Consider the following 70585-nt stretch of genomic DNA (forward strand, 5'->3'; position numbering starts at 1 on the left):
GCAACCTGAAACTTCCTTCTTCAAGAGATTTTTTTCTTCTAACCAATTAGCCTGCAGAAGCCCCAGCATGGATGTGGAAACAGCCCCAGAGAGGGCAAGGAGCCTGCTCAGGTCACGTAGCAAGGGGAGCTGGTTTGTGGGGCTCAGTTTTGATCTGGGGACCCCAGGAAAGCCTGGGTGAGAGACAGACCCAGTTCCCTATTTGTGGAATACGGAGCTGGAAGAAAGTGGGTGAGGGTCACCCTGCCTGCTCTCTCCCCAGTCCTCCTTCCCCACCCCAGAGTGCAGCTAGAGCAGGTCGGTGGGTAGTACTGGGTATAGGGGACTGCTCTGGGCTGTCTTTGTGCCTCAGTTCCCCTTGTGTACCGTGGGGACTGCAGGGCTCAGGCAGGGACTGGGCAACCTGAGTGGAGGTTCCCTGATTTTGGGAGGGTCAGTCTGACCCCTGGCTGGTCATGACTTGGTCCTTCTAGCCAGGACAGAGTGACCAGTGGGGACCACAGTTCCCAACCCAAAGTCAGGGCTCCCAGTCCCCCCAACCCCCCATCTGCTGCTTCCCTAGCTTCTTCCAGAGGGTCTGAGAAGGCTCCCCTGGGCCATCGGGACACATTCAGAACCCATAATCTTTCTGTGACCTTTCCAAGCCTCCATCTGCACATCTGTCACAGGCAGGCTGCAGTGAGAACCCCAGGAGGGCTACAAGGGGACTGGGGCGCCCCTGGGTTCAGAGAGGGTCTGTCCTGCCTGCGTCTCCCAGTGGCCCGGTCCTGTTTGATTTCTGACCTCTAGGCGCCCCCTTGTGGTGATGACTGTCAGAACCGGTGGGCGTGTCCGCAGATCCCTGTCCCAGCCCAGGACTGCTGGGTGCAGCCTGGGGATACTGCCATGGCAAACCAGACAGGGGACCCTGGCTTTGGGTGCCTTCTAAGGCAGATGGGGAGCACAGAAGAATGTGGAACAAAGGACAATTGCCAGTAGGGACAAGCTCGAGTGGCAGGGGGAAAGTGCCATTTGAGTTGACCTGTCGCTGTCAAGAAGGCAGCCAAGAGGGCGCCTGGGTGGCTCAGTGGGTTAAAGCCTCTGCCTTCGGCTCAGGTCATGATCCCGGGGTCCTGGGATCGAGCCCCACATCGGGTTCTCTGCTCGGCAGATAGCCTGTTTCCCTCTCTCTCTCTGCCTGCCTCTCTGCCTACTTGTGATCTCTGTCTGTCAAATAAATAAATAAAATCTTTAAAAAAAAAAAAAAAAAGAAGGCAGCCAAGAGAAGGCAGCACTGGGAGGGGACCTGTGTACAAAGGGTGCAGGGGAGATGAGCTGGGGGCAAAGAGGCAGGGGTGGCAGGAGCAGAGGGAAGGGGAGTGTGCATTGAAGCCAGAGCCGGGACTGGGCTGGACCTGTAGGAGGAGGGATTTTATTCTTGAGGGCACTGGGGAGCCATGGTAGGATTTTGAGCAGGGGAGAAACATGATCTGAATTGCGACCTTTATTAAGAGCCGTCTTAGGCCATCACAAAAACACGGGTGCTAATTTAACAAATATTTGTTTGTGCACCACTGACCAGAAGGAATGAACTTGACAGATGGAGTGGAGGCATGCGGTCTCCAGCTGTCTCTCTCCCGCCCCAGAGCAGACGGCTGTCTAGAACTGGGAGTCAGTCCTTCCTTCATGGGCTTTACACTTTGTTATGTACTATGTTGGCCAAAGGCAACAGGATTTATGTGATTTTAGGCTTTATGTAAATAACAGGACAACATCCTCCTGTAATTGGTTGATTTCATTAAGATCATTCATATTTTTAACTATTGGTATTTTTATTTTTTAAGCTTTGAAGAACTGAGGTGTGACACACAACACACAAGTGAAATGTCTAAAGTGCACGAGTGCTAGATGTCCATCTCGGTGTGTGTTACCTACGTGCACACGAGTGGGAGCGGCCCCCAGGTCAAAATGTAGGACCTTCCCATCTTTCCAGAAGGTTCCATCCAGTCTGCTGCTCCCAGGAGTAGATGTTTCTGTGCTTGCCCATGCTCTGTTCTGCGGAGGCAGGGGATGGACCTCTGTGGCTTTTCATCGCTGTGTCCTCTGGGGTTGAGTGGGGCTCCCACCATTTGTGTTTCCAGTGTGGGGCTCCCGTGAGTCAGGCTGCCATGAGCATTCGTGTCCATGTGTTTTCGGGGACTCACGTGCTCACTTCTCTTGGGTAGATGCCCAGGGGTGGAACTGCGGGGTCACAGGCTGCGTGAAAGTTCAGCTTAGGTGGGAACCACAGAGCGAAGCTGCGGCTGTGGCCGTGTCAGCACACCCAGCCCTGGCCAGTTACTGAGTGAGCAGAATATTCGCCTGGATGGACACACAGCTGCTCCGCCCTCCTTCTCTTGGCTGTGCTTGGGCCGTGCCCCACTGTCCTTTCTTACAGGGCTGCGGGGAGTCTTCTGGAACGTTTGTGCCTGTGCGAGGCGAGGTGCAGGGGCGTGATGGAACTTGGACCAGGGCAGCAGGACAGCGATGACAGTGTTGCTTTCACTAACCCCTAAGTGAGATTCAGCATCTCCCAGGGGCACTTGTCACATCACGGGGGCTTTGGGGTAGGTCCCGGCCCCTCCCGCCCACTGTGCACGTTGCTAGAGAAAGCCACCAACCAAACCCTCCTCCCCTGCTTGTCTGCTACTAGAGGGCACTTTCTGATGCTTGGTGGGAGATGGGATCGTTTGTAGTAGGGAAGCTGCTCCCTCCTGTTGCTGCGTGTGTTTCCATTAGGGATGTCTGTTGTGGCAACGCTTCTTTCTCAAACTTACGGACATGGTTTGGTTTGGTGGTGGGATGAGTTACAGGGATTGGGTGGCTTCTGAGGAACCCATTCATGCTCCTGGAATCAACCCTGCTTAGTCACAGCATGTGGTACCATTTACCCGCTGCTCCATCCCGGTTGCTAATATTTTGTCTAGGAGTTTTGTTTTGTTATTCTTAAGTAAGTTTCACCCACGGTTTCTTTTTTTAAAAATTAACATATAATGTATTATTTGTTTCAGGGGTACAGGTCTGTGATTCATCAGTCTTACACAACTCACGGTGCTCATCATAGCACATATCCTCCCTGATGGCCATCACCCAGCCATCCCATCTCTCCCCCCCACCCTCCAGCAACCCTCAGTTTGTTTCGTGAGATTAAGAGTCTCTTATGGTTTGTCTCCTTCTCTGGTTTTGTCTCATTTCATTTTGCCCTCCCTTCCCCTATGATCCTCTGTCTTGTTTCTCAAATTCCTCGTATCAGTGAGATCATATGATAATTGTCTTTCTCTGATTGACTTATTTCACTTAGCATAATACCCTCTAGTTTCATCCACATCATTGCAAATGGCAAGATTTCATATTTTTTGATGGCTGCATAATATTCATGCACACACACACACACATCACATCACATCACATCTTTATCCATTCATCGGTTGATAGACATCTAGGTTCTTTCCATAGTTTGGCTATTGTGGACATTGCTGCTATAAACATTCGGGTACATGTGCCCCTTCGGATCACTACATTTGTATCTTTAGGGCAAATACCCAGTAGTACAATTGCTGGGTCGTAGGGTAGTTCTATTTTCAACTTTTTGAGGAACCTCCATGCTGTTTTCCAGAGTGGCTGCACAAGCTTGCATTCCCGCCAACAGTGTAGGAGGGTTCCCCTTTCTCCACATCCTCGCCAACATCTGTCTTTTCCTGACTTGTTAATTTTCGCCATTCTGACTGGTGTGAGGTGGTATCTCATTGAGGTTTTGATTTGTATTTCCCGGATGCCGAGTGATGTGGAGCACTTTTTCATGTGTCTGTTGGCCATCTGGATGTCTTCTTTGCAGAAATGTCTGTTCATGTCTTCTGCCCATTTCTTGACTGGGTTATTTGTTCTTTGGGTATTGAGTTTGGTTAAGTTCTTTATAGATTTTGGATACTAGTCTTTTATCCGTTATGTCGTTTGCAAATATCTTCTCCCATTCTGTCAGTTGTCTTTTGGTTTTGTTAACTGTTTCCTTTGCTGTGCAAAAGCTTTTGATCTTGATGAAGTCCCAATAGTTCATTTTTGCCCTTGCTTCCCTTGTCTTTGGCAATGTTTCTAGGAAGAAGTTGCTGTGGCTGAGGTCAAAGAGTTCACTGCCTGTGTTCTTCTCAAGGATTTTGATGGATTCCTTTCTCACACTGAGGTCTTCCATCCATCTTGAGTCTATTTTCGTGTGTGGTGTAAGGAAATGGTCTAGCTTCATTTTTCTGCATGTGACTGTCCAATTTTCCCAACACCATTTGTTGAAGAGGCTGTCTTTTTTCCATTGGACATTCTTTCCTGTTTTGTCGAAGATTAGTTGACCATAGAGTTGAGGGTCCATTTCTGGGCTCTCTATTCAGTTTCATTGATCTATGTGTCTGTGCTTGGCCAGTACCATACTGTCTTGATGATGACAGCTTTGTAATAGAGCTTGAAATCTGGAATTGTGATGCCGCCAGCTTTGGTTTTCTTTTTCAACATTCCTCTGGCTTTTCAGGGTCTTTTCTGGTTCTATAAAAATTTTTAGGATTATTTGTTCCATTTCTTTGAAAAAAGTTGATGGTATTTTGATAGGGATTGCATTAAATGTATAGATTGCTCTAGGTAGTATAGACATTTTCACAATAGTTTTTCTTCCAATCCATGAGCATGGAACGTTTTTCCATTTGTGTCTTCCTCAATTTCTTTCATGAGTATTCTATAGTTTTCTGAGCACAGATCTTTTGCCTCTTTGGTTAGATTTATTCCTAGGTATCTTATGGTTTCGGGGACAATTGTAAATGGGATTGACTCCTTAATTTCTCTTTCTTCTGTCTTGTTGTTGGTGTACAGAAATGCAACTGATTTCTGTGCATTGATTTTATATCCTGACACTTTACTGAATTCCTGTATGAGTTCTAGCAGTTTTGGGGGGAGTCTTTTTGGTTATCCACATATAGTATCATATCATATGCAAAGAGTGACAGTTTGACTTTTTTGCCAATTTGGATACATCTTATTTCTTTTTGTTTTCTGATTGCTGAGGCTAGGGTTTCTAGTACTATGTTGAATAGCAGTGGTGATAGTGGACATCCCTGCCATGTTCCTGACCCTAGGGGAAAAGCTCTCAGTTTTTCTCCATTGAGAATGATATTTGCTGTGGGTTTTTCATAGATGGCTTTTATGATATTGAGGTATGTGCCCTCTATTCCCACACTGTGAAGAGTTTTGATCAGGAAAGGATGCTGCACTTTGTCAAATGCTTTTTCTGCATCTTTTGAGAGTATCATATGGTTCTTGTTCTTCTTTTATTCATGTAGTGTATCACGCTGATTGATTTGTGGATGTTGAACAAAACTTGCAGCCCAGGAATAAATCCCACTTGGACACAGTGAATAATCTTTTTAATGTACTGTTGGATCCTATTGCCTAGTATATTGGTGAGAATTTCTGCATCCATGTTCATCAGAGATAGTGGTCTGTAATTCTCTTTTTTTATGGAATCTGTGTCTGGTTTTGGAATCAAGGTAATGCTGGCCTCATAAAATGAGTTTGGAAGTTCTCCTTTCATGTCTATTTTTTGGAACAGTTTCAGGAGAATAGGTATTAATTCTTTTTTAAATGTCTGGTTGCGGGGGAGGAGTCAAGATGGTGGAGAAGTAGCAGGCTGAGATGACATCAGGTAGCAGGAGATCAGCTAGATAGCTTATCAAACCATTCTGAACACCTACAAATCCAATAGGAGGTTGAAGAGAAGAAGAGCAACAATTCTAGAAACAGAAAATCGACCACATTCTGAAAGGTAGGACCGGCGGAGAAGTGAATCCAAAGCGACGGGAGAATAGCCTGCAGGGGGAGGGGCCGGCTCCCAGCAAGTGGTGGAGCAATGGAGCACAAAATCAGAACTTTTAAAAGTCTGCTCCACGGAGGGACATCGCTCCAGACGCTAAGCCGGGGTGAAGCCCATGCGGGGACAGTGTGGCCTCAGGTCCCGTGGGGTCACAGAAGGGTTGGGGCTGTCTGAGTGTCACAGAGCTCACAGGTATTAGAGCAGGGAAGCCGGCTACAGAGACAGAGCAGAGGAGTGAGCTCTCAACTCGGGGTCACCTTAAATCGTGATCCGTGGCAGAGGTCACTTCTCTGTTAGTAGGGACCCCACAAGATCCAGGGAGACTCCTCTGGAAGAGCTCAGGGATCTGTGGGGTTCAGGGACTCCAGGCAGGGCTATGTGCCAGAGACAGAGACACTTGGTCACAGGCTGGGTGAGCTGGGAGCGCGGCCAGAGGCCAGGGAGATGGGAGTGATTGAGCGCTTTTCTCCAAGGACGCACTGAGGAGTGAGGCCCTGAGCTCTCCGGGCCGGAGATTGGGAGGCCACCATTTTCATTCCTGTCCTCCAGAGATCTACAGAAAGCGTTCAGGGAACAAAAGCTCCCCAAATTGGACCCGAGCAAATTACTTAGCCTGGCCCCTGGCAAGGGCGGTCCAATTCCACCTCCAGCAAAGACACCCGAGAATCACTACAACAGGCCCCTCCCCCAGAAGATCAACAAGAAATCCAGCCAAGACCAAGTTCACTTACCAGGGAGAACAGCGGAATTCCAGAGGAGGAGAAAGCAAAGCATGGAATACATGGCTTTCTCCCCATGATTCTTTAGTCTTGCAAAGTTAATTAAATTTTTTTAATTTTAATTTTTCTTCTGCTAATTTTTTAAAATTTTTACCCTTTCCTCTTTTAACATTTTTAACTAGTTTATCTTAACATATCTTTCATTAAAAAAAACTTTTTTGAACCTTCCTTATTATAGTCATATTTTATCCTTCATTGTATCTAACTTTATTTTTTGTATACACATAGGGTTTTTTCTTCTAAAAAAAATTGGGGTACAACTTCTTCTAATAGATCTAAATACACTCTAAATCTAGCACAGGGCTTTGTTCTAGCCTCCAGCCTGAGCAAATTCTCTCCACTTTCTTTTTCTTTATTCTCCCAACCAACTTATCTCATCAACTCCTTTTTAAGAAATTTTTTTTTAAATTTTCATCTTTATAGTCATATTCCATCCCTTCATTATGTTTACCCTTATATATGTTTTTCATTCTTTAAGGTTTTGGGAGATAGTTTCTTCTAAGAGACCAAAATACTCCCAAAATTAAGTGGGTGTCCCTGTTCGATTCACTAGTCTAATATATATATTTTTTCTTTTTTATATTTTTTCTTTATTTGTTTTCTTTTAAAAATTTTTTTTTCTGAACTTCTTTTTACCCCCTTACTCCCCCAACAATTTGGGGCCTCTTTTGATTTGGATAAAGCACATTTTCCTGGGATCTTTTCCATCCTTTTAGTATTTTATTTGTTCCTTCATATATTCTTACCTGGATAAAATGACAAGGTGGAAAAATTCACCACAAAAAAACAGAACACGAAGCAGTACCGAAGGCTAGGGACCTAATCAATATGGACATTGGTAATATGTCAGATCTAGAGTTCAGAATGACGATTCTCAAGGTGCTAGCTGGGCTCAAAAAAGGCATGGAAGATATTAGAGAAACCTGTCTGGAGAAATAAAAGAACTAAAATCTAACCAAGTTGAAATCAAAAAAGCTATTAATGAGGTGAAATAAAAAATGGAGGCTCTAACTGCTAGGATAAATGAGGCAGAAGAGAGAATTAGTGATATAGAAGACCAAGTGACAGAGAATAAAGAAGCTGAGCAAAAGAGGGACAAACAGCTACTGGACCACAAGGGGAGAATTCGAGAGATAAGTGATACCATAAGATGAAACAACATTAGAAGAATTGGGATTCCAGAAGAAGAAGAAAGAGAGATGGGAGCAGAAGGTATATTGGAGAGAATTATTGTATAGAATTTCCCTAATATGGCAAAGGGAACAAGCATAAAATTCCAGGAGGTGCAGAGAACCCCCCTCAAAATCAATAAGAATAGGTCCACACCCCGTCATCTAATAATAAAATTTACAAGTCTTAGTGACAAAGAGAAAATCCTGAAAGCAGCCCGGGACAAGAAGTCTGTAACATACAATGGTAAAAATATTAGATTGGCAGCAGACTTATCCACAGAGACCTGTCAGGCCAGAAAGAACTGGCATGACATATTCAGAGCACTAAATGAGAAAAACATGCAGCCAAGAATACTATATCCAGCTAGGCTATCATTGAAAATAGAAGGAGAGATAAAAAGCTTCCAGGAAAAACAAAAACTGAAAGAATTTGCAAACACCAAACCAGCCCTACAAGGAATATTGAAAGGGGTCCTCTAAGCAAAGTGAGAGCCTAAAAGTAACACAGACCAGAAAGGAACAGAGACAATATACAATAATAGTCACCTTACAGGCAATACATTGGCACTAAATTCATATCTCTCCATAGCTACCCTGAATGTAAATGGGCTAAATGCCCCAATCAAAAGACACAGGGTATCAGAATGGATTTAAAAAAAAACAAAACCCATCAAAATGCTGTCTACAAGAAACTCCTTTTAGACCCAAAGACACCTCCAGATTTAAAGTGAGGGGGTGGAAAACAATTTTCATGCTAATGGATATCAAAAGAAAGCTGGGGTGGCAATCCTTATATCAGATCAATTAGATTTTAAGCCAAAGACTATAATAAAAGATGAGGAAGGACACTATATCATACTCAAAGGGTCTGTCCAACAAGAAGATCTAACAATTTTAAATATCTATGCCCCTAACGTGGGAGCAGCCAACTATATAAACCAACTAATAACAAAATCAAAGAAACACATAGACAATAATACAACAATAGTAGGGGACTTTAACACTCCCCACATGGAAATGGACAGATCATCCAAGCAAAAGATCAACAAGGAAATAAAGGCCTTAAATGACACACTGGACCAGATGGACATCACAGATATATTCAGAACATTTCATCCCAAAGCAACAGAATACACATTCTTCTCTAGTGCACATGGAACATTCTCCAGAATAGATCACATCCTGGGTCATAAATCAGGTCTCAACCAGTATCAAAAGATTGGGATCATTCCCTGCATATTTTCAGACCACAATGCTCTGAAGCTAGAACTCAGTCGCAAGAGGAAATTTGGAAAGAACGCAAATACATGGAGACTAAACAGCATCCTTCTAAAGAATGAATGGGTCAACCAGGAAATTAAAGAAGAATTGAAAAAATTCATGGAAACAAATGACAATGAAAACACAACAGTTCAAAATCCGTGGGACACAGCAAAGGCTGTGTCCTGAGAGGAAAATGTATAGTGATACAAGCCTTTCTCAAGAAACAAGAAAGGTCTCAAATACACAACCTAACTCTACACCTAAAGGAGCTGGAGAAAGAATAACAAAGAAAGCCTAAACCCAGCAGGAGAAGAGAAATCATAAAGATCAGAGCAGAAATCAATGAAATAGAAACCAAAAAAACAAAACAAAAAACAACAGAACAAATCAACAAAACTAGGAGCTGGTTCTTTGAAAGAATTAATAAGATTGATAAACTCCTGGCCAGACTTATCAAAAAGAAAAGAGAAAGGACCCAAATAAATAAAATCATGAATGAAAGAGGAGAGATCACAACTAACACCAAAGAAATACAAACAATTATAAGAACATATTATGAGCAACTCTACGCCAACAAATTTGACAATCTGGAAGAAATGGATATATTCGTAGAGATAGAAAACCTGAACAGACCCATAACCAGTAAGGAGATTGAAACAGTCATCAAAAATCTCCAAACAAACAATAGCCCAGGGCCAGACGGCTTCCCAGGAGAATTCTACCAAACATTTAAAGAAGAACTAATTCCTATTCTCCTGAAACTGTTCCAAAAAATAGACATGGAAGGAAAACTTCCAAACTTATTTTATGAGGCCAGCATCACCTTGATCCCAAAACCAGACAAGGATCCCATCAAAAAAGAGAATTACAAACCAATATCCTTGAGGAACACAGATGCGAAAATTCTAACCAAAATACTAGCCAATAATAATACTTTTAATAGTACTTTAATACTATTAGTACTTTAATAGTACATTAAAAGGATTATTCACCACGAACAAGTGGGATTTATTCCAGGGCTGCAAGGTTGGTTCAACATCCGCAAATCAATCAGTGTGATACAACACATTAATAAAAGAAAGAACAAGAACCATATGATACTCTCAATAGATGCTGAAAAAGCATTTGACAAAGTACAGCATCCTTTCCTGATCAAAACTCTTGAAAGTGTAGGGATAGAGGACACATACCTCAATATTATCAAAGCCATCTATGAAAAACCCACCACAAATATCATGCTCAATGGAGAAAAACTGAAAGCTTTTCTGCTAAGGTCAGGAACATGGTAGGGATGTCCATTATCACCACTGCTATTCGACATAGTACTAAAGTCCTAGCCTCAGCAATCAGACAACAAAAAAGAATGAAAGCCATCCATATCAGCAAAGAAGAAGTCAAACTATCACTCTTTGCAGATGATATGATACTATGTGTGGAAAACCCAAAAGACTCCACTCCAAATCTGCTAGAACTTGTATAGGAATTCAATAAAGTGTCAGGATATAAAATCAATGCACAGAAATCAGTTACATTTCTTTACACCAAGAGCAAGAGAGAAGAAAGAGAAATTAAGGAGTCAATCCCACTTACAATTGCACCCAAAACCTTAAGATACCTGCAAATAAACCTAACCAAAGAGGCAAAGAATCTATACTCAGAAAACTATAAAGTACTCATGAAAGAAATTGAGGAAGACACAAAGAAATGGAAAAATATTCCATGCTCATGGATTGGAAGAACAACTATTGTGAAAATGTCTATGCTACCTAAAGCAATCTACACATTTAATGTAATCCCTATCAAAATCCCATCCATTTTTTTCAAAGAAATGGAACAAATAATCCTAAAATTTATATGGAACCAGAAAGACCTCGAATAGCCAGAGGAATGTTGAAAAAGAAAGCCAAAGTTGGTGGCATCACAATTCTAGACTTCAAGCTCTATTACAAAGCTGTCATCATCAAGACAGTATGGTACTGGCACAATAATGGACACATAGATCAATAGAACAGAATAGAGAACCCAGAAATAGACCCTCAACTCTATGGTCAACTAATCTTCGACAAAACAGGAAAGAATGTCCAATGGAAAAAAGACAGCCTCTTCAACAAATGGTGTTGGGAAAATTGGACAGTCACATGCAGAAAAATTAACTGGACCATTTCCTTACACCACACACGAAAATAGACTCAAGATGGATGGAAGACCTCAGTGTGAGAAAGGAATCCATCAAAATCCTTGAGGAGAACACAGGCAGCGAACTCTTTGACCTCAGCCTCAGCAACGTCTTCCTAGGAACATTGCCAAAGACAAGGGAAGCAAGGGCAAAAATGAACTATTGGGACTTCATCAAGATCAAAAGCTTTTGCACAGCAAAGGAAACAGTTAACAAAACCAAAAGACAACTGACAGAATGGGAGAAGATATTTGCAAACGACATAACGGATAAAAGACTAGTATCCAAAATCTATAAAGAACTTAACCAAACTCAATACCCAAAGAACAAATAACCCAGTCAAGAAATGGGCAGAAGACATGAACAGACATTTCTGCAAAGAAGACATCCAGATGGCCAACAGACACATGAAAAAGTGCTCCACATCACTCGGCATCCGGGAAATACAAATCAAAACCTCAATGAGATACCACCTCACACCAGTCAGAATGGCGAAAATTAACAAGTCAGGAAAAGACAGATGTTGGCGAGGATGTGGAGAAAGGGGAACCCTCCTACACTGTTGGCGGGAATGCAAGCTTGTGCAGCCACTCTGGAAAACAGCATGGAGGTTCCTCAAAAAGTTGAAAATAGAACTACCCTACGACCCAGCAATTGCACTATTGGGTATTTACCCTAAAGATATAAATGTATCTGATCTGAAGGGGCACGTGCACCTGAATGTTTATAGCAGCAATGTCCACAATAGCCAAACTGTGGAAAGAACCTAGATGTCCATCAACAGATGAATGAATAAAGAAGATGTGATACACACACACACACACACACACACACACACACACACACACACACACAATGGAATACTATGAAGCCATCAAAAGAAATGAAATCTTGCCATTTATGACAATGTGGATGGAACTAGAGGGTATTATGCTTAGCGAAATAAGTCAATTGGAGAAAGACAATTATCATATGATCTCCCTGATATGAGGAAGTGGAGATGCAACATAGGGGGTTTGGGGGTAGGAAAAGAATAAATGAAACAGGATGGGATTGGGAGGGAGAGAAACCATGAAAGGCTCAATCTCACAAAACAAACTGAGGGTTGCCAGGAGGAGGGGTTTAGGGAGAGGGTGGTGGGGTTATGGACATTGGGGAGGGTATGTGCTATGGTGAGTGCTGTGAAGTGTGTAAACCTGGCGATTCACAGACCTGTACCCCTGGGGATAATAATACATTATGTGTTTATAAAAAAATTCAAAAAATTATTAAAAATTAAAAAAAAAGTCTGTTTGAAGTCCCCTGGGAAGTCATTTGGCCCTGTGTTCTTGTTCTTTGGGAGATTTTTAATTACTGCTTCAATTTCCTTACTGGTTATGGGTCTGTTCAGGTTTTCTATTTCTTCCTGGCTCAGTTTTGGTCATTTATATGTCTTTAGGAATGCATCCATTTCTTCCAGATTATCTAATTTGCTGGCATATAGTTGCTCATAATATGTTCTTATAATTGTATTTGGTGTTGGTTGTGATTGCTCCTTTTTCATTCATGATTTTTTAAAAATTTGGGTCCTTTCTCTTTTCTTTTTGATAAGTCTGGCCAGGGGTTTATCAATCTTATTCTTTCAAAGAACCAGTTCTTAGTTCTGTTCTTAGATCTGTTCTACTGTTCTTTTGGTTTCTGTTCCATTGTTTTCTGCTCTGATCTTTATTATTTCTCTTCTCCTGCTGAGTTTAGGCTTTATTTGCTGTTGTTTCTCCAGCTCCTTTAGGGGTAGGGTTAGGTTGTGTATTTAAGACCTTTCTTGTTTCTTGAAAATCATTGTATTGATACATACTTCCCTCTTAGGACCATCCTTGCTGCATTCCAAAGATTTTGAACAGTTGTGTTTTCATTTTCATTTGTTTCCATCAATTTTAAAAAAATTCTCCTTTGATTTCCTGGTTGGCCCAATTCATTCTTTAGAAGGATGCCCTTCAGCCTCCATGTATTTGAGTTCTTTCCAAATTTCCTCTTGTGATTGAGTTCTAGTTTCAAAACACTGTGGTCCAAAAATATGCAGGGAATGATTCCAATCTTTTGGTACTATTTGAGGCCTGATTTGTGACCTGGGATGTGATCTATCCAGGAGAATGTTCCATGTGTACTAGAGAAGAATGTGTATTCTGTTGCATTGGGATGAAATGTTCTGAATATATCTGTGATGTCCATCTAGTCCAGTGTGTCATTTAAAGCCTTTATTACCTTGTTGATCTTTTGTTTAGATGATCTGTCCATTCAGTGAGGGGATGGGGTTAAAGTCCCCTACTATTATTGTATTATTGTCTATGTGTTTCTTTGATTTTGTTATTAATTGGCTTGTATAATTGGCTGCTCCTATGTTAGGGACATAGATATTTAAAACTGTTAGATCTTCTTGTTGGATAGACCCCTTGAGTATGATATAGTGTCCTTCCTCATCTCTTATTATAGTCTTTGGTTTACAATCTAATTTGTCTGATATAAGAATTGCCACCCCAGCTTTCTTTTGATATCCATTAGCATGAAAATTGTTTTCCACCCCCTCACTTTAAATCTGGAGGTGTCTTTGGGTCTAAAAGGAGTTTCTTGTAGACAGCATTTTGATGGGTTTTGTTTTTTCATCCATTCTGATACCCTGTGTCTTTTGATTGGGGCATTTAGCCCATTAACATTCAGGGTAACTATTGAGAGATATGAATTTAGTGCCAATGTATTGCCTGTAAGGTGACTATTATTGTATATTGTCTCTGTTCCATTCTGGTCTATGTTACTTTTAGGCTCTCTCTTTGCTTAGAGGACGCCTTTCAATATTCCCTGTAGGGCTGGTTTGGTGTTTGCAAATTCTTTTAGCTTTTGTTTTTCCTGGAAGCTTTTTATCTCTCCTTCTATTTTCAATGATAGCCTAGCTGGATATAGTATTCTTGGCTGGATATTTTTCTCATTTACTGCTCTGAATATATCATGCCAGTCCTTTCTGCCCTGCCATGTCTCTGTGGATAGGACTGCTGCCAATCTAGTATTTCTACCATTGTAGGTTACAGACCTCTTGTCCTGAACTGCTTTCAGGATTTTTTCTTTATCTCTGAGACTTTTAAGTTTTACTATTAGATGATGGGGTGTGGACCTATTTTTATTGATATTGAGGGGGGGGTTCTCTGTGTCTCCTGGAATTTGATGCCTCCTTCCTTCTCCAAATTACGGAAGTTCTCTGCTAAAATCTGCTCCAACATACCTTCTACCCTCTCTCTTTATTCTTCTTCTGGGATCCCAATTATTCTAATATTGTTTCATCTTAGGGTATCAGTTATCTCTCAAATTCTCCCCCTTGAGATCCAGTAATTGTTTATCCCTCCTTATCTCGGTTTCTTTATTCTCTGTCACTTGGTCTTCTATATCACTAATTCTCTCTTCTGCCTAATTTATCCTAGCAGTTAGAGCCTTCATTTTTTATTGTACCTCAATAATAACTGTTATTTTGAGTTGATTAGATTTTAGTTCTTTTATCTCTCCAGAAAGAGATTCTCTAGTATCTTCTATGCTTTTTTCGAGACCAGCTAGTATCTTTATAATCATCATTCTGAACTCTAGTTCCGACATTTTACTAATGTCCATATTGATTAGGTCCCTGCCAGTCAGTACTGCCTCTTCCTCTTTTTTTTTTTTTTTTTGAGGGTAGTTTTTCCGTTTTGTCATTTTGTCCAGAGAAGAATAGATGAATGGGAGAACAAAATGCAAACAGGGGAACAACAAACCCAGAAAAATATACACTAAACAAATCAGAAGAGACCCCAAACTGGGGGCGGGGGTGAGGAAAAAAAAGAATATGATCAGACTGGTGAATAGAACAGAGCTACACACTAGATTTTGGGTGTCTTTTGGTCTGTTAGAAGAAACTAACTCCCAAAATTTTAAAGAAAGACTTATATATATACAAAAAATAAGGGTAAATATGATGAAGGATGGAATATGGCTATAAAAATGAAAATTAAAAAAGATTTTTAAAAAGGTATTGATAAGATGTTGGTTAAAATAGGAAAGAGGAAAAATTTTTAAAAAATAGAAAAAAATAAAGAAAATTTTAAAATTTTGAAAAACTAAAGAATCATGGGGAAAAAGCCAATAATTCTTGTAGTGTATTCCCCTAACTCTGGAATTCAGCAGCTCTCATTGATTGGTGAACTTGGTTTTGGCTGGATGTTCTTGCTGATCTCCTGGGGGAGTGGCCTATTGCAGTGAATCTCAAATGTCTTGCCTGAGGCAGAATTGTACCGCCCTTGCCAGGGCCGGCTAAGTAATGTACTAGGGTTCGCTCTCAGAGCTTTTGTTCCCTGAAGGCTTTACATACAGCTTTGGAAGACAGGAATGAAGCTGGAGGCCTTCTAGTCTCCGGCCCTGGAGAAGCCAAGAGCTTGGACCCCCACTCCTCAGTATGCCCTCAGAGAAAAGCAGTCAGTCCCTCCTGTTTCCCTGGTCTCCAGCCGCTGTCCATGCTCACCTGTCCATGCTCACCTATGACCGAGCATTTCTATCTCTGGTGCATGGCTCCGTTTGGAGTCTCCAAACCCAGCAGATTCCTGCCACGTGCTCCAGCGCCACTCCTCCCAGGGGGAGAAAGATGAGTCTCCCTGAATCAGCTGCTTGTGGGGTCCCTTCTCAAAGGGTAGTGACCTGACTGTGCCAGGTATCACGGTTTAAGGTAACCCCGAGCTGAGAGCTCACTCCTCAGCTCCATCTCTGTAGCCAGCTTCCCCGCTCTGATACCTGCCACACTCAGGCACCCCCGGTCTTTCTGTGACCCCACAGGTCCTGATACCACACTGTCCCCATGAGGGCTCCACCCCCACTTAGCCACTGGAGCCATGTCCCTCCATGGAGCAGACTTCTAAAAGTTCCAGTTTCATGCTCCACTGCTCTGTCACTTGCTGGTAGCCGGCTGGCAGAGGCTCCCTCCCCAGGTGGTCTATCTTCCCAAATATTGCCTTGGATTCACTTCTCCAGACTTCCTACCTTCCAGTAAGTGGTCGTTTTCTATCCATAGAATTGCTGCTATTCTTTTCTTCAATCTCCTGTGGAGTTTGTAGGTGTTCAGAATGGCTTGATAACTCTCTAGCTGAATTCCTGGGGCCAGATGAAGTTCAGGTCTCCGACTCCTCCGCCATCTTGCCCCCCCCCCCCCCAGGGTTTCTTTTCTACCTCCTTAACTGGTTTTGTTATTCTAGTCCTGGCTGCTTAAAAGAATGAATTGGGGCTCTCCATCTTTTTGATTTACATAACAATAACAGAAAGTGTTAAATGAAATTAAATTCATCTGATTTTGATGCATTAAACATCATTATAACATCATACCGTAAAACGCATAAAACATAAACATACCGTTCAACAAAATTATGAGGCAAACACCCATATCACCACCACCCACTCAATAAAGAGAGAGCGGCCAGCACCCGGGAGCCCCCTGTGCTGTCCCCTCTTTCTCCCCAGGTAGATCCATTCTGACTTCCTCTTCTTTAGATTTGCCCCTCAAAATGGAAGCATCCCCAAAGAAGAGTTTCACTGAAGCCTGGTTTTGAATTTCCTTCTGAAGCAATCACACTGTGTTATTTTGTGTCTTAATTACTATTGATGAAATAGACCTTGCTGCCCAGATAGGTCATCCTCCCCCCACTTTTCTTTTTGAGAGAGAGTGCAATTAGGGTGAAGGGCAGAGGGGGGAGAGAGAGAATCTTGAGCAGACTCCCAGATGAATGCAGAGCCTGACACAGGGCTCAATTTCACGACACTGAGATCATGACCTGAGCCAAAATCGAGTCTAATGTTTAACTGACTGAGCTACCCAGGTGCCCCATTTTATTCTTCAAGATTCTTCATGATTCTTGGCTCTGACCTTCCATGTGAATTTTAGAATTTGCTTGTCTAGTTCCACAAAAACCTGATTGGGATTTTAAATGGGAATGCCTTCAACTTATAAATAGTTTTGAAGTCTACTCATATCTTATTGCTGCTGTAACAAATTATCACAAACATAAAACAACACAGATTTATTAACTTAAATTCTGGAGGTCAGAGGTCTGAAAGTGTCTCATGGGGCTAAAGCCAGAGGGTGTCAGTGGGGCTGTGTTCCTGCTGGGGGCTCTGGTGAGAATTTGTCTCTCCTTTTCCAGCTTCTGGAGGCAGCCTGCATCCTTGGCCCATGGCCCCTTTCTCCACCTTCACAGCCAGCAACCACAGACCGGGTCCCTCCCACACTACTGCTTTCTGCTTCTCCCTCCTCTGTCCCCTTCTTCTACTGTTAAGGACCATAGTGATTACATTGGACCCACCAGATGGCTCAGGGTAACCTCCCCATTGTGGTCAGTGGATTAGCAACCTTAATTCCATCTGCAAACTTAATCCCCTTTGCCATGCAGTTTAACACAGTCACAGGTTCTGGGGACCACGGACATCTTTGTGGGGAGCTATTACTCTGCCAACCACAGGGATTATTATCATCTTGACATAGACATCCATTCTATGACAAGGACATACCCCCCTGCTTTATGTCTTCCCTGAACATCCTCCATAATGTTGCCCATGAGGCCTTGTGTATTTTTTAATCCCAGGTACTTCATTTTTGGGCGGGGGGTGGGGTACTGTTGTCAATAGTTTGTAGTTGGCTTAAGGGTTATTCTTTTTTTATCACAAATGAATGTTTAATTTTATCAAACACTTTACCTGCACCTATTGAACTGATGATCAGAAACGTTTTCCTTCCTTACTCTTTTTAAGGCAGTGGATTAGATTAACCCATTTTCCAGCATTAAACTGATTTTGTCTAAGATTTAACCTTAGACCCAAGGTTATGTCCTTTGTATACATCGCCACTTTCCCTCCTATTTTCATTTAGGATCTTCACATCTATGGCCATCAGTGAGATTGGCCTATAATTTTCCCGTTTCATATTGTTTTGTGGAAATGCTGGTCTCACAGATGAGTCAGGAAATGTTTCCTATTTTTCTATTCCCCGGGAGAGTTTGTTCAATTCTCTTTTCTCCCAGTGAGTGTTGGGTAGAGCTCTGCTAATAAGGCCATCTGGGCCCGGAGCTCTGACCGGCTCTGGCTCTTTAGTAGCCATAGGACTGCTCAGATTTTTTTTCTTTTTGGGTCAGCTTTTGTCCTCTAGGAACTTACTCATGTTAGTTAACACTTTCAAGTGCGCTGGCACAAAGTCACTCCCAGCATCCCTCACCCCCTTTGGGGTTTTCGGGTAGCTTGGACAAGGACAGCCCCTCCTGGGTGGCTGGAGCTCTGGGGGCACAGGGGGCCTGAATGCCCCGTGAGGTGGCAGCTGTCCTGCTCTAGCCTCTTTCATGTTTGAGAAGCTGCAGTAATGTCTTTCGTTGCCAGTGAGAGTAACTTGTGCCTCCTTTTTATCTTGATCCAACTTCTTTGCAGCTTTATTCATTTTTTAAAAGAACAAACTTGTAGTTCTGCTTTTATTGAATGTTTTCTATTTCCTTCCTGTCTGCTATTATTTCCTGCTATGCTCTTAGGCTTCTCTTGTTTTTTTCTGATTTCTTGAGATGGATGATTAACCCACCATTCTGTCTTTGTCTTATATATACTATACTAAACATCACATACATACAAGCTAATAGCGGGAGGGCTTGCAGACAACCTTGTCCCAAGCATTGCTGGGAATAGATGCCCCCCTCTACACTGCAGATGACCGTTCTCTCTGTCCCACAGGGGCTCTGGAGGCTGCAGCTGGGCCTCTGGCGATGGCAGTGAGGATGGGAAAAGCTGTTGGACCCGAGGTCTTCTGGAGTGAGGCCAGGCTGTGGATGTTGGCAGTGAGGGACAGGGCATCAAGGGTGCCTCCAACAGCCCTGGCCCAAGCCCTAGGCCATGGCAGTGTTCTTTATTGAACACAGGTGAGAGGCCAAGCTCCTACTTGGGCTGATGCCCACCAGTCCTCCAAGGGGGAGCTGGGTGATACGGGAGAGGGACAGGGGAGAACAGCCCTTGAAGGCAAGAGGGGGTGATCCAGGCAGGGCCAGCGGCACAGATGGAAGGGGCAGGTGTGAGGCAGGTGCCCACTGTGGGAAGACAGGGTGCTTCCTGCCCAGGCGCCCCCTGCCATAATCCCCTCTGCGGACCAGGTAGCGGTTCTCAAATTCCAGCACACACGTGAGTCATGTGGAACCTATGAACTCTCCTTGGCAAGTCAGGGTAGATCTATGAATGTGCACTTTTGGCGAGTTCAGAGGGGACACCGACGCTGCTGCTCCGAGGACCGCACTCTGAGGGAGACCATCGGGCCAGCGTGGGGGTTGATGGGAGCCCCGCACCTGCCCCTGCTCACCCAGGAGGAGTCGGCCACATGCTGCACCAGAGGGAAAGCAGGCGGCACATTTAAGTAATGGAATTTAATGTAATTGTGACACGAACATAGGGTAGTGGTGGGGTGACCCAGCACAGATGGGGGTGACCTGTGCCCCCAGCCCTCTGAGGCCACCACCTCCTTGGTGGGACAAACACTGATGTGGCTGAGTGACAGCATCGCACGGTGCGACGGACTCTGGAAGCACATCTCTGCGAGGCCTCAGTGGGGGTGGGGGTAAGCCGGGAGCCCCTGAGCCCCCGAGGAGGAGCCTCTGCTGCAGAGGCGTGGGCCAGGTTCAGGCCAGGCATGGGAGGGAACCCAATTACACGTGGGCCTTGCTGCGGAGGAGGGCACTGTGCCCTCACTAAGTGCTGCCCGAGAGCTTCAGGACAAAGGGTGGGAGGCATGGACAGTGGGGTGCACGTAAACAACAACGAACAGATGGGACAGAAACTAGGAACACTCATGAACCTGTAACATTCAACAGAACAGCAACCGAACAGTGGCCCAGCTGGCCTGGCCAGAGGCCGCGTTGCAGCCAGTGGCTGGGTGAGCATCTCCCCATCTTTTTGGTGCCTGGGGGCTCAACAGCACAAAAGGCTGTATTTGATCTCTAGAGGGAAAGATTTCATTTCCTTCCCCTCAAACTGACTCAGGGGGCAGAGAGACAAGACTTCTCGAAGATGAGCCTCTTCCGGGAGAAGGGACCCAGAGACAAGAGTGGCAACGGCAGAGCAGGTGTGCCTGGAAGAGGAGGGGTCCCCGGGAGGAGCCAGGAGGGTGGCCGGTGGCCAGGGGTGCTCCCCTCCATCCAGCAGGCTTGGCAGGTGCTTCCTCCTGGTGCTTCCTCCAGGAGCCCCAGCGCCGGGGCCGGGGGCGCTGGCTGCAGGGCCCCTCACTGGGTCCGAAGCTGGTAATCTACAATCAGGGAGGGAGGCGTTGGTTTTCTGTTCTGTACCTGGGTGGGGGGGGGAGTCCCCACCCCCAGACCCAGGGGCTGCTGCACGCCCACCGCCCTCTCAGCCATACGCACCTCCGTTCTGAGTGATGTAGCGGACCCACGGCAGGGCCTGGTAGCCGCTCTTCTCGATGATCTTCAGGTAGCGCACCTAGGGCACAGGCAGCAAGGCGTATATGCGCTGTCCCCTCTTTGTTCCCACTCCCCCCACACCTGCCCCCAAGGCCAGGGAGGGGAGGCTGTGACAAGGACCAGGCCTGCACAGGCAGAGGAGGAAATGGGTGGGGCAGGGCCTGGCTGTCACTTGCTGATGCCAAGGGAGCGGGGAGTCACTATGGAAGGGGTGGGAGAGAGCCGGAGGTGCACCCTCAGGCCCAGCGCTCCAGCAGACTCCTGGGGAGGGGGGCCCACAGTTCCCTGCCCCTCACAGACTTGCCATGGAGGTGCCTAGGGAAACAGGCCCCGTGGTGTCAAGTGTGTGGCGACTAGAGGCTTGGACTCGAGTTCTGGGGGTCAAACAAATCTCTGAGCTTGGGGCTGAAGCGCGGGGTCAGGTCCGAGTAGACAGGTGTGGAGAGAGGCAGAAGCAGGGCAGCACCGCGGCGCCCTGGGACAGGCTGTCCGGCACCCTCACTGAAGTGCTCATTTGCAGCTCTCTGAGCGGGGACAGACAGCCGGGCCTGGCCACATCTGCTCCAGGGCCCTGGCGACCCCGGCCGTACGCACCTGGATGCCAGAGGTAGTGAAGTAGGGGATCTCAAACTTGACGCTGATCGGGGGCTTGCCCTCCTTGTCCTCCGCCTCCACGCTGGGCAGGCCGAAGTGGGCCCGCATCAGGTACTCCTTGCCTCCCTGGAGGAGCAGATGAGCAGAGATGGTCAGGCGGACAGCTGTCCCCAGAGAGTTCCAGGTTGCTGGCCTGGCCAGTGAGCCCCTTCCTGCGTGGCCGTGGTCACCCAGAGTCTCGGCTCCTCCAGCGCACTTACACTCACCCAGGCCTCACGGACTGTCCGGCCAGCCGTGCCAGGGGAAATCGGTGAATTCCAAGCATGGAGAGAGTTTCAGAAACTCTCAGGAAGGGCAGACTAGTCGCTGCAAGGAAGCCTAGCCCGACAGGCCTCGGGAAGGAAGAGGGGGCACAGAGCACTAAGACAGACAGTGCAGGTGCCTCTGTGGGACATGGGCCCCCTGGCCCAGGCCAGAGTACAAGTGAACACCCCTACATGTCCAACGTCCAGGCAGCATGTGTAAGCAAGAGGGGAAAGGTCCAAGTGAGGGAAGGTGAACAGAGAGAAGTGACAAAAGAGACCAGGGTCGGGAGCTGACCATGAGTTGGACTGGAGTCCTGTTCCCAAAGGGCTAGGACGGGGGCAGTTCTGGCCCCCGAGGCTGAGCAGTGGCTCTGGAGATGGGGCCTGAGGCAGAGTCAGGAAGAACCAGAAGCCCAGTCCTGCATAGGAGGAAGGCATCGTGCTCTGGTTGTCCAGGGGCCCGGTGTGTCTTGCCTACAGCAGTGGGGAGCAAAGAGAGCCCAGCTCTGGCCACACCAAGAACCGTGTAGGCCTCGATCCCCAGGCTCCTGGAAGGAGTGGCTGCCGACCAGCTGCCTCCACCCCGAGCCGGGGGCTGTCCTCGCACTTCTCGGGTAGAGCAGAGCTGCGCCCCGGTTCCCCAGGGCGGCACTCAGGCTCCTTGCCCTGGGACGGTGCCAGTCTCTACTCACCACCCCCGGGGCCGGCGCAAGAGCGGGGACTCTGCCCGAGTCAGGCACATGTGCTGAGTAAAGACTCTGGGACAATGAGGGAAGAATAATGGGGTCCTAACAGCAGACAAAGCAGGTGGCAAAGGAATAAAATCAGCTCCACCAGCCTGTGTATGAGACAATAACCAGACCCCAAATCTGGGCCTTACAAAGACAAAAGGGAAAATGAAAGCAAAAGCACCTGCAGGGGGCAGGCCCTCCCGGCGGGGCGGTGGAAGTGGGCTCCCCTACCCTGGGTCCGTCATGTCGATGTCCGTGGGTCTGATTCTCCCACGAACAAGGCAGGCCTCCAGGCTGGCTCACAGCCCAAAACACAGCTCTGTGCTGGAACAGCAGACAAAAGATACCCCAGCAGGAGGACCAGGTGAAACAGAGCGGGGGCTGCTGTCACCGGGGAGAATTCAGGGCAAGAAGGGAGGCCAGGCCATGGTCCTGGAGGCTGCAGACCTGTGTCCACAGGGAAGGGATCATAGTCCCGAGTATCCACGGGCACGAGCTAACCCGGACGCAACCTCTGTTAAGCAGATGCTAGACGACGGGCAGAGGGCACCAGAGGAAGGCAGCGCTAAATAGGCAGACCTCAAGGGCTCCCTACCCTGATAACAGAAGCCTCGTCCTCCTCTCAAGTGCACCTGCGGCATTTACAAACTCGGACCTTCTGTTAGCACATGACAAACACGCCAAGAAATCCCAGAAGTAGAAACAGTCCAAACAACGCTCTCTGGCTCTAGCGCTCTGCAGTGAGGACAGATGAAAGTCAGAAGGCCTGCCCCCTAGGGACTTAGGAAAGAACCATGGGGCGCTTGGGTGGCTCAGGTGGTTGAGCGTCTGACTCGTGATTTTAGCTCAGATCATGATCTTGGGGTCCCGCACTGGGCTCCGCACCCAGCAGTCTGCTTGAGATTCTCTCGCCCTCTGCCCCTCCCCCCATGTTCATGCATGCTCTAAAATTAATAAATACATCTTTAAAAACGACAACTATAATCAACTCTATCCAGTTACAGAATTTCTAGATGAGCAAGTCAAATATTACGTGTCAGAAACTATGGGTTACACAGCTAAGGCAGGGCTCAGAGGAACATCTATGGCTTAAATACTTGTATTAATATAAATTTTAAAACAAAATCATCAAATGAAAATATCTAACTTGAAAAATTAGAACAAAAAAAGGATGATGAAATTCAAATCAAAGACTTGTAAAAGACAGAAAAATATTACAACAAAATTAAAAAGCAAACCCGGAAAATAAAAACAAAAAGGTAAGCTGCTAGGCAGCCTTATCCAGGGAACCAGAAGGCCCAAAGACACACAAGAAGAAAGAATAAGGAAGAAGTAACTGTTACAGGTGAATGCGAGGGAAAAAAGACCACTTTCTTCAACTTTGCAGACAACGGCGAAAGTCTGCTTAGGATAGATCATTTTGAAGGGAAATATAATTTACCCAGTCTCCGACAGAAATGGAAACTCTGAATGACCCGATTTCTACAGAAGAGATGAAGAAAGTAGTCGAGATCTGGAAGGTCGCATGGCCAAATTCTATCAACCTTCTCAAGACCAGACGATGTCCTGGGCACTTAACTGTTCTGCAGCACGGAGATGGGACACAGAGCACTTACAAAGCAGGCATAACACAAACACCTGGCAGACAGTACACCAAAAAAACAGCCTCATCAAAGTGAAACAGGTCATCAAAGTGAAAATGTCACACACAATGTTACTGATAGAATCCGATGGTGCACGGAAAAGGAAAGATCAGGTGGAGTTTGCCAGAACGCAGGGACGGTCCAGCTCCACCCACTGACAAGATCCGAACTGAGAGACACTGAAGGGGCACTTGGATAAATCTGTCACCCATTTGTGTCAAAACCGCAGTAAAGTGGGGCTGGATCGAATCCACAGCCCAGTGCAGCATCGGACTTGGAAGGGACACCTGACTGGCATCTCCGGGTTGGGGCAAGACCAGGCGGCCACTGTCTGCCACAAATTACAGGTCCCAGAGACAGCAGCCAAAGCAAGGAGGCGCCAGAGCCATCAAATGCCCGAGAAGAGCAGAGGAGAAGGAAAAACTGTATTTGGCTGAAATGATGTGGGAGGATATCTGAAAACCCACAGGACCTGAAAGAAAAACTACCCCAAAGCAGACGCCCGGTAAGGAACCAGGGCAGAAATTACCATGCAAATAGCGGCTACCCACTGGAGGGCACAGCGGAAGACCAGACCCCACTCACCAGGACGCTGACTTAAAGCTCATCTTAATGAGAAATGTGCAAACTGGCAGGAGCCTTGGGGGCTTCTGACAGTTGGGGGGCATTCTGCAGCTTTCATCTGGTTCTGGACACACGGATGTGTCCCCGCTGAGGAAATTCATTGAGCTGTCCACATTTCATCTGTCTACTTTTCTGCATGTTGTACTTCGATGAAAGTACTTCTTAAAACAAGAGAGAAGCTATGTGAGGTACATAAGGTAAACGTGAAGACAGTCCCAAAGCACTGAGGTGACAATGGCACAAAGCCTCATAAAGGTGTTCGCACTTCCGACTTGACTTATAAATTTAGTGCCAACAAACTGATTCTAAGACTTATAAGGAACACCGAACAAGTAAGCAAGCAAGAATCACCAGGAAACAAACAAGCGATGTGTGTATGGGGGGGATGGTAATAAGTTCGGGCGGGGTGGGCCTGGCCTTATCAGATGTTAAAACAGAGAATAAAGCCCTGAGTTAAAATATGGCCTTGCTGCATGGACAGAGAGACAATAGGACATTCAGAAAGATATCTTTCGTGGTGTGAAAATCTGATATTTAATAAACATGGCATTTCAAACCACTGGGGAGAAGATGGACCTTTTAGTAAACGATATTCAAAAACTGGATAGCTATTTGGAAAAAGACAAAACAGGACCTGCACCTCCCTCCATTTACCAGACCCAGCTCCGAAAGCACCTCAAATCTAAGGTGAAAAATGCCACCATACAGGTTCTAGAAGTAAATATGGGTGAATTCCTTTACATCTGGGAATAGTAAAGCTTTTCAAAGCATGACTTATAATTCAGATGTTATAAAAGGAAAAGATCAAGAAATCTGACATTAAATAATAATGAAACAAAGAATTAATTGAATCAAAAAAGGTCACGCAGCAAAAACTACCAGAAACAAAGCCAAGAGAAACATTAAACTGGGGAAAACCATTTGCAACTTACATCAAAGAAAAAGTGCTCATTTTGCTTATACAGAAAGAGCTCTCGGAAACGAAGGAAATGACCAAACCTGACAGAAAAATGAGCGAGAGGTGGCTGCTACAGTTTCCAGAGAAAGAAATGCAAATGGCCCTCAGACATAAGAAAAGGCACTCCATCTTGTTTATAAGAAAATGGCGGCGGGCCATAACCGGCATGGGAGGACACATCCACCTTCCAGGCCCTCTGGGCACCACTGGCTGCACACCCGGACTCCAGTGCTGAAAATCCTGAACACAAGCCAGGCAGCTGGGCCAGCCTGAAGTGTTCTACATTCCTGAAGCTGGTGCTGGATTCCCGAAACCCACACTGCTCAGGCCGCAAGGCAGTCTGGTCCCATCGAGGGAAGTTGAGTTCTGAACCAGTGTCAGAGAGAGGGCAAGGGGGGTGGGGGTGCTGCCCCGATGAGGAAGACAGGCCGTTCACACACAAGCTGCCTCTCCCAGCTCCAGCTTCCTCTTCCTCTCTTTGCTCAGCCAGCCCCTCAGCTCTCTGTCCACTGGCCTCCCAGAATCCCCAGGTGGGGATCACAGCCCCGTGCCCCGTTTTGAGGCTGCCGCACTGTGGTGGGGACAGGGAGCAGGTGTGGTGTGCCTGGAAGTCAAGGGGCATCCCACTGAAAAGGGCACTCACCGGGAAGGACTTGATGGACCACACGATCTCGCTGTTCTCGGGGACCCACTTGACACTCCCCACTGTCGTCTTGAACTTGGGGGAGTCGGCATCATTGGGCACGGGGATGTGGATCTCCACGTTGTTGGCTGTCGACCGCCGCTTGAACTGGCTCTTGGCCTGGAGATGAGGCCGGTGTGGCCAAGGTTGTGGAAGGCACAGGTGAGAGCCCAGCCCCCACCCAGCCTGCTCCCACCAGGGCCCTACACCCCTTGGCCTGGCTTGTGGGCCCCAAGCCGACCCCCAGTCCTCTAGGCACAGCTCACACCCTCTCAACCACCTGAGATTCTCCCTATGCCCTCAGTCCCTTTGACCTTCAGGGCTCCCCGTCCTTCCCTCTGGCTCACAATGAGGTAGCACAAGCGTTAGCCGCAGGCCTTATCTCCCAGGATAGGGAGCACAGAGCCCCGGGGCCCCTGCCCTGCTTAGGACCCTGTGCCAAAGGCTCTGAACAGGCGGGGTCATCCACCAGCCCCCTCTCTTCCTGCCCATGTCCCCAGGTTAACGCTGTGTGCGGGCTGCACGCGCACCTTGATCATGTATTCGATGCGGCTGTGGGAATGCTTCTCAATCACGGACTCGATCCATATCAAGGGCTTGACCTGTTGAGGAGAGTGAAGGTGGCACTCACACATGGTCATTTTACACAGGGCCCATCTCACAGAGGGGAAACTGAGGCCCAGGACAAGGGACCATCTGCCCGGTGTGAGCCCAACATGCCAACACCCAGGGCTATCAAAGGAGTCCACAGCCAGACTGTGATGGATATAGAGACCAAGGAGTCTCTGTGAAAATGCAGAACACATCACTGGGGCTGCTTAGAATGGGGTCTGGCCCCTCAGAAAGTGCAGCGCCCCAGGCTGTGGAACATGGGCTCCCTGGAATCTGGGCAGCCTATGGGAGCTGCCACCAGTCCGGGGGTGTCACCTTGTGGCTGTTGAGACTCACCCTGGACAGCGAATGTTCCCACCCACCAGGGAGGAGGTGGGAGCCCGTCTGGGGCCTTGGTGCATGGCGTACTGCCATCCGGGTGAAAGCCTGCCCCGGGAGGCGGGGACCTGTGGGCACACTCACGTGCGTGTTGAGGCGGTAGGACATGAGCTCAAACTCGCCATCTGGAGGGATGAAGGAGATGGTGCGGTCGTTCTCGAAGCGTGAGAGTCGCACACACTGGTGGAATTTCACGTCCTCCAGCTCCACGGACTTGCTTTTGCCACCTGAGGGGGAGCAAGGGTGAGGGCGGAACAGATCCTAGGCCCTCTGGGTCTCTCTGCCAGCAACACTCCCATTGCTTGGGGCTTCCCCTGGCACAGCAGAGCTGCCTCTCAAATCTGTGGGTCATGATGGCCAAGGGGCCTTGGTTCCCAGACAACCTCCCCTGCCCCTCCTCAGCCCCTTGGAAGCCTCGTCGCATCCCGACACCGGGCACATGCTGAGGGCAGGGCTGGGTGGCCTGGTTTAGTCTGAGTCCGCAGCAGCTAGCCCAGGGCCTAGCCAGGGCTGCCGCTCAGGAACATTTGCTGAACGACTAGTAGACCAGGCTGGCGATGCACAACAACGGCTCAGGGCTCCCAAGGTGGCCTGAACCCATCATCATCCCTTGAGTTCTGGGTTCCTGTCTTGGTTTTCTACCTCTCCACCCCCCAGAGGAGCTGTGCAGGCCGGGCCCAGCCAGAGACAGGAGCCGCCCTGATGGCCCAACACCGGAGAGGCCCTTAGTCCTGCTGCCGTGGAGGTAAGTCTGATGGCGCGGCCTCTGCTCCCGTGGCTGGTGGTCCAGCCTCAGGAAGACAGGCCCCTGGGGTCTCCCACCACATCCAGGCCAGCTGGGAGAGCTGGAGCCATGTGTGCAGCTCCAGCAGCTCAGACCCCGTGCCCCACAGAGGGGCAGGAGCTCCGCAGGGAAAGGAGAGAATAAGGCCTAATCTTGAGCCCGTTGCTCCCACCAAAATGGTATAGGGCGGGGTCGCGGACCTGCTGCGTGACCCTCCCGGAACTTAACATCTAAGGCACTCGCCCAGGTCCTCTGGCCCATGGGGCGGTGAAGGGACTTGACTTTGGGATCTTCACTCTTCCGTACTTTCTATGTCCCGGTATTGGTTTGTTAGTTTTCACAGCTGTCTCATACACAACGTGAAAATGTGTCTGAAGCAAGTGAGTGAGATCCGTGTGTTCCCTCACGCAGCTGACTAGCCCCTCGGCTCTGCTCTGAGCTCAGCAGGAGGCCCACTCCAGCCACAGGGACACAGTGGGGTTGGCGGGGTACTCACGGCCCGTGTTGTCGAAGAGGACCTTGTCGTTGAGGCCCAGGCGCAGCTCGGGCATCCCGGACAGGAAGACCCGCATCTTGATGGAGCCAACGATCTCGCTGCGCAGCACGTTGCCGTTGGCACTGACCTGGGGGGTGGCGAGGTGGGTGTGACGGGACATCCCCACTCACCAGCTACCCCTTCTCGATGCTCCTTCTCACCATCCCCTGGGCGAGCCTCATCTGCCTCTCATCCAGCCTCTGTGCCAGGGCCTCAGGCCACGCAGGCAGGCCTCTTTCGGAGCAGGCCATACTTGCTTTTCTTGAAATCTGTTTCTCCACGTGAGGCCTGAGGCCACCTACATCCTAAAGATGGGGTTTCCAGGACCCTGACCCCTCCCGGAAGTCTGGTACCACCGATCCAAAGTAACAGTGCATTTACATAGGTACGGTAACTGAGCCCTTCCTCTGTTCTGGGTGGGGCTCTGCATGCCTCAACAGCCTGCTGGCCAGGGCTCTGACTCGGGCGACCCTCTACCTCACGTGCAGACCAGGAAGCAACTGACCGCAATGAGACAGTCACAGCGGGCCAACAAGCAAGCCCTGAGACTGTCCTGAGAGAGCCAGGCTGCTGCAACACCTCTTCACACACAAGAACACTGAGGCACAGAGCAGAGGCCACATGGTGGCTGGCAGAGGTGCTGCGGCCACAGCTGGGACTGCCACCCCATATCAGCACGTCCACATGCCCAGGTGAGAGCCAGGGCTGTGAACGCAGGGGCCCAGAGCGGCCAGCCACACTCCCGTGTGGGCTGCCTCTCTTGGCAGAGGAGGAGGAGAACCCGTCCAGCCTTTAACTGGAGTGTCTGGAGAGCCCCACATGCACACAGGTGAGCCCTCTACCTCTGAGGGAGGCACAAACCTGAGGCACCAAGTAGAGGACAACCCCAGAAAAGGCACACAACAGGCCAGGAGGCCCTGCACGGTCGGGTTCCATCACCCCCACGCCCACAGCTCACTCCACTCTGCCACACTGTCCCCCACTGACCCCAGTGGGCAGGTATCTCCCTGTCCCCACAGCACACAGCAGCCACCTCTTCCTCCCCTGCCTCTCGCCAGCTCTATCTGCCTGCCCATCTCTGCCCCTCCTCAGGTGACGGGCTGTGTCGGGCTGCTCACCACTGGGCCAGCATGAGGACAGCGCCTGGGGGCAGAAGGTCCTCAGAAAGCACGTGCTAATGGGGGTCCTCGCTGGCTGGCCAGGCTCTGGCACTGACTGGCCTTACTCAGGAGGCCCTCCAGGCTCCCAGAGGTGACTGTCCCTAGATTGGGAGGGCTGTCTTCCCCTTGGGGAGTAGGGACTCCTCAGCCCCCTGTAACTGAGCACGTGAGCCAGGAAGGCAGGCTTAGGAAGGGTGCAGCCCACGAGGCTAATTTCAGCTCTGTGGGCAGCAGCCAGGCAGGGTGGGCACAGCTGAGCTGCTGAAGGACCCCACTGCGTCCAGATCACCAGAATCTGGAGGCCCGTGTTGACTTGGCTGCTGGCTCTGCAATCAGACCCTGGAGTCTGGTGCTCTGACACATCGGGGTATCCATACCTACCTCGTGCTGCCATGTGTATGGAAGAACAGGGCTCCTTCGGGCACAGACACAGGCTGGGGTGCACTGTGCTGGACACCCCGTAAACTCCTAGTGCATTCACATAGAGCTATTTAGAAGCTGCTCCTTGGGATTTGCTCTTCTAGCCCAGGACACTCTAGAGCCAGAGAGATCATGTTCTGGGCTCAATAAACAATTCAGACAAAGGTCCCAAGACAGGAGAGGCCTGTGGTTACCGGGGCCACTGTCTTGCTCCACGACTTTAACAGTAAGAAGGCAAATATGTTTACATTAAGTCCACTGGGAGAATCTGTTGGGGAAGCACTCTCGACAATTCCACAACGGGGAGCTCACCCTTCCAGGAACCCCACCCAGGGATGGGAGATGCCCCAAACACATGTCTGGGGATGAATAAGTTTGCCTATTTCTGCACTGTCTGCAGCACCTGGAAATGGGCACAACCAAGTGAGCCACGCGATGGGATTGGCCCAGTCATGGTAATCTCTGAAGGGAAGACGGAGCAGGCTGAAGGTGACATGGGTTCTGCTCTCAACCCCCCTTCCCTGCCACTGACTACAACAACAAGCCTAGGCAGGGTGCATGGGTAACCACGGAAGACTGGAAGGTGCAGCAGGTGGATCCAGGAAGAACCAGTGTAGGAGAGTGCCCTCCCAACCTCCCCTTCGTGCGGAAGTGCAGAGGAAACCTGGAAGTGGAAGTGAGCACTGGGGTGCAGACAGAACTTGCAGAATCCTCTAGCTCTGGCTTTAGGGCCAGAAGAGGAACTCCTGCCTCTTAGAGCAAGTACAGAAATCCCCTAGTTCCCCCCTTTTGTCTGATCTGTCACACCCAGGCCCCAGGCCACATAGCTGCTGTTCCCAGAGGGTGGGGCAAACCCAGGATGGGAGCCCACTGCAGACAAGCATGACAGAATGGGGATCAAGAGTCCCCAGTTGGTCACAGAACCAAAAAGGGATGCCCAAGGCAACTGGAAAGTACCAGAAAGATAGCCGAGAATGAGGAGTCCAGGAAAACAAACCCATGCAACTTGTTTATGTCTCCACGGAGCTCTCTAGAACTAGGCATGGGTGGCGAAGATGCTCATTAGTATGCCAAAGACTTTGAGATACAAATTGCACAGTCCCAGACTGACCACCGGATGGTGCATACTCTGGATAAGCTCAAAGAGCAAACGGCAAGAAGGCTTTGAAAACTGAACTGATACTCATCGCCTACTGACTGGGGGTTGCAACTTGTGGCCTGAACCTAACCAGGTCAACTGTCAGTTGAAACACAAATAATGAAGCTTCTGGTATAATCTAAACAATACCTAGAATCTTAGAATATTCAAAAAGTCCAGGATCAAATCTAAAAATACTTGGCGTACAAAGAACCATGAAAACTTTAGCTCAGATGGAAAAATACAGTCAGCAGGTCCCAACGCTGATGGAAATGCTAGAATTATCTGACAAAGACTTTAAACAGCTAGGTAAAAATCACAAACACCCTGGTAACAAATGTTAAAATAGAAAGTCTCAGCAGAGAAACAGACTACAGGAAGAAGGATCAAATGGAATTTTTGGAGCTAATAAATACAATGATTGAAATGCAAAACTTGTTGGATGGGCTCAATAGCAGAATGGGGACAAAACAGGAAAGGGTCAGTGAATTTGAAGACAGATCCAAAGGAATCATCCAATCTAAACAACCGAAATAAAAAAAAAAGTTGGGATAAAATGAACAGAGCCTCAGAACCCTTGGGTCACTGACAAAAGGTCTAACATTCATGTCCCTGGAGTTCGAACGGAAGGAGAAAGAATGAAGTGATGCGAACCTATTTGAGGAAACACTGGCTGAAAACATCCCAATTTCTGTAGAAGATGTAAGCCTACAGATTTGAGAAGCCAAACAAATCCCAAACAATAGAACCCAAAGATACCCATACCCAGACACATCATGAGCTATCTGCTAAAAATGAAAGACAAACACAAAATTTGGAAGGTATCCTAAGAAATGCAATGCCCTACAGGGGATAAGGATTTGAGTGACTGTGGATTTCTCACCAGGAAGCATGTAGCCCCGAGGGATGGCAGGACATTTTCAAGGAACCAAAGGAGAACTGTCAACCCAGAATTTGATATCCAGTCAAAATATCCTCCAGAATGAAGGTGAAAGGAAGACATTCTCAGATGAGGGAAAACCAAGTGGACCTGTTCTGAAGGAATTGCTAAAAGCAGGTCTACCACTTAGGTGGAAGGGACAAGATCCCAGAAGGAAACCTGGAAAGTCAGGAAATGAAGGGAAAGCAACAGAAGTGGCAAATGTCTGGGTTATGTGGAAGACTGTTATTCTTCCACTCTTGATTGCTGTCAGTGCTTGAGAATTGAAAGCAAAAATCTTAACACTGTCTGGGACGCCTGGGTGGCTCAGTCGGTTAAGCATCTGCCTTTGGCTCAAGTCAGGATTCAAGGCTCCCTACTCAGTAGGGAGTCTGCCTGTCCCTCTCCCTCTGCCCCTCCCCACTTCTCATGCTCTCCCTCACTTTCTCACTCACATTCTCATGTCCTCTCAAAAAAATAAATAAAATCATTAAAAAAAAAATCTTAACACTGTCTGATGTAGTTTCCAATGTATCTAGATGGATATATGGAACAACTCTAGCATCAAGGGGTAGGAAAGTTTCTGGATTCCAACTGAAATGATAAAATATTGATTCTAAGTAGATGACGAAAAGATAAGTATGCATTTTATAGCAACAACATTTTATAGGAAAAAAACTATACAGAAATATAGTAATGACCACAATGAAGAAATGAAATGGAAAACTAAAAATATCCAGACCACAGAAAGATAGAGGGGAAAAAAAACCCCAAAGGAATAAAAAACAGAGGGAACAAAAAGAAAACAAGTAATACAATGGTAGATTTTAATCTAACAAATTAATAATTACTCTAAGTATAAATGTTCTAAACATATCAATTAAAAGACAAACTCCTAGAATAAATTTTAAAAAATGACCCAGTTTGAGCACTGGATAATACATGGAAGTGTTAAATCACTATATTGTATACCTGAAACTAATATTATACTGTATGTTACCTTACTGGAATTTACATAAAAACCTTTTAAAAATGACCCAGTTATATGCTGTCTACAAGATATATGATACATGTAAGTTAAAAATAAAAGGACAGGGTACCTGCCTGGCTTAGTCAGTAGAGTGTGTGACTCTTGATCTCAGGGTTGTGAGTTTGAGCCCCAAACTAGGGGTAGAGATTACTAAAAAATAAGATCTTTAAAAATAAAATAAAAGGATTAGAAAAAGAAGTAAAAGGATAGAAAGACACATAATGTGTAAACACTGATTGAGAGAATTCTGGAATAACAATATTGATAGCAAAACAGACTTCAGAGCAAAAAAAATTACCAGGGATAAAGAGGGACATTATATAATGATAAAAGAAAGGGTTGGTTCACCAAGGAAACATAAGAATCCTAAATGTGCTTGTGCTTATCGGCACAGTGTCAAAATCTGCTAAGCAAAGGCATTAATTTACCATTAACAGCTGGAGCTTTTAACACTGTCAATAATAGTTAGAACTAGTAGACAGAAAATTAGCAAAATAAGCTAGAAGAATTGAACAACATCACCAACCAAGAGGGTTTAACTGGCATTGACAGAACACTCCACCCAAGAAAAGCAAAATATACATTTTTTTCAAGTTCATAGGAACATTCACCAAGATAAGATTATATTCTGGGTCATTAAAATAAACTTTAACAAAATTTAAAGAACCAACATTATTAAAAGTATATTCTTAGATGATAATGCAATTAAGTTAAAAATCAGTGACACAGAAAAATTTGTGAACACTTAAAAATTAAACAAAACACTTTTGTTAAATAATCTATGGGTCAAAAAGGAAGTCTCAAGGGAAATTTGAACATATCCTGAACAAAAATGAAAATCCAACAAACCAGTTATGGGTTGCAGCTAACACAGTACTTATACATTAATAGCATTAAATATTTATATTAGAAAAGAGGAAAGGTTTCAAATCAGTATCTTCAGTTTCCACTTAAAGAAACTAGAAAAAGAAGAGCAAAATAAACTCAAATCACAGAGAAGAAAATACTGGTGCTAATAGCAGAAATCAATGAAATTGAAAACAGGAAAACAACAGAGAAAATCAATGAAACCAAAGCCACTTCTTGGTAAAGATCGATAAAATAGATGAAACTCTCACAAAACTGACAAAGAAAAAAAAATGACATAAACGGCCAATATCTGGAATGAAAGAGGGGACAACAGCATAGACCCTGCAGACATTAAAAAGACAATAAGGGAATACCGTAAACAACACTATGCATATAAACTCAATGACTTCGAGGAAATGGAACAGCTTCTTAAAAACAACACACTACCAAAACTCACCCAAGATGAAAGAGAAAATCTGAATAATTCTATAACCATTACAGGATTGAAATCTGTAGCTAAAATCATCCTGAAAAAGGGGTACTTGGGTGGCTCAGTTGGTTAAGTGTTCAATTCTTGATTTTGGCCTAGGTCATGATCTCAGGGTGGTGAGATCGAGCCCCATATCAGGCTCCGCACTGGGCGTGGAGCCTGCTTAAGATTCTCTCTCTCCTTCTGCCCATCCTCTCTTAAAACAAAAACTCTGAAAAAGATATCTCTAGGCTCAGAGAGTTTCATAGGTGAATTCCACTAAATAAAATAAAAGATACACAATTTAATGATACCTTCAAAAAATGAAATAGTTAGGTATAACTCTAACAAAACATGCACATGGTAAAAAACTACCAAACATTGATGAAAGAAATCAAAGATGACCTAACCAGAGAAAGAGATATATAGCATTTGTGGCTTTTGAGACTTAATATACTAACGATATCAATTTTCTCCCACACTGATTAATAGAGTTATTTAATAAAATACCAATCAAAATCCCAGCAGGGGGGGTATAGCTCAGTGGTAGAGCATTTGACTGCAAAATCCCAGCAGGATCTTTTTGTAGATAAGACAAGCCAATTCTAAAATTTTATACAAAGGAATTAAATACCTAAAACAATTCTGAAAAAGAAGAATGTTGGCAGGACCACACAGTCTGATTTTCAGACTTAATAAAGTTACAGTTATCAAGACAGTGAGGTATGGGCGAATGAACAGATATACAGATCAATGGAACAGTATAGAGTCCAGAAATAGACTCACATGAATATAGCCAATTGCTTTCTGACAAAAATATAAAAGCAATTCAGTGGAGAAAGGGATAGTTTGAAAAAAAAAATGATACTGGAACAACTGCAAAACACTGTTCCAGATACAAAAAAAATGCATATAAACCTCCTACCTTATATAAAACTTAACTCAAAACTGATCATAAACGTAAAACTATAAAACTTTCTGAAGAAATTTAAGAAGAAACCTATATGACCTTGGGTTTGGCAATGAGTTCTCAGACATGGCACCAAAAGCACACAGACTAAAAAATCAGTAATTGGACTTTGTCAAAATTAAAAACTTTTGTCCTGTGAAAGACACTGCACCAGAAGCATGAAAAGACAAGTGACAGACCAGGAAAAAACATCTGCAAATCACATCTGATGAAATACAAGAATACACGAAGAACTTTCAAAATCCAACAATCAGGAAAAAAAAACCCAGTTTAAAAATACTCAAAAGACATGAAAAGACACTTCTCCAAAGATGATATATGGATGACAAAGAAGCACACGAAGAAATGGTTATAGTTAGCCATCAGGGAAATTAAAAATTACAAATTAAAGCCATGATGAGCTAACACGACACACCGATGAGGATGGCGAAAATCGAAACTCCGATCGAGGGTGTGGGACAGCCAGAACTCCCCTCTACTGCTGGTAGAAAGGTGAAGATGCTGCAGCCACTTTGGAAGACGGTTTGGCATTTTCTTACAAAGTTAACACACACTTACCATATGACCCAGCAATCTCACTCCTGGGAATTTGCCCTAGAGAAATGAAAACTTCTGTCCACATGCAAACCTGTATGTGAAACATTTACAGCATCTCTATTCACAACTCCCCAACATTGGGAACAACCCAACAGCCCTTCAATCGGTGAATGGACCCACAAGGTGTGGTTCAGGATATAAAATAAATGTAAGTAAATATAAGAAGAAACAAACTTTTGATAAACACGGTAACTCGGATGAATCTCAAAGGCATTATGCTAAGTGGAAGCCAGACTCAAAAGGTCACATACTGTATGATTCCGTTCATAGGATAATCCCAAAACAACACTAGAGTAGTCCCCCCTTTATCTGCAGGAGATACGTTCCAACACCCCATGGATGCCTGAAGCCGCAGACAATAACGAAACTTCTATGTACTATGCTTTTTTCCTATACATATATTTCTCTAATAAAGTTTAATTTATCAACGAGGCACAGTGAGAGATGAACAATGAACTAATAATAAAAATGGACAATTAGAACAATATACTATAAGAAAAGGTATGTGAATGTGATTTCTCTCTCTCTTTCTCTCAACATGTGATTGTCCTAGACCACGGGCCTGGTGATGCCGCGTGAGGCTGCTACCGACCTTCTGACAATAGGCCAGAGGAGGACCCTCGGATTCCAGACCGCGGTTGATGGGAGAAGAGAAACCATGGAGGGTGGGGGCTCCCGGACAGTGAGGGGGACCAGAGTGGTGGCCGCTGGGCGGAGGAGAAGGCGGAAGGCGGGGACTACCAACGGGTGGCAGGAGGGAGGCTTTAGATGGGATGTGTATCCTGATTATGGCAGTGCGCTACAAAAATCTGCACATGTGCTAAGTTTAACAGACAAGAAGGTCAATTTTACTTAGTGATAATTTAAAAAATAAAATCAAAGGCAAAAGCAAACCTGCACAAAACAGCCAAACAACAACAAGGAAAGAAGCTGTGGGAGAACCACACCTTACTGCTCTCAGCTTTACGGAGAGACCACGCGTTTGTGGATGCGTAGATGGGGTGGGATGACAGCGAGTCTTCAGTGAGGTGGTCTGTCTGAATGTGGAGGCCTTTGCCTTCTCACTTTCCGCCCTGCTTTAAACAGCAACAGCGCAGTGTGCCCGCACGGACTCTGAATAGGAACACGAGCTAGCGCGAGAGCACAGGCGCCCCAGGGGCCCCGCAGGGCCTAACCTGAACCGCTGGTCAGCATCACACAGAAAGTAAACGTCTCTCAGGGCCTGGCTAGTTTTAAAAGTCTAGCTGCTTTTTCTTCAATCACAGAGAAGACAAAATTTCTCTAAAAGCAGCAAAGAAAGGAAAGGGAGCCTACCAAGAGGTTGACAGATTCGATGACGTCCAAGAACACCTCGTTCTTCCGGTACTTGATGCCCTCGGACCGCCAGGACACTGCGTTGGTGACGGTGGCTGGGGGCCTCGGCGCCCCCGTTTCCAGCTTGTGGCCTTCCTGAGTGATGTATCTGTGGGACCACACCCAGGGTCAGGAGCTGGGGCACCGGCATTTGGAAAACAGTCAAGAAGCCCCAACAAACTCATTAACTGAGTGTAGAGCATGCAATTTGGGGGCGGGGGGTGGCAAGGAGACAGCAGTGGTGAGGAAAACAAGGAATGGGCACCACCTGCTCTCTTGATGGGTGGGCAGAGGGGACTAACCCCTGGGGGGGGAAGCTGGTGACCTTGATCACACCTGGGGACTGATGGGCGCGGGATGTCAGCCAGTTACGTGGCTTCTCCGAGTGTCCCCTGTGCCATGTAAAACGGGGAGCCGCACCCCTCATGCAAAGCAGTGAAGGTGAAGCATTCACCACGGCGGGGCCTGGTGCCCAGGAGGGACTTGATCCGCCTGCCCCTGGTGCAAAGGGCAGGGCTGCCAAGAAGAATGCGTTTTTCTCTGGCCTCATGCATGACAATGAAAACAGAGGAAGGTGACTCCCTAATGACCAGGCACGTAGTGCACCACCTAGCACAAGCGACATGCTCGTGGCGTACAGGGACACTGAGCCGCCAAGAATCTACGACCACCCAGGAGCCCGCAAACGCCCAGGTTCGGCCGGAGACGGAGACGGGGTGGCGGCTCACATCGGGAAGGCGCTTTCGTTTCCTCCTGTCTCCACATCTGATGACATCAACGCTGTGATGTCGCCAGGCCTGGGTCCCCACCCTGCCCACTCACTCCTGCAGGATCTTGCTGTCGGTGGTCTGGGGGTAGCCGAAGTCCATGAGCTCATCCAGCAGCTCGTAGATGATGACAAAGTTATCACGGATACTCTCCTCCTCCAGCTCCTTGAAGTACTCAGAGAACACCTGTGGTGGGGGCAGCAGGTGGGTGATACGGGGCCAAGCAAGGGGAAGCGCCTGCAGGAAGCCACTTGGCCTTCAGGCCCCAGAGCCCACAGCCCTCTTGCCCACCAGCTGCATCCGCCCATGTGCGAGGCTGGGCGACAGGCCACAGATGAGGCCTCAGGCTCGGAGCCTGGGCAGGAGGACGCACTGGCTGCTGGAGAGGCAGGGAGCAGGCTGCGGGCAGTGCAGGCATCCTCGGGGGCCTGGCAGAGCTCTGCATCTCCATCTCTTTGGGTCCCCAATCTTCTCGAGACAACCCAATGATCCCCACCGGGTCTGGGGTCCCATTAGATCTTCTCTTTAATCCCCACTGTTAACTGTCACCCTGAGCATGTCACAAGTGACTCAGGTGACGGGCAAGAGCCACTGGGGACAGAACAAGCAGTTCTTCTGGTCTCTTCCAACTCCCCTGAGCTGTGACACATCTCCCCCAGTTCAACAGGAAATTAAGAGGATCAAAGAAGGGAAGGGAGAAAAGTTTCATCAGCACTAACGCTGAAGGAAAGTCACCAAGGCAAAAAGGAAATGCCAAATGCTGCAGGGAGAAGAAACTTCCTCCTTCCCCCTCTCTGGTCCGCTGATGTCCCTCTGCATCCTGGGACCAGCCGCTCGGCCTCTCTCTACTCGCAAGTCACTCCTGCAATGGTGCCACTGCTCTGGGACGAGCACCTACTCCTCAGCCCGACCCAGGCTCCCCAGGGGGACACACACTCTCCTGCCCCCATGTTCTCATCGCCCAGACCAGCCCATTCCCCAGTGTTCAGCACTTGTGGCTCCTGAGCTGGCTGCACATGGCACCACCTGGGGGACCACAGCTCTCCTGGGCTCACCCAGGCCTCCTGGGTCTGGTTCTCCACTTTCTTCAACTCCCTGGCCCCTGCTCCAGTCAGGCCCTCCATTTGCCCTATGGAAGTCTGCAGCAACTTCCTCATTGGTCTCCTGCCGCCTTCTAGTTCCTCCTCCATTTAGCAGCCTGCCAGATGCTCTCAATTCCAGTCAGGTCTTGTCAATCTCCCGTGGGGAGAACTTCAAGTTCCCCACCATCTCTCATTACTCTTGGAATGAAATTCAAATTCCCCCCAGCCCCTGTGCGTCCCTAACCCCAGTCCAGCTCCGCCAACCTTGCTGACCTCAGCCCCACACTATCCTGAGCACACTGGCCAGCCTGATGCTCCCTGACTATACCATCCCACATGCACTCCTGCCCCAGGGCCTTTGCATGTGCTGCTCTCGCTGCCTCCCCATCTCTGAGCAGATCTGGTTCTGCCCTCCTCCTGGCTAGCCTACCTTGCTAAGCTCTGACTCTCAGCTGGTCACCTGCCACCCTTCCCCAGCCAATTGTGGGCCACAGCTGACCCTCCTGGATTCAGGGCGCGCTGACCTGCCCCAAGCTCTGCCTCTTATTCACTTTCCCCTCCTCACCATGTCAGATGGACAACGAAGGCCATAAAATCCCACATGTGGGGCAGCTGGAGCTCCCTCTTCCCATTTCCCGGGGTTCCAGCCCCACAACTCCCTAGGGTGCTGCAGCCCTCAGGGGGTGTGGGCAGAGGCCCGTAGCAGAGCCAGGGTGACTGTGGTTCGACTCACCTGAACCACCTTATAAAGGAAGGAGAACACCAGCGACACGCATGCGTTCTTCTTTGATGTGGCAACCACTGCATGGCAGCCCCAGTTAAGGAGTGTTCAGAGGCCTGGGCTGGTACCTCACAGACCCCGGTTCACCACAGGTCTGAGGGGGACCCCACAGCCATGCGGGGTTCAGAACCTCCCTCAACCCAATCCCATTCACTTGGCCTTCAGTGAGTTACTGAGCTTATGACCTGAGCCAGGCCTGAGACGTAGCAGTCACCCGACGTGGTCCCAGCCCCAAGGGAGTCCCCCATGACAGAGAGGCACAAGGGGCACAGGGAACCCACTCCAGCCACTGGGTTGGTGGGGAGGGGCTGCCATGAGGAGCTGCTACCTGAGCCGAGAGCCAAAGCCCAGGGTGGTGGTGGGGGTGTACCTCGGGTGGGGTGAACGTCCCGGGGTGGGGAGCAGAAAGCAGGACCACAACTGGTCCTTCCCCAAAGCCAGTGGCTTAGGCGATCCCCCTGAGGCCAGGGCTCCCCAGCCAGGCTCCGGCAGAGGTAGCCAGGGCCAGAGCTGGCTTGATCCCTTCCTGCAAGCCTTGGCTCCTAAAGCAAACCTTTCTAACGGACTCTCCATTTTCCTACTTGTTTGATGGGGGCCTGACAGTGGATTCATAGAGATGATGTGTGTAACATGTGCGGCACAGACTCTTCCTCCAACACAAGGGAGGGTCCCTGCCTCATGGGGTCAGCGTGTGCTACACACTTCCCGTTCCTTTCCCTTAAGGGCCTCGAGCCACCTGAGGAGGCTGGTTCCTCCGCTGTAGGCCCATGTGCTGTGCCCTGGACGTGCCTGTTCATAACACACCCGTGTCACCTGGCCCCTGGGGCTGAGCCCGGAGCTCCAGGTGGAAGGGATGACGGGGCCCATGTCCACCTCACTTCCTGCCCACAACAGGGACCCAGGAAACCGATGGTGGGCCAGTCAAAGGAGTGCTGGCCTCTGTCCTCCAGCCCGGGATCACATGCCCTTCTGCTGCTTTCTAAGGAGGGACAACAGGCCCTCAAGGCCGGGCCCTGCTGGAAACTGTCACCGACAGTGGAACCAGGGAGCAGGAAGGGGATGTTGGGCAGCAGCACCCAGAGAGGTGAGCAGTTGCCGTCTCCTCCCCGGGCCCGACTGGGAACTGGTCAGACAGCTCCTGCTGTGCTCACACCACCACCACCTCCACACCTGGATGGCCACCGCCCAGACCCAGGGCAGCTTCACAGACCGCCAATTCCTGGGCTACAGGCAGCCTGAGGTACTCTGGAGCCGCCCCCCAGGCCCTCCGGAGTGGGAGGGGAAGGAGCAACCGAGGCTGCAGGAGCGGGACCTCAGGGAGTTCTCGGTCGCCCGTGCATGCCTGTGTGTGTGCGCACAGCAGGCCCCGGGGAGCTGCTCCGCAAAGGGATACGATACAGATTGTTGTGCTTGATCCACATGAAGCGGACGCCCCCGTGGGCCAGGATGGGCGACAGCATCCCTTCCTCCTCCTTCTCCATCAGGATAGGCATGAAGTGCTCCACCTCCGACATGTCCACGTCGCCGCGGTAATTCCGGCAGATGAGCACCTGGGCGGGGCGGGGAGGAACACTGCTTTCACCGTGAGCCCACAAGCCAGGTGCCTGGAGTGGGAAGGTGGCTAGTCACAGCCCTGTCCATCAGAGACTCCAGGCCATGCTGATCTCTGTCCCCCAGGGAATTCCTCAAAGAGAGCATTTCCCAAAGTGAACGCCACAGGGGCCAGCCCACTGCTCTGCAGGGGAGGGGAATAGGGGGCAAGGGTCTGGGACTGAGCCAACTACGGGGTGTCAGGTTAAAACAACATCCTGTCAGCTCTCTCGATGCAGACCTTCCCAGAGCCTTGCCTATGCTAACACACCCCACTCTTCTGCCTGTGTCAGGGTGCCCGCCCATTCAGGGGACACCGCTGAATGTTTGTGTCCACCAGAATCCCCCTGTGGCCTGAGAAGCACCTCCTAATGCTGTTGCTTCTTTCTTGCTCTTTCACAGCCCCTGGGTGAGGACACGCAGCACCCAGAACCCTCATCTGCTGCTCCCAGAGACTTACCATGGGACAAGCACTTCGGGAAAGTCTGGCAGGCTCTCACACAGGGAGATCTAGCGTAAGACCCAGCCATTCCTCTCTTAGATATTTACCCAAGAGAAGCGAAATCGTACATACACACCAAGACCCATATTCGCTGCACCTTTACTGTAAATGGATCGGGCTGGAAGGAGAGCCAGCGTCCTCTGACGGGGGAATGGAAATAAGAACTCTGTCCATCCACAGCCCGGAAGGCTCCTCAGCCATGACAAGGAACGTCTACTGCCATGGGTGGCAGCACGACGGACTCCCAGGACCACTGGGTCAGGTAAGCGACCAGACAATGGGCAGCATATCCCAGCCCAGGGGATTGCACTTACATAAAGCCCTCGCAAGGGTGACAGAAAACACGTCCGTGGCGGCCCGGGGATGGGCTAGACACAAGGGGTGCGAGGAAGCCTTGGGGGTGATGGGGTGTATGCATGCGGCTTCCCGGGTTTACACAATGACTGAACTCATCAAATAAACACGGTTTGGACCATGAAAGCGACCCCTCCCGGAAGGGATAAAGAGGAGGCCGAGCTCTGCCAGGCTGCACAATGCTCTCTCTGGAGACGGGTGCTCTGGGCAGCTGTGCCTGAGTCAGCCCTGGGCCCCTGGTTGCCTGTGTGTGCCGGGCTGCTGCCACGAGCCCGGGAGGACAGCGGCAGCAGGACTTGGCACCAAGGCAAGAGGGGCCCTGCGGAGCTGACCACGCCGGCAGCGCCGGCCTCAGAACCTCTAGTTCCACAAAATACACTGTCTTTGTTGTTTCAAGCCAGGACAGAGAGAGAATCAGAGAGAGAGAGAGTCAAAAACGAGAATCTTTTTCCTAGTTTCCCTTTCCTGGTCTGTGTCCTCTTCCTGCGAGGTCCAGAAGGCCTCAGGGAGCCAGCACCCAGTGGGCCAGGGCACGTGGGCCAGGCCCAGGCTACTCCTTGCCGGGAACAGACAAGGCAGGACTGTTACTTTTAGAGAGATGCACAGTCTGCCCATGGTCACACGGCCTGTCTGCGGTCACACAGCCAGCAGAGGTGAGTCTGGATTCTAACCAGTTCTTGCCCCCCGCATGGTCCCTTCTGCTCCCTGAACATTGCTTTCCTGGCTTCCCAAGGCCCAGCTTCTTCCCCAGGTATACTGTTTTGGGGGCTGCTGCTGGCAGGGAGCCCCAAGTCCCCAGAATGGTCAGAGGAAAGAGCAGGGAGCAACTTCTCTCCCTCATCTTCTTCACCAGGGCTGGAGAGAGGCCCGCTCACCCCCCCAGCAGGCACTGTATGCCCCTCTACCATACACCGGGCTGGACCTGGGGACACAGAGGTGACCAAAACAGAGTCCCTGCACTGGGACACTTGCTTAGGAGGAACTGAGAGCCTCCCGACGGTGTGACCTTCTAACTGAGGCCGGAAGGGATGGGGGCATAGAGGCAGGGGGACCAAGATAGCTAAAGCCACTGGGTAGAGTCAGGGGTGCAGCCCATGGTGGGACCTACGAGTGCTGGGTAGGTGGAGTGAGGAGAACCTCAGAACTTGGGCTGCAGGTCCCGGATGAGAGGACAAAGGCAGGAGACAGGACAGACTGAAGGGAGGCAGGCAACGTTGAGGAGACAAACCTCTATCCCTATGGCTGCTCTTGACCCACACAATTCCTTCCCCACAAAAAAAGAGGGGTCTTCTTAAGCAGAACTCAGACTGGGAATCTCTCTGCTGAAACTGCTGTCTACCCCAGTCTCCCCCATCCTGAAAGCAAACTGCACGCTGAACCCCATGGCAAACTGGTTCTTCATGGCTCCGCCGATGCCTCTCAGTCCATCTCGCCCCCACCCTCACTCCCCCACCTCCAGGTCACTCCATTCCAGCCATCCTGGTCCCCTAGCCATTCTCTGAGCCCTCCACATCTGTTCCTGCCTCAAGGCCTCGGCACCTGCAGCTCCCTCTGCCCAGAATGCCCCCGCCTCTTCCAACTTCTCAAGCCTCAGGTCAGGCGGCACCTCCCCCAAGAAGTCAGAGAGAGCAGAGCCTGTCCCTCCCTAGCCCAGCTCCACTTGTCCTTCACTGCCCACAACACTGCTGCACTATAATTTCTATCCTCTTTTATGGTCTGTCCCTTCTGCCAGAATCTAACACTCCCTGAGAATGATGACCACTTCTAACTCGTTCTCAACTGTGTCCCAGCACCCCCAGCAGAGCCTGATCCCGGTAGGTGCTCAGTGAATGTCTGTGGGGTGAACACGGGGTGAGGAGAGAAAGGAGGCCAGGATAATGCCCAGGTCTCCAATGAGGGCAGTCCCGTGGATGGTGGTATCACTCATTGAGATGCGGACCGAGCCGGTCTGGGGTGGCAGCCAGCTCATTTTGGGAAATGCCAGGTCTTTGGTGGCTGTGGGACCTCCGAGGTGTCCCAGAGGACAACGGATCTCCAGATAAGTACTCTGGACTGTGGCATAAACTTGAGTCCCTAGTATAGGGATGTGAATCAAAGCCTGCCCAAAGTGGGGGTGGGACTCCTAGGCCTGAGCAGGAGGAGTCAACATCCAAGGGGAGAGGCCAGTACACGGAGACAGAAATGAGCAAAATAAGAGGGAGCAGCAACTCGGAGACCAAAGGGAGCCCACCGAGGAGTATGGTAGTTGTGTCCGAAGCTGCAGAGAAACAAGAAAGTAAGGGCAAGGAGATGTCCATGAAGGCTTTCTAGCAGCTAACTGTGGCCATGCTGGTTTCCCTGGTGATCAGAGGTTCTGGCTGGCAGACAGATGTATGGTCATGAATTTCTTAATAGGCCATTACCTTACTTTTTATTAAATATAGTCTGCACAAAAGGTCCTTTTAAAACCTGAGGTCCATGGGGAATGGAGTAATAAACAGCATGATGATTGCTGAGGACAGGAGGCAAGTCCATGACTGCCCTGGGAGCGTTCTGAAAGGCAGGTCTGGTCATGCTCCTCCCAGTTGACAATCTCCTCTGGTCCCTCCTGTTTCTCGGGATCCCACTGGTCCCTTCTGTTCCTCATTCCCATCTGGACATCCTCAACCACTCATGGCCCAGCTGGTGCCAACCTCCAGGCTCCAGCATTACCCAGGTCTTCTGGCTCACCAGCCCCAGCAGGCCGCCCCTGACCCCTCAGGCCAACCATGCTGCTCCCATGTCCACCTGACTGTCACCTGGTCCCAGCTCTGGCACCTCCTTCCTCCAGGAAGCCTTTTGTAACTACTTCTCCTTCTGCAGCCAAAACTGAGGTTGGCATCTATATCACCTGGGGCTGTGTCCATGCCCTCACAAGCTACCTAGATCTGACCATTTGCATCCATCCACTTCCGTGTGTCTCCCCTGCTAGACCTTGAGGCCCCAAATGGCGTTAAGGACGGTGGGCCATGGCTGGTGCAAGCCCATCTCAAACGTCTGCTCAGAGAGTTTGCACAGAAACACCACAACCAGCCTGTGTGAGCAGTGAGGAAAACAAGGCTCAGAGAAGAGAAGGTACTTGCCTGAGGTCACACAGCTGAGCAGCAGAGGTGGGTTTTGAACTCAGCCCTAACTGCACAGTCACGATGAGACAGTCCGCACTGAGCTTGGTGCACGCTAGGTGCTCATGAAATGTTTGCAGAAGGAATGAGAGATCTGAGATAAGGCAGCCTTTGGGAACCCGGGACACAGTGGCTCCCGTGGAAGGAAGAACACGTGTGACAAGAACACTAGGAACACTGCACCCACTTGGCCCCGGTGTGCCCTTTGTCTTCCCTTGCCTGAGGGCTAGGGAAGGGAGTCCAGCACCAGGCCTCACTAGTTGTTGACTTTGGGTGGCATCCAGGGCAGGCGACCCACTCGAGGGACTCTCGGAAAGTGCTAGAGCGAGGTACTCTGGGACGGGGGCAGGAAGGGATAGCCACTTCACCTCTTCACTCCCCACTGCTTTGGAGCTGACTCCTACTTGGCCCCCTGGGCCCAATGCCCACCTCTCTTCCAGTGATCCACGCAGGACTGGTTTAGCATTGTTGGTAGTGTTCCTATGTCCAGATGCAAGAGGCTAATACTCACTTGCCTTCCAGTCAGGACAGACTTGGGGGAAGGCAGCAGCTCTGAGGCTCTGAGATCCCTCCTTGAAGAAGTTTTCCTGGAGTCCCCTGAGAATGGCGCCTGGGTCCTAGCCATGTGCAACTCTTCCTTTAGGTCTAAGCCAGATTTGTCAGATTTCCCTCCCGGAAGCCCTCCCTGACCCCCAGCCAGGGCATAGTCTCCTATTACATTGTCACTGCTTCATGATGGCAACTGACATTGATTCGTGCTTTCTGAGATCAGTGTCCCTTTCTCCCACTAGACTGTGAGCTCCAGAAGGATTCCGATTTTGCTCACCAAAGGCAGCCCAAGGCTAAGCACCCCTAACGGGTGCTCCCCAGATATCAGCTGACTCCTATACCTGCCGTTCTGTGGCTGGTGTGACCTTGGGCAGATGGCGCGCCTCTCTGTGCCTCAGTTTCTCCCTCTGTAAAATGGCCCTCCCACCACCCACTTCACTTAATCCTGTAACTCTGTGTCACCCCGAACATTAAGAAATTTACGCAGGGACTGGTCAAAAGAAATCACCGGATAAGGAGGGCGGGACTGGCCCGAGGGCACACTGTCCCCGACACGCCTCACCACCACTGGCCAAGGGTCGCACGGCCCCTGAACGCCAGTCCTGGCTTCGAAGCCGACTGTGGCCCGCCCTCCCAGCTGCCTCGGGTTCCCCCATACCCCCACCGAGGCTTGAGCACCCGACCCACAGTGGGAGGGGGGCCATGCAGGTGTGTTACCTAGCAACAGGGCGGGGCTCCCGGATGGAAGCCCCCGCCAGGTTACCTAGCAACAGGGTGGGGCCCTCAGGTGAGGTCCACCAGCCTCCTCGCCTAAGACTAGGGTGGGTCCCATTGGCGGGTTACCTAGCAACGGGGTGGGTCCCCTCCAGGGGGCGAGGCCCCACCGGTTGCCTGGCAACGGGGAGGGTGGAGAGCCGTATGTACCTTGCCCTTTAGGTCCAGCACGTAGACGGCGCTGGCGGACATGACGGCTGCGGGAAGCCTCGGCAGCTGCCGAGGGCGGCGACGGCGGGGACCTGCCGGGCGTTGAGCAAGGCCGGGCGCGCCCCGCGACAGTTCGCCTCCACTTCCGGTCCGGGGAGCCGCGCGCGGACCGTTATGTCCGGTCGGGGAGGGGCTGCCAGAAAGGCGCAGGCGCGAGGCGGAGTATGCGCAGGCGCAGTATACCCGATGTGACCTTATTTCCCGCTCCTGCCTCAAGCATCCCGGAAGTAAGGCCCGGAGGGGCGGGACCGGGCGTGGCCGACTGAAGCAGGGCACTCTCCAAATGCCAGGCGGGTCGAGGAGGCCAGGGAAGCTGGAAACCCCGCCCCGCCGTGGGCCAAGTGAGGTGACATACCGGTGTTAGAACCCACCTTGGGCCCAGTCCAATGAACCCCACAGTCTCGTGGGGGAGTCTAGTAATAAATATAGTTACCAATTATGATATGCTTTATAGGGAAAGGGAAGGCGGTGGTTGCTTGGAAAGAGGCCAAACTCTCTGAATGGCAATCCAGCCTTACCAACAAGTCACCGCTTGTTACCTGTCAGTGTCAACATTCTTCAGTGCCTGTGTATTGCCTGGAATGATCTGGAAACCACGCCCCACCGAACCTCGGTGAAAAGCACTTCTCTTGTTTCTGTAGTTAGTGACCGTAATGGGTGATGCAAATTGTGACCCCTGGTCAATCGATTGGGTATCTCATTGCTTTTAATAACACTCGGGATATGGAGAAATGCCTGCATTTTGTCCTAGTGAACCATCACAGTGCTCTGGAGACCACAACCCTGCAATCTTCCCTCCTATCTCCTTTGGGGTTTTGAAAGATGGCTTTTGCAATACATCCTCTGCTTAGGATAAAGATGAAGTGCAAGAAAATCCAGAGAAGAAAACCGGAGTATTTAAAAAAGCTACAAAGTAAATCCTGGGCTGGAAGCATTCTTTCACAAAACGTCTGGGAGACTGTTTTTGACAGACTTCAACTGTCTTGTACGATACTCTATTATACCCAGCCTCATAGTTTGCCCAAAATATTTCAATGTTTTAGGCAAACATGTCTTTTGAAAATTACAAAATTATACACTTGCCTGAAAAAAAAAATCTACGGAAATGCCAAAAAGTACAAGACAAAAAGAAAAACCACCCAGGAGAGGTGACCCCACTCATTATGGAGTATTTCAGGCTTGCTCTAGGCAATGTTTAGATGTTTAAAATCAGTATTGGGGGGTGGGGATAGGGCTGGGAGGAACAGATTGGACAAAAGTCTTGAAGAAACAAGACTCCCAAGTGCCAAGAGCACCATGACAATAAACAATGTTTACATAAATTATTTGTACCCTCCCTTCTCCGTGTGTGGGTGGAATTCAAGTCACCGTCCTTGGCAGTTACACTTAATGTATAAGCCAGATTTGACCTCTGCACCATCTCAGAAAAGACCAGACCCACTGTGGCAGACCAGGGCTTCTCAAACTTTGCTGCCTATTAGGGTCATCTGAGGAGCTCTGAAAAATCTCAGTGACAACCCCACCCCAGGAAGCATCAGTGGTTCTCAATGCTCCCAGAAGAGTCTAACATCCATGAGTTTGAGAAATGTTGTGGCAGACTAACAGTGATGGCCTGAATCAAGCACGTCTCCTGGTATGTGTGGCCATAGAGTTCTCTCCCTCACTGGGTCTGCCAAATGTGACTTGTGTTGGCCAATGAAATAGAATACACAGAGATTCTGAAGAAGGCGTAGTTGCCACCTTAGACTTTCTAATCCCCAGGCAAATTAACACAGTGACACAAGGTACTATACCACATGACATAGAACCGTCCAGCCCAACAGTCAACCCGCAGAAGAGAAATCCTGCTGTTTTAAGTCCTTCGGCTTTGATTAGGTAGGCAGGGAAGTGGAGGAGCTATCTTCCAGCATACTGACGATGGCTTTTCACAGCATCCCATCATGCTCACAAACCCCAGCTGCTGGCTTGTGGATGAAAAAGCCCTCCAAGTGCCTTTCCGCTAGGCACGGGGGAACCTGCCCCAAAGAGCCACTACTAATGAGTGGGCTCTAAGGGGGGCTGCAAGCCATAGGTGGGAAAATACGTCACCTAATTTCTTCCAAGTTGAGGGTGAATGGTCACTTTGTAGCATCCACATTCTACAGGTGCAATAACCCAAAAAGCAGCGTTTCTAGTGATAATCAAACCACTTTTAATTAAGACACTCAGACTTCTGTTTAATAACTATTGTTTGCTTTATTCCATTCATAGGTGACAGCCTCAAACACAACACTTGGTTTTTCTCTTTTGACTTTGCTATTCTGTCACTACCTAGGTCAACAGAGTCTTCCTCCCAATAGTATGTATATGCAGTTTGACCCTCAGCAAGTAGGGTACAGGCAGGTCCTCAGAGATCACGGCTCTCCAGCACCAGGATCTGGGTCCTCCCCTTTGACTGCACTGTCTGTGCTGGGGCTCTGCACAGGTCCTGTCACCCTTGAGGTGTCCTTAGGCCAGAAAGGCCAAGTGGGCTACATGTCATGTGCCAACTCTGAATAAACCCAGGGGATGCTTAGAGCCCAGGGTCAAGGGTAGTGTGGCAGGCTGTGTCAGGGTTCTATTACAAAGGGATGCCATGCTTGATTAGTGATGTCTGCCGTGGCAACACCCTCTAGACATGTCTGGAACAGAGACACCAGGGGAAGAGGCTGCATGCCAGCCACAGGCTCAGATAGGAACAAGGCATGCATCCCATTCTTGCCTTAGACGGTCGTTCCGCTTCTCAACTACATTGTCTCACAAACCACATGGCTGGGGAGGCATTCTGAAGGCCATGAAGGTTCAAGTGGCTTCCTTAGGCTCTGGAAGGAACAGCCTAAGCCCCAAGCTAGAGAAAGCTTGGGAGGACAGCTCACTCAGGGCCCCGTGGGGGCATTAGCTCCTTATCTTCTAGAGTCCGGGGAAAGAGAGCTGGCTGACTGTCAGAGTTAGATGAAACTTGGGAGGTAAAGACACTTTTCTGTGACACACAGAAATAACCTTAATCTCTGGGTACACTTGCAAAAATTTCCAGTCCAGACTAGAAGGTTTATCGTCTGTGCTACTGACAAACCAAAATAGAGTAAAAGGACAGTCTTATTACTTTAATCAAGTTCCAGAAAGAGGGCACACTGCTTTGGACAGCACTTGTCTCAGCAGAAGACGCAAGAGTGTGTGTAAAAGTATGTTTCTAGAAAAGACCAAAGGCACCAAACATAACCCCAACTTTGCCTTCCACTTCCCCTTGATGCCACTCCATACCCTGGGTGGGGAGGCTACTTCGTCCAGCTGACTTTGGGAATGTCATAGTGCTCCGTGAGGGTGTCCAGGTGTCTGTTGAAGTCCTGGGAAAGCCGAGAAGAAAACCCCCATCAGCACAGCCTCAGACAGGGCACTAGTGCTGTGTGGCACTGCCCACTCCCACTTCTCCACATCCTGCCTCTCCTCTGTGAGCCCCCTCCTCTCAAAGCTACCTGGCCCTAAACCCTGGGCTCATCCTTAAATGACCCTGGGGAGGTGTTGTTTCTGTTGGGTACCCCCACCCCAACACTCCAGTGGCTCCCTCTGCCAGGCTACATAGCCTGGTCTTCCCCACTGGGCATGTAACTTACCTCCACTCTCTGCTTGTGGGTTTTGGATGCTTTCTTTAGGATCCTTTCCATTTGCTGAAGAGAGGAGAGACATGGAGGTGAGTTCACACACTTGACACAGCCCAGGCCAGCATGGGGTGGAAGACGGAAGCCCCTACCAGCTTGGCACTCATACCTAGCACAGCTGGAGGTCTCAGGGGGTACATCCAGTCCCTCCCTTAACTCTCCTCAGGCTGGTCCAACAGGGATGCCCAGCCCCCAATATGTCCCACCAGGAACCCTGGTCAACTGCCCTTCAGTCAGAGTGGTAAGGAATGTACTAGCACTGACTTGAGCAGGCTCTGCTGGGAACTGTATGTGTGCTTCCTGCATCCCTGGGCAACTGACTGCATTCCCATTTTGCAGAAAAAGAAAGTTTCAGATGGGGTTTGAAGAAGGATGAAAAATGAGGAAGGTGAAGGGCCCAACACCTGGTAGGAGCTCAAGGAAGTAGGTGCTGGTGACACAGTGCCACGAGGGCTCCAAGATCCAGATCACCCTGATGACCATGACTGTGGAATGTGTATCTTGTACCACCATGACCTGCCCCACACCATTCCCAAAACTGGTTGGGACCTCGTAAGAGCTAAGAGCATGGGACACAGAGCCCAACAAACCTGGGGCTGCACTTGGCTCTACGTTTACTGACTGAGTGACTATGGCCAACTTTGGTGCCCCCCCCGTGACCCATGCTGCCTGATATTGGTGTCCTAATGCAGTTCTCTGCCACAATGACTCTGGGATGGCCCCGTGACTCAGTTTACTTAACAGAATGCATTGCCAGTGCTGAGCCAAAGATGTAAGACCTGGCAGCCTTTAGTGTGTTCTTCGAAGCCAGCCACCATGCAGGAATTCTGATGACCTTACTGGAGAGAAAGGACCTGAAGGATAAGATGACATGTGGGGAGAGAGGCCATGGGAGGAGCAACAAGGCATCAGAAATGTAATGGTGATGCTATCTTGGATGTTTCAGCCCAGTTGGGGCTCCAACCCCAGCTGCCATCTGACTGCACAGATTCCAAGCGAGGCAAGCCGGAGAACTATCCAGGTGAGCTGAGCCAACCCACAGGAGAAGACCATGTCAGCCACCACCTGGCTGCTCCTTCCTGCCCCTCATCTCATTTGCTATCCCATCTTCCTCTGCATCCAGTTGGCTCCCACCTGGCTAACCCGCTTTCCCATCCCTGCCTCTCTTCCTGCTGCTATGAGCCCCTGTGAGGGCTTTGCGTCCTCACAAGAGGCCACACTGACCTGACCAGTTGTCACCAATGCCAGGCACTCAGTAGGGCTCTGCCTTCCCTCTCCCCACTTCATGTACCAAGTTCACAGGGTATCCCACTTCACAGACACAGAAAATGAGGACCAGCCTGTGCGTGGGTGATGAGACTAAAGATGCCAAGCCCTACCCCTTCAGGCTGGGGCCCTGCCCCATGGGCCCTTCTTCCAAGAACTGTCCAGCCTTCGTGCTCACTACGCTCAAACACCCTTCTACAAAGGAATCCGCATTTCCCAATTCCAGCTAACTTTGCCCACACCTTCCCCCGTCTCTCTCCTGGTTCAAAACAAAACCCATAGCAGAACTCCCAGTTTTCCACGCCAGCAACAAAAAACTCCCCATGACCTTCCACCACCCTCCAGCTACAGATTCATTTCTGTTCCTCTTGACACATCTCCCAAGAGTTGTTTCTGGGCCTTGTCTCCACCTCTGCCTTTCCCCACCCTCCCCAAGATCCCCTCTAATCAGCCACTCTTCCTCCTCATTCCAACTAAGGGCTCTCTGTACTCACCCCACAAGACCCTTGGCAGCATGACATTGTCGATCACTTCCTCCTTCCTTTTTTTTAAAAAAGATTTTATTTATCTATTTGACAGACAGAGATCACAAGTAGGCAGAGAGGCAGGCAGAGAGAGAGGGGGAAGCAGGCTCCCCACTATGCAGAGAGCCCGACATGGACCCTGGGATCATGACCCGAGCCTAAGGCAGAGGTTTTAACCCACTGAGCCACCCAGGCGCCCATACTTTCTCCACTTGGCTAAGGACACACTCTCCTGGTTTTCCTCTTTCCCGTGATCCTTTGCAATTTCAGATCCTAGACCTCATCTCTGTCACTGTGCCTCCTCAGAGGATCTCATCCAGTCCCACAGCAATCCAGAACATTTGTAAAGGTCCAGAGGCCTAGACCTCTCCTCCAAACTGGAGATTCAGATCTCAAACTGTTCACAAGACTCCTTCATTTGAATGTCTAATAGCCATTCAACATTCAAGTGTTCTCTAAAACCAGGGTCTTGATTCCCCACTTTAGAAGCCTGCTCTACCTGCTGTCCTTCCTACTACAGTAAACAGCACCTTCATTTACCCAGTATATCCCACCAAAAATCTTGTTCATTCCTCATGTCCCAGTCCACACCCAATCCATCACCTAATTCTGCTGTTCCTGCTCCAAAATCAATCCCAAACCTGATACTTTCTTTTTTTTTTTTTTTTAAAGATTTTATTTATTTATTTGACAGAGAGAGATCACAAGTAGACAGAGAGGCAGGCAGAGAGAGAGAGAGGGAAGCAGGCTCCCCGCCGAGCAGAGAGCCCGATGCGGGACTCGATCCCAGGACCATGAGATCATGACCTGAGCCGAAGGCAGCGGCCCAACCCACTGAGCCACCCAGGCGCCCATCAAACCTGATACTTTCCATTGCTTCCATTATTACTGTCCTATTCTGTTACTAGTCACCGGATGGTGACTCTCCCCCACCCTGCTTTCACTCCCAGAGTAACATCCCAGCCCAGCCTGGGACTGTAACCTCAGGGATGGAACTTAAGTGCATTCACTTGTAAAATTCTCACCACAGAACTGTTAGGTAAGGACTTCACCCCCATTTTACAGATGAAGAAAATGAGGTGTGGGAGGTTAACCAACCTGCCCAGAGTTATACTACCACCAAGAAACAGTAGAGACAGAATGGAACCCAGGTCGGTCTCGTCAAAGCCAGTGAGTCTCACCACCCACCTTTTAAAAAAATGACTCAACTAAGCCTGAGAGTGATGAGTTAACTCTTTATGATGTTACTGGATGAAATCACCCAGATCAGGGTTAGGGCTTCTCAACCTAGACACTTGACATCTGGGGCCAGATCATTTTTGCTGTGGGGGATGCTGTCTTGATTACTGTAGGATGTTGAGCAGGATCCCGGGGCTCATCCCACTAGATGCCAGTAGCACTACTTCCCACCGCCATCAGCACACCCTGAAGTTTTAACAAACAGAAATGACCTCAACCACTGCCAAACATCTTCATGGGAGCAGATGTAGGTTACAATCACAACCTATTTGAATCTGCCAAACAAAGTCATCATGGAAACAGACGTTGTGGAAACTTATAGCCGGGAGCATCACCATTTAATATCAACAGCTACCATCAACGGAGCACTGACTGACTTTTTACCGGACTGAATGCCAAATGCTTTATCTGCATGACTTTATCTAAAGTTCCCATCCCTTTTAGGAGAAAGCACTATACTGATCCTTACAGACAAGTAAACTGAGGCAGAAAGAAGAGGAGTCATTAGCCCTGTCACTGGGCAAATGAGCAACTTCGCTGGAATCCAAAGCCAGCCCCCAGCTCTGGCTTTTTTTCAATGCCAGCTCTAGCTTTCTTCTCTGCCGTCCACTCTGACCAGAGACGCTTCCTGTCCTCGGAACTGCCCCAACCGTGGACACCATCTTTCCAGAATCCAGGTCTTTCTGACCGCTCACACCCCTCGGAGAGACCCGGGGCTGACCCCAATTTCGAGTTGTCTGGCTCTGCCTCTCCATCCACCTCCGGAGACCCAGACCTGCCGCGCGGAGCATCTCCAGCTTCCCCACCGGCCTTACCCGCTTCTCTTGCATCTTCTCGAAGGCCGCCTGGGCCGGGGTTCGTTTGTCCAGGCCGCGCCGCTTCTCCTCCTCGTTCTTCTTGCTCGTTCCCATCGCTTCCAGGAGTTTCGCCTTGTCTTTGTCCTTCTTTTTCTTCTTTCTGGGAGGGGAGAAGCGGGGAGAGGTGAGGGCGCATCAGGGAGAAAGAAGAGCTCGGGGACTCTAGAAGAGGCTTAAGGGGACAGAAGACAAACTTCTGAGGGGCTCTCGGGGCCTCACCGCTTGGTGACGCCAAGCTCTGCAACGCCTTTTAGTTTCAGGGGCCCCTTTTGAACTTGCTCGTAGGCCGCCATGATGCCGCTCGCCGTTCTGTAAGTAAACTGCCACACTTCCTGTTTGCGTACGCCCTTTACGTCCGAACGCCCGCCTCACTTCCTCTTGATTGGTTGAGCTGGCAGGCGCGCCTGCGCTCTTGGCATCCGGAGCTGGACCACACTTTCTGATTGTAGGTGGGGCCTGGAGTGTCTGAGTGGACCTCGTCCTTCGCAACCAGTGTCCTGCCACGCTTGCGGCTTGATGCACTCATTCGGTTTGCCCGGCTTTGGGCCCCCTCGATCTAAGAAGCTCCTTTGAGGGGCCCCTCATTCCCTCCTCCTCCTCTTTTCTTCTTCTTTCTCCTCCTCCTCCTCCTCCTCCTTCTTCTTGTTTTTTTTTTAAATATTTATTTGTTTGAGAGCGAGAGCACACGCTAATGGCTAGTGGGAGAAGGGGCAGAGGGAGAGATACTCTAAAGCTGACCTCATACTTAGCGTGCAGCCCAACGTGGGGCTTGATCTCAAGACCCCAGGATCTTGACCTGAGCTGAAATCGAGGGAGTGGGATGTGCAACTAGTTGAGCCACCCAGGTGCCCCGGGATCCCCAGTTCCTAAACTGCAGTGTTTTCTTGAGTGTTTTCTGTGCACGGGGATGTTCCGTTCTCTTTCATTGCTGTATTTTGAGAGTTGTTTTGTTTTTAAGGTTTTATTTTTAAGTAATCTTTACACCCACGCTGGGGCTTGAGCTCACAACCCCAAGATCAAGTGTCGTGTTCTACTGACTGAGCCTGCCAGGCACCCGTGAGAGTTTAATAGATAACCTGATTTTGTAAACCTAATCAGTCAGTACTTACTAGTTTTTTCCAGTCTTGGTGAATGATGGTATTATGTGAAGTACATGTAAATCATATTTTTTAAAAATTTTAAATATATTCTATTGAGGTATAATTTATAAACAGTAAAATGCACGCATTTTAATTGTACGTTTTGATGAATGTTGTCATGTTTACACGTCTATGTAATGACCTCCGCAATCAAGATCTAGAACATTCCATCACCACAAAGTCCCTTGTTCCCTTTCCCAGTTAACCCCCCACCCCACCGTTCTCTGCAGTCAGCTCTGAACCTGTTTTCTCTCACTGTAGATTAGATTTGTTTTTTGTAAAAGTTTCATATACATGGAATTATACTATGTGCATGGAATTATATACAATCTTTTGAGCTAGAGTTCTTTCAATGATCATAATGTGTTGGAAATTCTTCCTTTTTTTTTAAGATTTTTTTTTTTTTTTTTTTGGAGAGAGAGCATGCTGTTGAGAGAGAGAGAGATGTGGGGCCCGATGCTACCCAAGGCAGCCAGTTAACCAACTGAGCCACTCAGGTGTTCCCCTCTTGTTCGTTATAAAAGTACTCCATTAGTATTGCTGACTGTCATTTCACTGTATACATATACTCAATTCTTTTTTAATCCATTCATCTGTAGATGGACACTTGGGTTTCTTCCAGTTTGGAGCCCTAATGAATGGAGCTGCTGTGAACATCAGTCTATAAGTCTTTGTATGGACCTAAGTTTCATTTCTCTTGGGCTCGCTTCTGATGCCTTCATTACTTTAAGTAGAATAGTAGCAAGGTTTGGTTTTTCTCTTTATAAAATGTTGAGTCTCAGCCACTCTGTTTTGAGGGTTTGATAAGAGAAAATAGCTGCACAGGATGTACTGAAAACCCTGATCCAGCAGAGCTGTAACACTTGCGGCTCCAATGAGTTGGGTTTTTTCATTCCCTGATAGCATAACTAATTTGCTTATTGAATAAGCAGAGCTATTGTCGTAACCGAAACATGCCTATTTTTCTTTCCTTCTTTCCTTTTAAGCATTATATTTCTCAGCATGGGTCATCTTCCTCTGGCCCTGGATGAAAATGCTGTCAGGCCTTACAGCTTTTCTCTCATTGTTTACATGATATACAGTACTATTGTCACTTTAAGTAGTACATGGTTCTCAATTCCATATGTGGAAGGTCTGGAACTTGATCTGGAAAGAGTAGGCTCTGCTTTTCCTTAGCTGGGACTAACACACATTAAAAAAGAAATAAGGCGGGGCACCCGGGTGGCTCAGCGGGTTAAAGCCTCTGTCTTCGGCTCAGGTCATGACCCCAGGGTCCTGGGATCGAGCCCCACATTGGGCTCTCTGCTCAGCAGTGGAGCCTACTTCCTCCTCTCTCTCTTTGCCTGCCTCTCTGCCTACTTGTGATCTCTCTCCCTGTCAAATAAATAAATAAAGAAAAATCTTAAAAAAAAAAAAAAGGCAAGGAGCCCAAAATGCCTTATGCTAGTCCCCACATCACCAAACAGAGACTTAACTTCATTACAGTTTTGGTTCTTCTGAAATGAATTCTTAAACCAGTCAATCAGGAATTCTCTGATCAGCACGAGGGAGGTAATCTGCCTGACAGGGTCATGGGATTGAGCCCGGAGTCAGGCTTTGCACTGAGCAGGGAGTCTGCTTGGGATTCTCTCTCTCCCTCTCCCTCTGCCCTCTACTATCTCTCTCTTAAATAAATAAATAAATAAATAAAATGGGATTTTAGGTCTTCTCCCCATCAGAATGTTGTGACTGCTTTTGTATGTTGAGTTAATACTGAGGGAATCAGAGAAGACTCCAAATCTCCCATAATCCTCTGCTGACATTAAAAATATAAATATACAGGGGCGCCTGGGTGGCTCAGTGGGTTAAAGTCTTTGCCTTGAGCTCGGGTCATGATCTCAGGGTCCTGGGATCGAGCCCCGCATTGTGCTCTCTGCTCAGCAGGGAGCCTGCTTCCTCCTCTCTCTCTCTCTGCCTACTTGTGATCTCTGTCTGTCAAATAAATAAATAAAAATCTTAAAATATATATATAAATATACACACGTATACGTTCCATTCAAGAAAAGCACACACTATGGAAAAGGTTAAAAGGAAAAAGAAAACAAAAAAGTAGAAACGTCTCTTCCTACCTCTTTCCAAAATGATTAGCAATTTCATGTTTAATATTTTCCGGCACAAAAGTATGTATGCCAACATCTGTATATCTGTGCAATGTTCTTTTATTTCTGCCCTCAGTCTTTCATTTAGCAAACTGTCTTTTTTTTTTTTTTAAGATTTTTAAAATTTGTTTTAGAGAGAGTGAGCTAGCGTGCGAGTGCGGGGAGGGGCCTAGGGAGAGAGAGCCCCCCCCCAAGCAGACTCCACGCCGACACTGGAGCGCAGTGTAGGCCCCGACATTATCAAAATGTCTTGTAGCTCTTTACAAGGCCCCAGTTACCTCCACTCACCTTCCTCAAAGGCTGGGTGTTCTGAAGCTGAGTGAGGCCCTCCCTAACCAACGCTCATCTACTTACCCACAAATCTCAGCTCTCTTTTGCAATGGGTTGAATCCGTAGTATTATATACTACTGTACTACATATTCCAAGATTATGTACATTTGTGCATTTTAATTTAGAATGCTATTGCCCAAATTGTGCCAAAGACTTTTGAGGAGTGCGAAGGAGGGAGAAGCAAGCCTCCAGGCATCAGGCCAAAGGAGGGCTCTGGAGTGACATTTCCAGTTCTACCTGCAGGGGGCAGCAAACGACTGCCCAATTCTCCAGCCATAAACAACCCTTGGTGTTCAGGAATTGGAAGAGAGCGTCCAGAGAAAATGGATTTCCTGGTGCTGCCAGCCGGTATGGGTTTGCTGGTGGGGCAATCCTTGACAGAATCCGCTCCTCAGGGAGGAATAGGACAGACTCAGCTGGGGAAATCTGTTCTCCCCCAGCCAGCCTAGCAAGTTTGACGCTCCTCTCCAGCACTTCCAAGGCTGTGCGCCCTGCGGGAAGGGGCTAGATCTCTCTGACCTTCTCTTTCCTCTTTTATAAAATGGGGCTGCTGCGGCGGCTGCTGCTAACAACAGCTAATACTTCCCTTGGATTTCCATGGATCATCTCATCTACTCCCAAAGCCACCCTGTTACACAAACCATCCTGATTTTACAGGTAGGGAAACTGAGGCACAAACTGTAATCCAACCTATGCTGATTGTTCCAGCCTTGCTTTTGTCACCACAACGTGAGGCCATCCATTGTAAGATGAGTCATTATTTTATAAACCTCTGTGACAGCATTTCTCAACCCTTTTTCCCCCATTGTCACCCCCTAAAGAGAACAGCCCCTAAAGAGAGCTCAATTCAATTTAATTTAAGGAGAGAAGTTCAGTATCACTGATGAGGTTTTTGTCGAGCTTTAGGGGTGGCTGGGTGGCTCAGTCGATTAAAGCCTCTGCCTTCAGCTCAGGTCATGATCCCAGGGTCCTGGGACTGAGCCCTGCATCGCATCAGGCTCTCTGCTCAGCAGGGAGCCTGCTTCCTCCTCTCTCTCTGCCTGCTTCTCTGCCTACTTGTGCTCTCTGTCTGCCAAATAAATAAGAGAAATCTTTAAAAAAAAAAAAAAAAGATTGAGCTTTGGAGGGCCACAAACCATTGAAACATCTAGGGTTTTTGCATCCCCTCCTCCCAGAACCGATTTTCACCACCTTAGGAGCAATATTGCCCCCATTGATAATTAATGTTCTAAGGGGAGGTTTGTGCTAAATTCCTGTGCTTTTGCTCACTTAAAATTATTTATTTATTTATTTATTTTTTAAAAGATTTTATTTATTTATTTGACAGAGAGAGAGAGAGAGATCACAAGCAGGCAGAGAGAGGGGGAAGAAGGCTCCCCACTGAGCAGAGAGCCTGATGTGGAGCTCGATCCCAGAATCCTGTAAAATTTTTTATTTTATATCCACTTAAAGAGTCATGACATTTAAATACACAGATATTTTTATTATATATTATTTTTGCATATACATACAAAGAAAATACAATAAATCAACTAAGGTTTTCTACTTGTCTTCAGACACAGTTACAAATCATCGAAATCACTGTCCAACTGTAGGTGTCCACACTGGTGCTTTATCACATGACACTGCCCTCTGTACCATCGAGGACCCTGATAGGGAGGATTTCTTTAACACAATCTGCAGTGTTTCCAAAGAATAGTGTATGGAAAGGGAAAGCAGTTACCCAAGGATGGGAAAACAGGCAAATGCTGCCATAACCCAAGAGATCAAGGTCAACATTGTCGGTGACGTCATGTAGCTATCATCATCATCATCAACCCCAGGTATGATGTAATGAGGAGGACATCTCACCTCTGAGGTCTTCCCCCCAAAACCCATAAACTCAGTCCGATCATGAGAAAATACCAAATAAAAATGAGGGACATTCTATACAGTACCTGACTGGTAATCTTCAGGATTATAAAGGTCATGGGGGAAAAAAAGATTAAAAAATCAAAACCAAATAAAACAAAACAGACTGAAGATCAGGAGCCTAAGATCCCAGGTGTGACGTGGGATCCTTACACAGAAAGAAGGACGTGACTGCATATGCACACCCACGTTCATAACAGCGTTATTCACAATAACCAAAAGGTGGAAAGACACCAAATGTCCATTGATAGAGGAATGAATAAACAAAATGTGATCTATCCATACAATGGAATATTAGTCTTAAAAGGGAAAGGAATTCTGACATGCTACAATGTGGCTGAACCCGGAAGACATGCTGAGTGAAAGAAGCCAGACGCAAAAGGACAAATACCATATGACTCCATTTACATGAGGTTTCCAGAATAGGCAAATTCACAGAAACGGAAAGTGGGATGGTGAGTTCCAGGAACTGGGGGAGGGGAGAATGCAGAGCTGTTTAATGAGGACAGAGTTTCAGTTCTTCGAGAAGAAAAGAGGTCTGGGGACAGATGGTGACAGCTGCCCAACAGCGTGAATGTATTCTATCCCACTGAGCTCTGCACTTATAAGTGGTCAAAACAGGGGTGCCTGGGTGGCTCAGAGGGTTAAAGCCTCTGCCTTCGGCTCAGGTCGTGATCCCAGGGTCCTGGGATCGAGCCCCACATCAGGCTCTGCTCAGCGGGGAGCCTGCTTCCCCCTCTCTCTCTGCCTGCCTCTCTGCCTACTTGAGATCTCTGTCTGTCAAATAAATAAAATCTTTAAAAAAAAAAGTGGTCAAAATGGGGGGCACCTGGGTGGCTCAGATGGTTAAGCATCTGCCTTTGGCTCGGGTCATGAACCCAGGGTCCGGGGATAGAGCCCCACGTTGGGTTCCCTGCTTGGTGCGGAATCTGCTTCTCCCTCTCCCTCAGCCTGCCACTCCCTCTGCTTGTGTGCTCTGTCTCTGTCTCTGTCTCTCTCTCTCTAATGAATTTTTTTTTAATGGTCAAAATGGTAAATGTTATGTGTACTTTACCACAATTTTCCCTCAATGATAACATCTTACCAAACTCTAGTGCAATTTCACAACTGGAATATTGGCATTATTATAGGCAGGGTATAGAGCAGTGCATTATCTCCAAGACCCTTCTTGATTCACTTGATCTACACCCATCCCCCACCCCCACCCCATCCCTGCACACTGGCAGCCAGCAACCTGTTCTCATTCCTATAATTTTGTCATTTAAAGAACACTATGTAAGTGGAAACTCACATTACATAACATTTTAGGATTGGCTTCGCCCCCCCAACAGTCAGCAGAATTCCCCAGAGATTCATCCAAATTGTCAGGTGTATCCCTTTTATTGCTGAACAGTGTTCCGCAGTGTGGATGGACCAGTTCGTTTAACCATTCATTTGTTGAAAGATATATGGGTTGTTTCCTGTTTGGGGCTGTTTTGAATAAAACATCCACTACAGGTTTTTGTATGAATCTAAGTTTTCATTTCTCTGGGGTTGCCCGAGAGGGCAAGTGCTGGGTCCTATGGTGGTTACATTTTGTATTTATCGTATTTTATTGTAGTAAGAGCACTCAGCATGAGCTCTAACCTCTTCATAAATTTTTAAGTGTACAAAGCATTATCGTTGGCTATAGATATAATGTCCAGTAGACCTCTGGAACTTATTCGTCTTGCTTGATGAATCTTGCTTTGTGCCTGTTGGCTAGTAAGCCCCTTTCTCCCTTCCCCCAGCCCCTGTGAACCACCATGCTACTTTCTCCTCATGTAAGTGGAATCCCGTAGTATTTGTCTTTCTGTGACTGGCTTATTTCACTGAGCAAATGCACTCAAAGGTCACCCGTGTTGTTACATATTGCACAATTTCCTTCTTTTTTCCCCCCACTGTGCTTATACGCCCTATTTTCTTTATCCTTTCATCCATCCATGGACATTTAGGTTGTTTCCATATCTTGGCTATTGTGAATAATGCTGCAGTGAACGTAAGAATGTTAATACCTCTTTTGAGATCCTGATTTCATTTCTTCTGGATGTATACTGGCACCTATGGGAGATCTATTTTTAATTTTTTGGCACCTCCATACCTATTTCCATAGCTGATGCACCATTTTGCATTCCAACCCACAATGCACAGGGTTGCCATTTCTCTACATCCTCATCAACACTTACCGGCTTTTGTTTTTTCATGATAGCCATCCTGATAGTGATATCTCACTGTTGTTTTGATTTGCTTTCCCCTGATGATTGTTGAAACGCTGTATTGTCATTATGATTCTAAATTCTTTATCCTATATTACAAGGGGGAAATTGTTGCCCATTATTTGTCATAACGTAAGCTGGAATTTATCCATACAAAGATAAAATTAATTTATTTATGCCATGAAAAATTATTTCTTGGAAATGCAATAAAGAAAAAAATCCCATGATTGGAGCTGGGTGTCAGAGAGGCAGCCTCTGGTGGCTGACCAACTGGAGGAGTAGCTTGGTAGTTGTAATTAGTGCTTGGTGAGCTCCAACACAGAACCACCCTCCTGACCTCCTCCAACTGTGTCAAACTTACTCCAACCTCAGGACCTTTGCACTTGCTCTTCTCACTGCCAGGGACTCCCTTCCTGCTCACGATTCCCTCAGTTCCCTCCAGTCACTACTCAAATATCGCTTCATCAGGGGGCCTTTCCTCTCCCAATCCATTTAGCCCAACCTCTTCTCTCTCTATCCCTACCCCATTTTATTTTTCTTCCTGGAACTTAACACTCCTGACTAATTATGTGTTTATTTGGTTGCTTCCCCACTGGCACGGGAGCTCCATGAGAGCGCTGCTTTTGTATTATCAGGACCTAGGACAGTGCCTGGCACATATCAGGCGCTCAATAATTAATTGTTTATGGGTGGGGAGGCACATAGCCAAATCACGGAGTCCCTGCTAGGATGAGATATAGGAACCTGGACTTCAACCATGAGGCACTGTGGAGTAAGGAGGCGTTTGCCAATCAGTTTTCTTATTGTTTTCATTTTTTAAAATGTTTTTGGGGCGCCTGGGTGGCTCAGTGGGTTAAAGCCTCTGCCTTCAGCTCAGGTCATGATCCCGGGGTCCTGGGATCGAGCCCCGCATCGGGCTCTCTGCTCAGTGGGGGGCCTGCTTCCTCCTCTCTCTGTCTGCCTCTCTGCCTGCTTGTGATCTCTCTCTGTCAAATAAATAGATAGAATCTTTTAAAAAAATGTTTTTACATGCCAAAAAACCTCACCCTTTTTGGTGTACAGTTCCATGAGTTTTGATAAACAAATACAGCCATGTAACCAATACTACAATCAAAATATAGAACAGTTTCATCTCCCCTAAGTTTCCCTTATTCCCCCATCTGCAGCCCCTGGCAACCATTGATCAATTTTCTGTCCCTATAGTCTTGTCTTGTTGAGTATGTCATACTGATGGAATCATCCAGTAGGTAGCCTCTTGAGTCTGGCTTCTTTCTGTTAGCCTAACGCATCTGAGGTTCTTTCATTTTGTGTGTATCTGTAGTTAATTCCGTTTTATGGGTGAGTAGTAGTCTCTTGCATGTACGGACCCCAGTTTGTTTAACCATTTCGCAGGTAAAGAATATTTGCGTTGCTTCCAGTTTTTAGTCATTATGCATAAAGTCGCTATCACTCTTCCCATACAGATATTTTTAAAAACAGAGATATAATTCACCCACCCTACAAGTCACCCTTTAGAGTGTGCAGTTCAGTGAGACTTATCCCCTTCACAGAGTTGTGCAACCGTCACCACCGTCTAGTTCCAGAACATTCTTGTCACTCCAGAAGGAAACCCTACCCCCTTGAACAGTCAATCTCCCTCTCCCTCCCCCAGCCCCTTATCAACCACTAAATGTGATTTCTGTCTCTGTGGACTTGGCACTTCTGAACATTTCATATACATGGAATCACACACTAGGTGGCCTTTTGTGTCCGGTTGCTTTCACGCAGCGTGGCATTTTCAAGGCTCATCCATGTTGTGGCAAGCATCAGTGCTTCATTCCTTTTATATGACTGGATAGTATTCTATCGTATAAATGGACCACGATTTCTTTTTTTTTTAAGGAAAAATGTTTTAAGGTTTTATTTATTCATTTAACAGAGAGGGAGAGTACAAGCAGGGAGAGCAGCAGTCAGAGTGGGAGGGAGGAGCAAGCTCTCTGCTGAGCCAGGAGCTGGATGTGGGACTCAATCCCAGGACTCTGGGATCATGACCTGAGCTGAAGGCAGCCACTTAATGAACTGAGCCACCCAGGTGTCCCTCAGACCACAATTTCTTTATCCATTCATCCATCGACGAACATCTGGGTTGTTTCTACTTTGGGGCTATTGTGAATAATGCTGCTATGAACATTCACATACGAGTCTTTATGGGCACATATACTTTCAATACTCTCCACCTCGGAGTGAACATTGCTGGGTCATATGTTATCTCTAGGTTTAACTTTTTAAAGAACTGCCAAACTGTTTTCCAAAGCAGCCGCACCATTTTACATTCCCACCACAGTGTATGAGCATTCCAGTATCTTCACATCCTGGCCAACAACTTGCTATTGTCTGTCTTTTTTGTCATGATCCCAGGGTCCTGGGATCGAGCCCTGCGTTGGGCTCCCTGCTCAGTGGGGAGTCTGCTTCTCCCTCTCTCTGCCCTTCCTCCAACTCGTGCTCTCCCTCTCTCTCAAATAAATAAGTAAATAAATAAGATCTTCAGAGGGAGAAAGAATCTCAAGTGGACTCCGTGCTGAGCATGTAGCTGGACATGGGGCTCAATCTCATGACCCTGAGATCATGACCTAAGCTGAAAACAAGAGTCAGAGGCTTAACTAACTGTGCCACCCAGGCGCCCCTATAGGAAAGTTCTAATCCATTTTCCAGAATGGCTGGACTATTTTGCAACACCACCAGCAATTAATAAGAGCTCCAGTTGCCTCACATGCTCTCTAATACTTGATATTGTCAGGGTTTTTTTTTTCTTTTAAATCATCCCAAGGGGGTCTTTAAAGCCTAATCATAGTCACATTCTACAAGATGGCCTCACACACTGTGGGGGAGGAGAGTTGATGAGACTGGGAAGAACGTGATGGTCCAGGACAGAGAGAGTGGGAATGAGGGAACGAGAAGATCCCAGAGCAGTTCAGGGGGGGCTGGGGTGTGGCAGTGGAAAAGGCTGAGCAGCAGAAGAAAGTGGAGAGACAGGAGACACCCAAAGGAAGAAGAGCGTGGAGCACCCGGTTGAGGACTTTTGACCCCCAGGTGTTCTGCCCAAAAGGATTCTGGGTCTTAATAAGGTTGGCAGCTGCTACATTGTATCTACCTATTGAGGATTCATGGTGAACATTAGCATGCTAACGGCTCTGAAAAAGTCCTGCAATAAAGAATTCTGTTTGGTATTGTTTAACCAACTGTTCTCTAACTTAAACCTTGGATCACTTTTCTTAAGCTATAACATCATCAATCATCATCATCATCTTCAATGTACATCTGGGGACCTATTTAGCTTGTTTGCCCAGTTATTATGCTCCCAGTGCCTAAAACTGGCTTAAACCAAATGGTTAAAAAATTTTTCTTTGGTTGCATTAATGATCTTGTTAGATCTTCAGGACGACTCCATGAGTTAGGTACTAATATAACTTCCGTCTTACAAACAAGGCTTACAGAGGTCAGGTGACGTGTCTAAGGCACAAAGCTAGTGGGTGGAGAGCTGGTATTTGAGCTGGGATCTGCTTGCTGGCTCTCCATCACCCTGCCTGCCTCTGGAAGGGGTCCCATAGCCCCAGCCTCACCCAGTCATGGCAGATGTGGTCTGCTGTTCTGGGACTTCCTGCAGTCCTTTTTGTCCTGGTAGCCATGAACGTACTCGGGCTGTTGCCCAGAGACCTCAGCTGTAACTTGATCTCACCAGGCTGGGGGTAACAGGGCGGGTGGGCAGGTGACGCCAAGGCAGGGAGATTTGCCCAGACACTGGTGTGCAGCCGCCTGGAAGCCTGTGTGGTCCTGAGAACACTGGAGGTTTCGGGAGCTTGTCTCAGAGTCCTGGCAGTGGTCTTCACCATGGGCAACAAGCAGACAGTCTTCACTCATGAGCAGCTGGAAGCGTATCAGGTAGGGGTGATGGGCTGGGCCCTCAGGCGGTTAGGCAGCCTTGACTTCCTGGCCTGAGAAGTGGGGACAGCATCATTTGTCCTGGGTGTGCAGCCAACAAGCATTCCTGGTGCAGCTCTGTGTGCAGCAACAGGCAGAAATGGCCGTGCAGTGGGAGGGGGAGGAAGGTGGCCTCCGAAGCAGGCTCTGGGCCAAGCCAACATCTCTCTCTGCAGGACTGCACCTTCTTCACAAGAAAGGAAATCATGAGGTTAGTCTGGGGAGAAAGGGAGGAAGACCTGGCAACAACTTTCTCTCCTTCGCTGTTGTCAACTGTTTACAGTTGACCAGGACTGAGTGCCCCTTGGTGGTTAAAACACAAAGGGAGGGATTGCGGCCATGGTCAGTGGATAGAGGCAGAGATGGGGATGCTGAGAAGTCACATCTTGTCACATCGTCACTGTCTCTAGGTTGATTAGCTTGGGGTTTCTCCCAAGGGATGTGCGGAGCCATGGATAGTATGTGAGCAGGGGTTGGGGGTGGGTGGGTGGGAAGGACAGATCAGCATGTTAGAAAGGTCCCCCCTGAGGCCAGTGTGAGGAGGCTGGGACTGGAGGTTGGGCACCTGGGGGCAGAGGCTAGAATCAGCTCTGGGTTGCGGGGGTGGCATCCAGGTAAGGGTGCGGGTAGGCAGTCTTTGGCCGCTGAAGATTGCTGGCATGAGCTAGAGAGGCATAGATGGGTATCCCACGTTACTGCTCAGTGCCCATGCAGCCATTGTCCAGAGGCCCCGACCCATGAACTTGGAGCTGTGAAACCCAAGCTGGCCGGGGTTCAGATACAGAGTGATAGGGGCCAAGGCCCCAATTGTGTGGGCATGGAATATCCATTATTGATGGGCACACCTTTCACCAGTGAGCCCCATTGTCTGGGTGAGGACAGCTCATAGGGTCACCCTGGCCATCACGATCAGATTACCGATGGGGAAACTGAGGCTTGGGCAGGGGAGGCTGACCCCAGCTCTGCAGATGGGCAGAGCTCCAAGGAGTTAGAGGGCTGACATTTCGTCCGCCCAAGCTTCTTGTTTATCAGCAGAATAACTCAAGCTCAGAGGGGAAGAGGAAAATGTTCACAGCCATGCAGAAGCCCAGACCCAGGCTGTTCCCTGAGGGGGCCCGGACAGGGACCTGGGTGGTCAGGACTGAAATTCCAGATACCTCCTCCTCGAGTTCCTAGCCATCATATGACCCAGGGGCTCCCATCTTCCTCAGAATCAACCCTTAGCAGCTTGGGGACCTCTGACTCACCAAGGATAGTCTCGCCAAGGCTGCTGCTTTTCATGCCCCCAGTGAAGATAGGGTGACAGCAGTTGAGGACATTGGAGTGGAGAGCTGGCCTCACCATCTAGGTGGTGTCGGTGGCATTTGGTATTTTGCAACATGTCTTGCATGCATTAAAAAAACCCTGAATATTGGCCTTTTGTCTCTGCTCTGGTCCAGTTAAGGAATGCTCGCATTATGGGGTGAGAGAAGGAAAATGTGAGAATGCGGGGTCTCTAGAGCCAGAGGCCAAAAATGTGATGATACTCAGAGATTCAGAGATTCCCTCCGACTCTCTGAATTTTGATGTGAAACGATCTCACCTTAAGCACACTCCCTTTCGCCATCCCCACCTGCGTGGTCAGCTCCTACTCATTCTTCAAAGCCCAGTATCAATGTCCCCACTGAGTTTCCCCCAGTTCTGGGGCCCTCTCCACTATGGCCCTGTCCCCAGAGGGTAGATGTGCCTGTGTTTGGCTCTGTGTGCTTGAGGACTGGGCCCAGAGCTGATGACTCTTGGGGACCCACGATCCTTCAATCCTCCCGTGTGGAGTGAGCAGTGGCAAGAATGAGAGAAAGGAGACAAGTCCTCCCCATGCCATCTCCCAGCTCTGCCCGGTGTTTCCCTCCCCGCACCAGGCTCTTCTATCGCTACCAGGACCTGGCTCCCCAGCTTGTTCCCCTCGACTATACCAGAAGCCCTGACGTGAAGGTGCCCTACGAGCTCATCGGCAGCATGCCCGAGCTGAAGGTATCCTCGGGCCACGGGGCAGGCAGGGAAAAAAAAAGTAAGGATATCTGCTGGGGCATTCCTATGAAGTGGATGCATTTTACAGATGTAAGAAGTGAGGTTCAGAGAGGTTAAGAAACTTGGTCATGGTCACACAGCTAGGATGTGACAGAGACAGGATTCAGACCAGGGGTCGTTGGAACGATGGGATGAGATAATGCTGGTGAAGGGCTTGGCACGGGGTCTACGGCATGGCAAGTAGTCAGGGAAGGTGAGTTCTGCTTTTCATAACAAGAGCCACTAAAAAGGCAGGTCCTTCTCAGCTGGATGTTTGTCACATAGTTTGTGTTGCCGAAGGGGATTTGTGGGGTGAGTGACTGAGTAGAGATGATTTTATCGCAAGGGACAGAGACCTCATTGGAGAGGGACAAAATGTATTGGAACACAGGAGGAGAAACTCCAGGGGACGGAGCTAGCACCAGGTCCGGCTGGAACCAGGGTTTCTGAGGGTGTGCTCAGGAGTCTCCCTCCATCTCTCAGCTTCCCCCAGGAAGGGGCTTTATTAGCCTCAGGCAGCCTGTCTGCCTGAGGTGGTGAAGGGAAGCCCTGGTGGTCCCAGATCCCTCCTGCCAGTTCGGCAACCACCGGAAACCAGGTCCCTCCAGCTCCATCTTCCAGGGCAGCCTCTGATTGGCCAGTTTGAGTCACGCTACCTACCCCAGAACCAATCATGGTTGCCAATGGTAGCGCTGTCTGATTGGCCTCAACCAGGTCACGTGGTTCCATCTGGAGCCACAAGTGGGGTCAAGGCCGCTCAGACCACAGGTCCAGAGCGAGGAGTTGCCTCAAGGCCATGGGCCGGAGGAAGTTTGAAGGTGGGGGGTACTTGAAGCTTTCAGGAAGGCGGGTGCTGAGAGCGTTTCCATAGGGAGCGCGGAGTCCCGGGTCAGGGATGGCCTCCCTGCTTCCTGCCCCCAGGACAACCCGTTCCGCCAGAGGATTGCCCAGGTGTTCTCTGAGGACGGGGACGGGCACATGACCTTGGACAACTTCCTGGACATGTTTTCCGTGATGAGCGAAATGGCTCCCCGCGACCTCAAAGCCTACTATGCTTTTAAAATTTATGGTGCGTGCAGGGTGCGGGGGTCGGGGAGCGTGGGAGTGGGGTGGGGAGTGGGAACTAGACCTGGCCTGGGGCCAGGGGCTGCGCTGCCATCACTGATGTCTCCCCGGGGGTTTCGAGGCCCTGTGTGGCCCTGTCCTGCCCACCACTTGGTACTTGCTCTCCTCACCCCTTTACTTACTCCTTTCCAGCCACACTGGCCTTCCTTTTCCTCCAGCACTCCAAACTCTTCCTCCCTCTGGGCCTCTGCGTCTGCTGTTCCCTCTGCCTGTCAACACCTTTTCCTTGACTCCTGCTCACCTTGAAGTCTAGGTCAAAAGCAGTTCCACCCTCAATCACTCTCCACCCCACATCCTAGTTCCCTCCCAGCACGGAGCAGTGCTGCTTAATTTCTGTTCGTAATCTGTTCATTTCTTATGGATTTCTCTCTGATGAGACCCAAGGGCAGCAACAGTGTCTGTTATCTTCCCCATCGGTCTCTCATGCCTGGCAAAAAGTAGGTGCTCAATAAATACTTGTTGACTGACCAAATGAATGGTAATTTATCACAGCGCCTGGAACATAGTAGGTGCTCACTAAAAACCTGTCGAATTAACAAAACTTTATCACAGTGCCTGGATCATAATAGGCACTCTCTAAATCCTTATTGAGTGAGTAGATGAAAAACAGTCGCATATCCCTGGCACATAGTAGGAGCTCAATAAATACGTGGAGAGTGAATGAATGACCTCCCACCAGGACTCTGCTCAATTCCAAAGCAAGACCCAGCTATTATCGCAGGGTCTTGGGTTCTCTCCAGTGCCTCAGTTTGCTCCTCTGTAACATGGGGTCAAGAGGCCCAACCTGCCTGTCCCCAGCTGTGCCCCAACTCCATATCCCCTCCATCCCACTGCACAGACTTTAACAATGATGGCTACATCTGTGCGTGGGACCTGGAGCAGACTGTGACCAAGCTGACGCGGGGGGAGCTGAGTGCTGAG

The 70585-nt window shown here is 48.6% G+C and overlaps 3 protein-coding genes across 4 annotated transcripts in view; 1 reads left to right on the plus strand and 2 right to left on the minus strand.

Moving 5' to 3' along the window:
* Positions 1-19656: 19656 nt before the first annotated feature.
* Positions 19657-47308, minus strand: AP1M1 (adaptor related protein complex 1 subunit mu 1). The gene is made up of 12 exons (XM_080805526.1): positions 47164-47308; positions 41498-41654; positions 40057-40124; positions 38297-38427; positions 37436-37583; positions 28531-28657; positions 27335-27477; positions 26791-26862; positions 26222-26380; positions 21318-21443; positions 20667-20742; positions 19657-20551 (listed from the first exon to the last, which is right to left on the minus strand). Exons 1-12 carry the CDS (start codon positions 47203-47205, stop codon positions 20529-20531), a joined length of 1272 nt encoding a protein of 423 aa, XP_080661652.1. The 5' UTR covers positions 47206-47308; the 3' UTR covers positions 19657-20528.
* Positions 47309-50330: 3022 nt separating this feature from the next.
* FAM32A (family with sequence similarity 32 member A) lies at positions 50331-55167 on the minus strand. Its single transcript, XM_080805836.1, has 4 exons — positions 55003-55167; positions 54742-54883; positions 50853-50906; positions 50331-50585 (listed from the first exon to the last, which is right to left on the minus strand). Exons 1-4 carry the CDS (start codon positions 55074-55076, stop codon positions 50517-50519), a joined length of 339 nt encoding a protein of 112 aa, XP_080661962.1. The 5' UTR covers positions 55077-55167; the 3' UTR covers positions 50331-50516.
* Positions 55168-66403: 11236 nt separating this feature from the next.
* The window catches only part of CIB3 (calcium and integrin binding family member 3), a gene marked incomplete at both ends in the record, with an annotated part of 5503 nt that continues 1321 nt past the window's right edge, over positions 66404-70585 (plus strand). The window contains 5 exons of one of the 2 annotated variants that reach the window (XM_080813443.1): positions 66404-66454; positions 66670-66704; positions 68392-68503; positions 69461-69608; positions 70503-70585. The exon at positions 70503-70585 is cut by the window's right edge and continues 113 nt beyond it. In XM_080813443.1, coding sequence (XP_080669569.1) covers positions 66404-66454; positions 66670-66704; positions 68392-68503; positions 69461-69608; positions 70503-70585 — 429 coding nt within the window. The remainder of the gene's footprint in view (positions 66455-66669; positions 66705-68391; positions 68504-69460; positions 69609-70502) is intronic. The other variant, XM_080813444.1, reaches the window with a different exon arrangement.

Source organism: Martes martes, assembly GCF_963455335.1.
Source record: "Martes martes genome assembly, chromosome: 1".
NCBI lineage: Eukaryota > Metazoa > Chordata > Mammalia > Carnivora > Mustelidae > Martes > Martes martes.

What these genes read in the sequence shown, in the direction of transcription:
- AP1M1 (XM_080805526.1), bottom strand. Translation starts at nt 47,205, where the DNA reads ATGTCCGCCAGCGCCGTCTACGTGCTGGACCTAAAGGGCAAG. An exon ending in TGCTGGACCTAAAGGGCAAG is followed by an intron (nt 41,655 to 47,163) that starts GTACATACGGCT and finishes CGCCCCGCCCAG; the next exon opens with GTGCTCATCTGCCGGAATTA. An exon ending in GGTCCATCAAGTCCTTCCCG is followed by an intron (nt 21,444 to 26,221) that starts GTGAGTGCCCTT and finishes CTGCTCCTCCAG; the next exon opens with GGAGGCAAGGAGTACCTGAT.
- FAM32A (XM_080805836.1), bottom strand. Translation starts at nt 55,076, where the DNA reads ATGGCGGCCTACGAGCAAGTTCAAAAGGGGCCCCTGAAACTAAAAGGC. An exon ending in GAGCTTGGCGTCACCAAGCG is followed by an intron (nt 54,884 to 55,002) that starts GTGAGGCCCCGA and finishes CTCCCCTCCCAG; the next exon opens with AAAGAAGAAAAAGAAGGACA. An exon ending in AGAAGATGCAAGAGAAGCGG is followed by an intron (nt 50,907 to 54,741) that starts GTAAGGCCGGTG and finishes TCCTCTCTTCAG; the next exon opens with CAAATGGAAAGGATCCTAAA.